This window comes from Hyperoodon ampullatus, assembly GCF_949752795.1.
Source record: "Hyperoodon ampullatus genome assembly, chromosome: 1".
Lineage (NCBI taxonomy): Eukaryota > Metazoa > Chordata > Mammalia > Artiodactyla > Ziphiidae > Hyperoodon > Hyperoodon ampullatus.
In genome coordinates this window covers 33,437,771-33,509,859 of record NC_136914.1, presented here as the reverse complement: position 1 = coordinate 33,509,859, position 72,089 = coordinate 33,437,771, and positions in this window count along the sequence as shown.

Sequence of the window (72,089 nt, the reverse complement as noted above, 5' to 3'; positions counted from 1 at the left end):
AAAAAGTGCTATGGAAAATACAGTGGAAGAGGATATAGCACATCCTAAGCAAACAAGAAAAACATCCCAGAGGAACTGATGTTTGAGCTGAGATTTTACTAATGTATAAAGTGATTAAAAGTGACTGTTATAACCCCTCACACCCACTTATACTTATAGGTGAAACTCTACATAGTCCAAGCCTGTGACAGCCTCTAAGTACAAAAGCATCCTGTGAGATCTGCTCCCCGGTCTCAGTCACATAGAGAATATTAGGGACAAAGAAACTCAGCATTTAGATGGCTTTGTGGGATTCACCTGTCTGACATTTTAATTGGTAGATTTAACTAGAGTCTGACAGTTTTGGTTGGGTAAGGGTAAAAATGACCAGGAGTGTATTAGTTACCTAGAATTTGGGAGAGGTTAGCTGGGTGGTCTGATTTAGCATCTCTTGTGAGGTTGCAGGTAAGATGCTGGCTAGGGTGCCAATCATTTATGGTTTGATGGGGAATGGATCCACTTCTAAGATGGTTAATTCACATGACTGGTGGCAGGAGCCCTCATTTCTGCTGGTTATTGACAGGAGGCTTCAATTCCTCATCGTCTGTTGGCAGGAGACCTCAGTTCTTCATTTCATTAACTTCCCCATTGGGCTTTTTGAGTGTCCGACTTCCTCCAGAGCAAGTGATCTGTCTGAGAAGAGGGAGACAGCCAGGATGGGAAGATGCCAAAACCACACCAGAAAATGTATAGACAATTTGGATTGGAGGCTTGGCAGAGAGAATTATGAAAGGGACACTAAACAAGTTAAGAAACTACTCCTTCCCACTACTCTTGGGGAACATACCCAAATCTTTACATTGCTTTCAAGCTTCACCAGGTCCAAGAGTTGGCTCCCTCTTAAGCCTCATCTCCTCGGATGCTCCTGTGTTTTTCTCTCCCTCTCCCTCTCCCTCTCCCAGGCACATTGGCTGATTTCCTTGAAGATCCTTAAATAAGGCACATCCCTGCCTTTTCACATTATGTACCCTCATTTGGAAAACTTTTCCCCACACTTTTACCAAATTATTCTCTATTGAGTTATCATACTAAACTTAAACCTCGGTGCTTCAGATCAAAACCTCTTGGTTTCAGTTAGTTGCTAAGCCATTTTCTCATACAAAATTAGTATTTATTATTATTAGTAGTAGTATTAGTAACAGTAGTGTTTCAGGGTCATTTTTAAGTTTGCAATTATACATCTAGTAGTGTCTTTATTTAATCTTTAAACTAAAGTTTAAGCCATATAAGAAAAAAAAAACATACAGACCTATTCCAAGGGCCAAGTACAGTGTCTGGTAACTTACACACATTTAGTCATTTCCTTGTGTGTGTGTGTATGTGTGTGTGTGAGATTTTCTTTTTTCTTTTTATTTTTTTTAACATTTTTATTGGAGTATAATTGCTTTACAATGGTGTGTTAGTTTCTGCTGTATAACAAAGTGAATCAGATATATGTATACATATATCTCCATACCTCGTCCCTCTTGCATCTCCCTCCCACCCTCCCTATCCCACCAATCTAGGTGGTCACAAAGCACCAAGCTGATCTCCCTGTGCTATGCGGCTGCTTCCCACTAGCTATCTATTTTACGTTTGGTAGTGTATATATGTCAGTGCTACTCTCTCACATTGTCCCAGCTTCCCCTTTCCCTTCCCCATGTCCTCAAGTCCATTCTCTACATCTGCATCTTTATTCATGTCCTGCACCTAGGTTTTTCATAACCTTTTTTTTTTTTAGATTCCATATATATGTGTTAGTATATGGCATTTGTTTTTCTCTTTCTGACTCACTTCACTATGTATGACAGACAATAGGTCCATCTACCTTACTACAAATAACTCAATTTCGTTTCTTCTTAGGGCTGAGTAATATTCCATTGTATATACGTGCCACATCGTCTTTATCCTTTTGTCTGTCCCTGGACACTTATGTTGCTTCCATGTCCTGGCTTCTTTCTTTGTGACATCTTTGGTTTTGGTATTAGGGTGATGGTGGCCTCATAGAATGAGTTTGAGAGTCATCCCCTCTGTGCTATATTTTGGAAGAGTTTGAGAAGGATTGGTGTTAACTCTTCTCTAAATGTCTGATAGAATTCGCCTGTGAAGCCATCTGGTGAATAATAGTTATGCGTGAGTGATTTACACAGAAGTTTAATGTAAATTGTAAGAAGTAACAGAAAGAGGAAAGAGTGTAAATGATTGACTCAAAGATTTCTAACCTTTGATATTGGAATAATTTGGGGAAAATGAATCAGTTTGGGGTCATGTTAAATAAATGCACTGTGCATGAAGATGTGATTCCCTTGGAAACAATAAAAGTGCCATTTATTGAGCACCTAGTCCATGGTCATTAATCCTTAAAACAACACTTATAGGTAGAATTAGTGTCCACCTTTTACAAGTGATGACACAGCAGCTGAAATACATGGAATATCTCATCCAGAGTCACTCAGTAAGGGATGTAACCAAGGTCTAGACCACATGCCTCAGCCATTTCTGCACTTGAGATGCAATCTTGAGGCTGATGAAGGGGTTCAAATATTCAAGAAAGGGTGGATACAGATAAATAATTATGAAATTTGCCCCTTTGAAGATCACTGGTAACTTGATGATTAGAAAGATTAGGTCAAAACTTAAGGATTAAAGAAGGTTAATCACGGGACAATTTTTTATAAGCATATAGTAATTTTGGATCTATCTTTCAGAAGGAGATGTAAGAAGGTGTCAGCAGAGAAGACTGTGTTGATTGAGAGCATTGATATCCATGAGTGAGAAAGGGGCAGATAATTTTGTGAAGCCATGATAGCTGAAAACTGCCCTAACCTGGGGAAGGAAGTGGACATTCAGGTCCAGGGAGCACAGAGTCACAAACAAGATGAACTCAAAGAAGTCCACACCAAGACACTTTCTAATTAAAAATGGCAAAAATTAAAGATAAAGAGAGAATTTTAATATAAAAGCAAACAAAAAAACAAAAACAGACTCTAGATATAGAGAATAAATGGGTGGTTGCCAGAGGGAAGAGGGATGGGGACCTGGGTGAAATAGCTGAAGGGGATAAATGTCCAGTTATAAATAAGCCACCGAGATGTAATGTACAGTGTAAGGAATATGGTCAGTAATATTGTAACAACTTTGTATGGGGACAGATGGTTACTAGTCTTTCATGGTGATCATTTCATAATTTATGCAAATGCAAAATCAATATGTAGTATACCTGAAACTAACATAATAATGTACATCAACTATATTTCAATAAAATTGTCTTTAAGAGCACATATATCACAAAAGAACATATATATAGCACACATAATTCCATATCCCAAAGTATAAAATTGGGAAAAATAAAAGTACAAATTTCAAAACATACAAACTTTATTCAATTTTTATACAAAAGATGCAAACATATTCTTCATATAAAAAGCACTTACACATCAGAAGAAAAAGGATTAACCTCTGTAGAACAGAAAAGAAATATAAATGGCTAATAATGCATAGCATCAATCAAAATAAGTATAAATATATAAATATTGAGGTATGGATATTTAACTATCAAACTTACAGAGCTTACCCATATCAATCATACTTGGTATTAGCAGTGTTGGGAGAAAGAAGGACCATCACAGAGTTCATGGGAAAGCAATGCAACAGTAATTTCAATATTTAAAAGGCTCAAACTGTTTGATATATCAATTCCATTTTTGAAATTTTTATGGTTATACCCATATTATTATTTTTTTATTGAAGTACAGCTGATTTACAAGGTTGTGTTAGTTTCAAGTGTACAGCAAAGTGATTCAGATATATATATATGTATTTTTTTTTCAGCTTACTTTCCATGATAGGTTATTACAAGATATTGTATATAGTTCCCCGTGCTGTATGGTAGGTCCTAGCTGTTTATCTATTTTATATACAGTAGTGTGTACCCACATTATTGATTAAATATTCTCCAGCATTGGAGGAAAAAAATACTTGAAAATAATCCGAATCTTAATCACTAGGAGATTGTTTAGATAAATGTGTTATATTCATACAATGGATCACTGAGTAGTCCTTATAATGAATTAGGTAAAATATTATAAATTAATATAGAAAAATATCTACACTATATTACCAACTAAAAGTGTGTTAGTGTCAGAATAGCATGTATTGTATGAACTCATCTGTGTTAAAGCATTATCTTGGTTAATATGCTTAAATGTATATATAGAGTTAATGAAGAATATGTCTGGAATAATATCCATGAAACACTTCGGCTATTTTGGGGAATTGATTGGGGAAGAAGAAAATGGGACATTATATTTTTACTCTGTGCTTAGGTATTGTTTTTATTTTAAACATTCCTCATATAACATTAATATTTGACTCTGCATTTAGGTAGTGTTTCTGTCTTAAATTATATGCAAATAGCCATTTTATAATCAAAATGACTTTACAGTTAGATGACTTTCTTTTAAACAGTAAGTACACATTACTTTTACAAATAACTTAATGAAAATTTAATATTTTTCCATTTTATTTTTTAATTTAACTTTATACTCTCTGGTTATATTTTCTTTACCATCTATTATTTTCTCTTCAGCTCTCCGAGGAATGCTAATATTTTATTTAAAATATGTACTTGTGGAGAAAAAAATCTACATTGCCATATAAACAATGTTAGAGCGTTGTCATCTTGCTAAAATTTTAATGACTTATATATGGGCATTATGTACTGAGATAATAGATATGATAGCATTCTTAGTAGCCTGAATGGCTATTTCATTTGTTCTACTTACAGTGAAGTTCCAAGGTTCATTTAGGTTCTGAGCCCCTGGGTCTCTGTTTATTTTCATAGTTCAACTTATACAACTTCTAAAGGTATGACCGTTATGCATATAATAAAGTAATAATGCCCTAATGATACCCCAATGCATGGAGAAAGTTAATTAACTTTCATAGGTGAGCGGTACGCTCCGGAAATAGTTGACGTAGTTTAATTAGTAGTCAGGCAGCAAAATGTTTACAAAGAACTTTGAACTTTTCTAGTGAACTAGTCAAGTCCCAGAGGCCAACCAGGTGTTTCTGTTTAGTGTTCTTTTACTGTTTTTTTAGGGAATGAGAGAAAGAGAGAGAGAGAGAGAGGAGAGAGATCCCTAACTTCTAGCCAACATGCAAAGCTGCCTTCACTTTCTCAAATAATATGGTACCTAAAGCTGAAGCCGTGCCTTTTGCTAGTGCACTTGAGACTGTAAATACCGTATTTCCAGAAAGCTTCTAAAATGCGTGGTGCTGGGACTTCCCTGGTGGTGCAGTGATTAAGAATCTGCCTGCCAATGCAGGGGACACAAGTTCGAGCCCTGGTCCGGCAATATCCCATATGCCGCAGAGCAACTAAGCCCGTGAGCCACGACTATTGAAACCCACGCATCACAACTACTGAAGCCCGCATGCCTAGAGCCCGTGCTCCACAACAAGAGAAGCCACCACAATGAGAAGCCCGCACACCGCAATGAAGAGTAGCCCCCGCTCGCTGCAACTAGAGAAAGCCCGTGTGCAGCAACGAAGACCCAACACAGCCAAAAATAAATAAAATAAATAAATAAATTAAAAAAGAAGTGCATCGTGGGCTTCCCTGGTGGTGCAGTGGTTGAGAGTCCGCCTGCCGATGCAGGGGACACGGGTTCATGCCCCGGTCTGGAAAGATCCCACATGCCGTGGAAGAAGTGCATGGTGCTAACAATTACATTTGAGATTGTCAGTGCCTTGCTCATTAAATAATAACATTCTAGAATCAGTCATTTGTATTTTTGGTTAATTTCTAAAACTTTCTAAAACTACTAGTTATAAAAATCATGTGTGAAAAATTATTGTCTGCATTCAAGTTTTCAATTAGAATTTAAAGCCAGTTTAAAGAGCAGACCTTTTAGGAGTCTTCTCTATGAATATTCAGTCAATTTATACTTAGTATCAATTTCCTGCTTTGAATCTCAGTATTTGCCATGACATTTAATATCTTCAATAATTTTGAGCTAATAATTATTTGTATGCACAAATTCTGATCACAAGGGGGAATATGCAATGTTTTATGACATTCTTACTACAAAGATACTAGAACAAATTACCTGTGTTGGAAATAAAATTGTATCTTAGATTAATGCTGTTTGTATAAGACAGGAAGCATGTTTGTAATAAAGTCAAATTCACTAACAAAGTACAGAATTCTTTCAAGGTAGAAAGGTTTGCCAGAGGCATGTAAACAAATAAGCCAAATGTAAATAAAGAAATCAACCTGACTGACCCAGCCACTAAGACCACTGATGATTATAGCAAAGTTACTTCCAAAGTTTGAAATTTATTGAACCAATATTGGGCCCATGGTGGGAGACTTTGGAAAGCTTGCTTTTCTACCTGCCTTTAGGAAATTGTACATTAAAAACTGAATTTCATAATTCTGTTCTTCTGGGAAAGTCAAGTGCAGTATAAAAGCCAGTTTTGACATTTATAGACACTTCAAAATCAAACAGTAGAGGATTTGTCATTGCTTCAGAACCCTAAGTGATGAATATTTTCTAGTTAACAGTATAAATATTTTACCCTCTTTTGCATCTCTAACGATCACTTATGTTAAAAGTTTTCTTCACAGGGAACTATATTCAGCATCCTGTGAATAACCATAATGCAAAAGAATATGAAAAAGAATATATATAGGTATAACTGAATCATTTTGCTGTAAAGCAGAAATTAACACAACATTGCAATTTAACTATACTTCAGTAAAGTAAATAAAAAAATAAATTTTTGAAGTCGTCTAGAAAAAAAGAGTTTTCTTTATGATATTATAGAATTAAGTCAAGGAATGTCTTTATTAATGGGCTACCCCTTTTATGTATTATGTTTCCCTTTAACCACTGTAAGAGAAATACGTATACGTATGGAACAACACTGCATTTTTCTCAATTTCTCTTATAATTATAGACATTCCAAGGTGGTGTGTACCAGTGTTAAAATGTGTTCTAGATAAGATTCTTTTGACCTTTGATTTAAAGAAAAATGGGATATTTCAGGTGACAATGGGCAAGATTGCAATTCATTTCTACACGATATATGCAGCTCTCTCCTTACATCTGTATGTGACAGGGTCATTTACTTGGACATTAATTCTCACAGTTCTCAGTATAATCATCCTTTCTCCACTCCCAATAGATGGACTACAAGCTCCCTCACCTCAGGGGAAATTAAGGACAAGCCCCTTTCTGACTTTTCTTCTTGAATTTCCCTGCTTCTGGGGAGGATTATCCTGGGATAAGAACCAGTGGATTTACCTTGACAGAGGGCAACAGAGGTCAGGAAGGAGGCCTCAAGGTCGGAGGCACTGCTGTACCTGGATACTCATGAAACTGACCCTTTGGGGCTTTCAGCCACAGGGAAGGCTTGCAAAGTCCTGAGCCTAATTTCAAAATCATATTGTTTTTTCTTAAACTTTTTCTTGCCATATAACCTTCAGATGGCAGAATACACAAAACCTAAGTGAATTCCTCCTAATACGTGTATCCTTGTAATCACCACCCAGATCAAGATAAAGAAATTATATTTATATTTGCCTTTGATCAAAGAGAGCTTTTCAAACTGTATATGCTCAGGTCTCCATAACACTTGGACTCTTACCTGTTACAGGTGTTAAACATACAAAGAGACAGGACCTGAAATGAAGGCAAGGGTGTCAGGAGATAGCTCTCTGCTCTCTGCTTTTATTTTATTTTATTTTTCCCCAGCCTTCATGCGCCCATGGGGGAGCAGGGTTCCCACCATCCAACAAGATTATTGGATACAAACAGGATTTATGAGGACAGTCAAGTCTCTATTTAATTTTATTTTTTTTATATTGGAGCATAGTTGATTTACAATGTTGTGTTAGTTTCAGGTGTACAGCACAGTGAATCAGTTATACATATACATGTATCTATTCTTTTTCAAGTTCTTTTCCCATTTCGATTATTACAGAATATTGAGTAGAGTTCCCTGGGCTATACAGCAGATCCTTGTTGATTATCCATTTTAAATATAGCAGTGTGTACCTGTCCATCCCAAACTCCTAATCTATCCTTCCCCCCACTCCCAGTAACCATAAGTTCATTTTCTAAGTCTATGAGTCTGTTTTGGTTTTGTAAATAAGTTCATTTGTACCAATGTTTTTTTTAGATTTCACATATAAGTGATATTATATGATATTTGTCTTTCTCTGTCTGACTTACTTCACTTAATATTCAGTATGATAATCTTTAGGTCCATCCATGTCACTGCAAATGGCATTATTTCATTCTTTTTAATGGCTGAGTAATGTTCCATTGTATATGTGTACCACATCTCCTTTATCCATTCACTGTTCAATTTCAGATAACCCTGAATGGTCTTAACCAGAGATAACCATCTGGAAGAGAAGACCAAAGGGGATGCCCTGACATTAAATTGTTGTATAAAATATCAGAATACTGATAAAATTTAGGAAATGGAAGTGAACTTCAATATAGAATAACATTCAATTTACTGCCAACCCAATAAGATGGAGGCTTCAAGTTAACTTCTGGTTTCTGGTTCCATGATAGAAAATAAAGGAATTACCTTTCATTTTTCTTTTGCAACCTGAAGTTGTGGAGATCAGTGTGTATTTGTTAGGTTAGGTTGTGATGAAGCACCTCACCCACAGCCAAGTCCTAAATCCCACAGACTTAACACAACAGAAATGCATTTCTCAGGGGTTCCAGGAGGCTCTCAGTCTGGCAGAGAGTCAGCTGCTTGCTATGTCCGTCTGTGGTCATTGTAGCAGAGGAAGGAAATGTGGCCCAAAGTGCAGAGATGCTTAAAGCTGGTTCCCAGAAGTGACACAAGTCAGACCATCTCCCTCAGGTTCAAATGAAAAAAGTGCAGCCTTACCACATGTTTGGGTGATCAGCATCAAGGACAACACAAAGTTCATACCAGCTACACAAACTACAGCTTTTCCATTTCCCTCAAGGAGCTGCTTGAATGCTAATGCAGAAAACAGCGTATTACCTTTCTTTGCAATTTCAAATATCCTCAATGAAGCCGCTAATCTCTTCTGTGTGCCATTTCAGGGTACTTCTGTTTTTCCTGCCTGCCAACAGAGAAGGTGATAACTGTTTTTCAATTGCCCAAAGATTACTTTCCACCACAGACATTTTATCAGGTTTTAGAATGGCAGGTATTCCAAGGTGATCTGAGCATATACTTTACTTCTTTTATTGCTTTTTGCAAATATAGAGGCTTTATTCCTTTACATGCTGATTTTAAGGAAGTTCTTTCTAAGAGTTTGGGTGATTTATGCTTTATTTTGTATTCCGTTTTTATTAGAAACAGGCTAGTGGCTTCTAGTGTTTGAATTGGAATTTGGTTCACTGACAGTAAAATAGCAACCATTTATCATACACTTTCAATCCATTCTTGTTCTCTTCATTATTTGAATGTGGATTGGGTCCATAAAAATGAAAAATAGCTTTCACACTCCAGAACAGACATTCTATTTAATGGTTGGGTGTCACTAGAGTGTAGTATTGAAGTACATACATTTGGAAGCTGGACGCCTGGGTTTGAATCCCAGCTTTGACCTTGTGTGACTTTGGGGAAGTTTCCTAAATTCTCCATAATTTAATTTCCTCATCTGGGGAAGATAATAGTTAACCACCACCGTAAATTACAGGGTCCGTGAACGGACTTTAAATGAATGAATACTTGTAAATTGTTCAGAATGTTTGTTATATAGTAAGCGCTATATGAGCTTTTGCTATTATTGTTATTGTTATCATTGCTATTATTATTTTAATCAGAACAAACCCTACATGACGTTTTGCCAACCAAATGATTTCATTGCATTATATAAATTGTATTCTGGCAATGGCAGAAATGATTCCAAAAAATAATGTGACTGGAAATAATGTCACACTTATTGTCAACAACTATCTGCTGGAAAAACAGACAGAAAAGGTTAAGTAATTTGTATATAGTTACATAGCTCATAAATGATATTGTGTATGTACCAAGTCCAGTGCAGAAACAGAGCTCTCAATGCACCTCACACCGTTACTGAGAGGTGAGGTCCAAAACATGTGGTTGATAAAAAGAAAGGTTTATGGTTAAGGCTGCAATGGCCACTGAAAATGTAGATATTTTATTCTTTGCTGTATGGAAGAGTATTACTTTATGCCAGGGCTATCTATCAGATAATAACGTATCTAAAACAACTTCTTCATTTTGAAACAAAGTAAATTCACTGTCCCGTTACATAGATATACATTTCCTAACCAAAGAAATTTGTGTGAAAGTGTTTTCTTGATCAAAATATTTTACACTATCTTGCTTTCAGTTTTGCTTGTTTTTCTAATTGACATATTTCTCTTTAATACCAACGAACTGAAACCTCCTTTTTCCTATTGTACTTTCAGTGATGGCTATTCTAAAAATTAATCCTTCTGTTGTAGAGCTGATTTTTGCCCACAAATTCAGGTATCTTGAGAAACAGAATCTTGATCCTTGAATATTCTCCAAAATGTGTGACATTATGGTATAGTTCCTTTAGATGAGGTCACATCTTTTTAAATTTTTTTTTCTGAAAAGTTTATCCCCATGAAACAGTTAAGGATGATAGCTATTATCTTGTGACCTCTTGTAGTAATGGAGGCTAAAGTGGCAGACATGGAGAGATTTGAAATTTACTGACCGTGATAGATTCCCTTGATAAGAAGCCCCTAAGAATCCTCTCTCTTAATCTGGACTGATCATGAATGGATTTGAAAACACATGGTCGTGTTTTAATTCACTCACTAAAAAGAGTTTATGACACATATCAAAGAGAAAACTATTTGGATATCTTGGAAAATAATCAGAGAAAAGCCATAGTCCCTGCCTTTAGGGACATCACACTGGAAGGGAGGAAAAGGCAATTAAAATAATGATTATAGTAGTGTGTTAAAATTTATATGGTAACATATGGAAGATGGTGTGGGAGAAGGTGAGAAAGTCTTCCTTGAAGATGTCCTATCTATGCTGAATTTTGAAACAGAAATAAGAATTATATACTTGAAGAAGTTTAGAAGAATATTCTTCCAGGAGGACAGACAAAACTGCAGGTGCAAAGACTTAGAGGCAAAAAAACTCATGACAGGTCACGGAGTTGAAAACAGTTTATGTCGGCCAGAGCGTGACATGGGAAGCAGGGGAAGATGAGGGTCAAGCCAGAGGAACAGGTAGGGGGTGGTCAGCTCCAGCCTGATAACCAAATCTGGCCTGAAGCCGAGATCTGTGAAGAAAACTCTACAGAAGCACAGCCAAACCTGTTTATTTATGTGTGTCCTATGGCTTTTTGCACAGCAACAGCAGAGTTGAGTAGCTCCATCAGAGACCTTATCATCTTCAGAGCCTAAAATATTCACAGTGTGGCTGCCCTCCTGCTAAGTTTTAGGCTGAATGATGTAGAACCATAGATGCCTTTCTAAACATTTTGATTTTTACCATGAAGACAATAAGAAAAGCTCTCACATAACTTTAAACCCAGGGGTTAGGCTGCCTTGTGCAGAATGCAGGGAGAGACTGGCAAGTACAGAAGCAGGGACACCGGCTATGAAGCTGTTGCACATGAAATGCCCTGTAGGCCTAGACGTGAGGTCAAGGGCATCAGAGAATGAAAAGGAAGAGGTGGATTTGAGTGACTGTAAACTGATAATATCATCATGAAATCACTGATTGGACACATGGAATAAGAGAAGGAGTGCTGATAAGGAACAGATGTTGGGTTGGCATCCAGAATGTATCTGAACTCATTCGTTAAGACTGGGGGCTCAGGATGGGTGGATCGGAGGAAGAGCCGTGATGATGAATGCTGTCTGAAACCTGTCGAGTTGGAGGTGATTATGGAAAAATAATTGGCCAAACTGAGAAGGCATTTTCCTACCTGGGTCTAGAACTGGAGAGGAAGGTCTAGACTAGAAATAAAGATTGAGATATTAGCAGTTTGGTAGTTGAAGGTCACTGAGGAAGAGTTTGCAAGATGGGTCAGGACTTAGATGACACAGTAGATGGAGTTTCAGATGTAGAAGTGATAACAGAACAGTGTGCTGTTTTGGAATTGAAGGTGGGAGCCCATGAACAAGGAAGGGGAGGAAAGAACAGAAAACAGTCCAGGACTCAGGCTGGAGGTGAGCTCAGTCACATGGGCTGGGAGACGCCCATCAGACCATCAACCAGTAACTAACTGCCAATAAAGAGCACTGGTGGTAGAAACTGAATGGGACTTAGGAGTAAAAGTGGTGAAAGGAAGGAGAAGCAATAAGTAACATAATTTTGTTAACAAAGTTGACCACAGAGAGGAGAGGAGAAAAAAGACAGAGTAATAGCTCAGGGAAAAAAAAAGACATTTTCAAAGTTTTGTTTAGGGATCTAGAAATAGACACAGAAAACAAACCTATGGTCAACAAAGGAGAAAGGGGGAGGGATAAATTAGGAGAATGGGATTCACATACCCATTACCATATATAAAATAGATAAACAGCAAGGACCTACTGTGTAGCACAGGGAATTACACTCAATATTTTGTAATAACCTATAAGGGAAAAGAATCTGAAAAAGAATAGGTATGTACATATCTATGCATGTATAACCGAATCACTGTGCTGTACACCTGAAACTAACACAACATTGTAAACCAACTATACTTCAATAAAAAAAGAAGAAGAAAATTAATGGTATTTTATAATAAAAAAGATTTATTTCCTAAAAAGGGGGGGAATCTAACATTTTTTGCATGATGAATGAAAACAATGAGTAGGTACGGTTATAAGGGAAATTACATAAGCTTGAGAGTTAATGAACCTTGGCTTGAATCTTTGCTCTGTCCATTGCTTGTTGTGTAGACTTTACATTTTGCTAAAACATTCTGAGCTTCAGTTTTCTATTATGTAAATGCAGGTAATAATTTCTACCTCGCAGGCTGATATTTTGAGTTGAGTGAAATTATGCTGGTAAATTACCTGGCAGAATAACTGCTACATAACGGGGAGTTCAGTAAATTATTTTGTTATTTTTTAATAACTGTAATAATTATTTTTATTATTTTTACATTATTACATTTACATTATTATTACATTAATACTAATGTAGGTTACTTTTTATTGAACCAAACTCTCAGAAGACTTCAGGTATGAAGAGGTCAGGAACTCACAAAAAGCACAGAACTGTAAGGACACAAAGAGATTTTACTTACTGTGACCTTGAAACATTGGGGTACAGGGTGACTGTCTTGGTGAAGGGAAAGCAGGGTGAATATTTCTGAATGAAGTTTTCTGAAAAAGAGTGTGGCATCATCTAAAGCAAGCTTACTTCTCTTAATTTTAGTTTTCATAAAAAATGTATTTCATAAAAATGTTATTTGGATAAAAAAGATGTTCTGGATTATCATAATGGAAGCAGTCTTTATCTTTGGTCTAGAAGATATTAATCAATTTCTCACGAGTAGCAGTGTGCTTTAGAAAAATCTTTCTCAAAATCTCACAAATTTGTGAAGAAGCTCTCAGTGAGACACCGTGAGCTTCTTGATCCTTACAAGGAAAGGAGAAAATTCATTATATGCATTTCCAGATCTATTTACAAATCATTCTTGGACCACAGAAATAGCACAGCCATGAATTCATCATTTTAAGGAAATTCCCTACTTTGTTTTCTTTGCTTGAATGTTACATATGTTTGTTCCACAGCACGGAGCTTATAAATTCTTATGATTCCTTATTTGGAATTATCCTTCTGAGTCAAAACCAGACCATAAATTCTGTAATGATACAGACTAAACATGAACAACATGCTTCCACCACTCTGACCAGAAGAAAAATGTTCTCTCTTGGTGTGGTCACTTCAGAGAAGATAAATATCCTAACACAAAACCAGGCAGAAACCTGAAGCTTTTCTTAGTCTTTATTCTTAAACTTTGGATTGAATTCAATGTCAAGTTGATAAATAAGAATATTTTATCTTTTATTATAGTCATTTTATCTCTATTGTAAAATCATTTTCATTTGTAGGACTCTGTTATGATAAAGAGGACTTTTTCTTCTGTCTTCCTATCTACTCCATAAAGAAAAACAAATATTCAAGGAAGCATGTCATAAAAAGTGCTTGTGTGTGGTCTGGAGCCTGCTTAACTAGAATCAAAGGGCTCTGTGGGACTTTAAGAGATTGTTCAGTTCATTCCACAACCTCCAGACAAGACTTCACCTAAACTCCCACGGACAGACCAGTTTACAGTGTCTGGGTCGGGCGTTGGAATAGCTAACCTGACCAGCTGCCAGGGAGTTTATTCTCAGGTTTAAGTCTCACTAAGATACATCTCTGAACGATGAAATCCACAATCTCATGCTGGGCCTCAAATGGAGGGCCTCTGGTTATTTAAAGCTTGCTCTGAATAATTTTTAATACTAAAATAGAATTAATAATTTTTAACACTCCCATCTTTGAAATATTAATCATACTGAATCTAACTGAAATGTTGGATAATCACTTTAAATGCTTTAAATGCAGAACCCTCAAGAATGAAAAGGTGTATAAGAGTAGAGTGACCACCTAGAGGGGTGGGATAGCAAGGGTGGGAAGGAGACGCAAGAGGGAGGGGATACGGGGACATATGTATATGTATAGCTGATTCACTTTGTTATAAAGCAGAAACTAACACACCATTGTAAAGCAATTATACTCCAATAAAGATGTTAAAAAAAAAAAAAAGAGTAGAGAAGGAAAGTCCCAGTTTCTGTTTGTGTGCGTGTGTGTGCATGCTCCCTTGGGGGTGAGGAAGTGGGCATGTGAGAAAAGACCAAAAGCAGAGTGCCTAAGTGTAGGAATAATAGTCTAAAGGTATTTTTTTTTTTTTTTTGTAAAATCATGACTTATGGAACTTTATGTTGAAGGAAAGAGATATTCACATTTCAGAGGCAGGATAGCTACTCTTTGCAAGCTGATAAGATAGACGCTGATAAATAGATCACAAGGAAACACAGCCATCCTTAAAAGTATGCATTTGGGGTTCACTTCCAGTGATTAGCAGGTAGAAAACTTGTTTTGCAGTTTTACTATTAAAACGTAGAGGTGTCCTCTTTAGCAGAACACAAGTGCCCTGAAGCCTACTTGTTTATGAAGTTGTGCTAAGAACATGGCCAGGTAAGCAAAGGTGACCAAGGGGCCTTACCAGCCCCTTTGAAGTCTTACTGACTGAGATGCATTAACAGCCAAACTTCAAAGACCTATGCCTTGGCATTTTGTGATCCAATCACCCTATTCAGCTGCAATTTGTAGGCTGAGGAAGTTAAATCCAGAGTGATTTAGGTGCTCCCAATTATGTTTTGCAAATGAACTTAAAAGTTCAAAGTACCCAGCTGCCTGTAAAGTGAGTTGGCAAAGTTGGGAGAAAGCTGTGGTAATTTGCTTTGAAGTTTGTTTTGTTTGCCAGTGCATCTTAGAGACTTGAATTTAATGGGTAAATTGCTTAGTATTCTAATTATTATTATTTTTTTTATGGCAATACAGTCTGGGTCAAAAACAGAGTTTATATTGGACTACATTCTTTACAAAGAGCTGGATGGGATTATATTAACTTAACCCCCTAAATATAGTCACACACATATCCACCTCTCACACACACGCATACCCATAACTTGATATATTTGAATCCTAGAGGTGAGTTGAATTTTTCAACTTTGACCACCCTGTGTGTAAGGGTTTTTTTAATATATATATTTAAGAGACTGAGATTTATTTTTTTGATGTGAATTTTATGTTATTTATTTATTTTTATACAGCAGGTTCTTATTAGTGTGTAAGCTTGTGAGATTCACTGTCATCCTAACCATCCACCACTCAGGGTTGGCTCCCCATCCTAAAAAGCTTTAGGGAAGGAACGTCAGAAGTTGCATTTTCACGACGTTAGATGGAACAAGAATTATAAAATCAGATTCCAAGAAATAAATAAACCAGAACAGTAAATAAAATCTAATGGGCCCCATTGGATCAAAAATGATAGTAGAAAGAGTTTCCTTTTTGTAGTAGAATTAGACTCTTAAATCGGAAAGTGATCTCAGAGTTGGAGCTTATGACATTTTTCAAAGAGAAGGATCACATAAATATTGGAAGTGTCTGATTAAAAGTGGGTCTATAAATGATGATGATGTTTTATGTTTTGGAGGGGTGGTGGAAAATAACCAACACTAACCTGGCTTTGCTTTTAACATAAACACTTTATAAGGCACATGAAATGTGAGACATCCCTAGAGGCATTGTATTAAAGCACATTAAGCAATTCTTTGTTTCACTGGGGAATGTGTGTCTTTTTCTTTGGTCCATCTGTCTGCCATGGAAGGAAGGCTTATGCTTTTCTATTGCTGCTTCTGCTTTTTTTTTTTTTTTTTAACAACCCTGGAGTATAATTGCTTTACCATGTTGTGTAAGTTTCTGCAGTATAACAAAGTGCATCAGCTATACGTATACATATATCCCCTCCCTCTTGCGTCTCCCTCCCACCTTCCCTATACCACCCATCTAGGTGCTCACAGAGCACCGAACTCATCTTCCTGTGCTATGCAGCTGCTTCTCACTAGCTATCTATTTTAGATTTAGTAGTGTACATATGTCAGTGCCACTCTCTCAGTTCTTCACAGCTTACACTTCCCCTGCTCCATGTCCTCAAGTATTCTCTATGTCTGCATCTTTATCCCTGTCTTGCCCCTAGGTTCATCAGTATCATTTTTTTTCTAGATTCCATATATATGTGTTAGCATATGGTATTTGTTTTTCTCTTTCTGACTTACTTCACTCTGTATGACAGACTCTAGGTCCATTCACCACACTACAAATAGCTCAATTTCCTTCCTTTTTATGGCTGAGTAATATTACATTGTATATATGTGCCACATCTTCTTTATCCATTCATCTGTCGATGGACACTTAGGTTGATTCCACGTCCTGACTATTGTAAATAGAGCTGCAATGAACATTTTTGTACATGACTCTTTTTGAATTATGGTTTTCTCAAGGTATATGTCCAGTAGTGGGATTGCTGGGTCATATGGTAGTTCTATTTTTAGTTTTAAAGAACCTCCATAATGTTCTCCATAGTAGCTGTATCAGTTTACATTCCCACGAACAGTGCAAGAGGGTTCCATTTTCTACACATCCTCTCCAGCATTTATTGTTTGTAGATTTTTTGATGATGGCCATTCTGACGGGTCTGAGGTGATACCTGATTGTAGTTTTGATTTGCATTTCTCTAATGATTAGTGATGTTGAGCATCCTTTCATGTGTTTGTTGGCAATCTGTATATCTTCTTTTGGAAAATGTCTATTTAGGGCTTCTGCCCATTTTTGTATTGGGTTGTTTTTTTTTTTTTTTTTGATATTGAGCTTCATAAGCTGCTTGTATATTTTGGAGATGAATCCTTTGTCAATTGCTTCATTTGCAAATATTTTCTCCCATTCTGAGTGTTGTCTTTTCATCTTGTTTATGGTTTCCTTTGCTGTGCAAAAGCTTTTAAGTTTCATTAGGTCCCATTTGTTTATTTTTGTTTCCATTTCTCTAGGAGGTGGGTCATAAAGGATCTTGCTGTGATTTATGTCATAGAGTGCTCTGCCTATGTTTTCCTCTAAGAGTATTATAGTGTATAGTGTCTGGCCTTACATTTAGGTCTTTAATCCATTTGGAGTTCATTTTTGTGTATGGTGTTAGGGAGTGTTCTAATTTCTTTCTTTTACTTGTAGCTGTCCAGTTTTCCCAGCACCACTTATTGAAGATGGTGTCTTCTCTCCATTGTATATTCTTGCCTTTTTTATGAAAAATAAGCTGACCATATGTGTGTGAGCTTATCTCTGGTCTTTCTATCCTGTTCCATTGATCTATGTTTCTGTTTTTGTGCTAGTACCATACTGTCTTGATGATTGTAGCTTTGTAATATAGTCTGAAGTCTGGGAGCCTCATTCTTCCAGCTCTGTCTTTCTTTCTTAAGGTTGCTTTGGCTATTTGGGGTCTTTTGTGTTCCCACACAAACTGTGAAATTTTTTGTTGTAGTTCTGTGAAAAATGTCATTTGTAGTTTGAAAGGGATTGCATTGAATCTGTAGATTGCTTTGGGTAGTAGAGTCATTTTCACAATGTTGATTCTTCCAATCTATGAACATGGTATATCTCTCCATCTGTTTGTATCATCTTTAATTTCTTTCATCAGTGTCTTATAGTTTTCTGCATACAGGTCTTTTGTCTCCTTGGGTAGGTTTATTCCTAGGTATTTTACTCTTTTTGTTGCAATGGTAAATGGGAGCGTTTCCTTAATTCCTCTTTCAGAGTTTTCATCATTAGTGTGTAGGAATGACAGAGATTTCTGTGCATTCATTTTGTATCCTGCTACTTTACCAAATTCATTGATTAGCTCTAGTAGTTTTCTGGTAGCATCTTTAGGATACTTTATGTATAGTATCATGTAATCTACAAACAGTGACAATTTTACTTCTTCTTTTCCAATTTGGATTCCTTTTATTTCTTTTTCTTCTCTGATTGCTGTGGCTAAAACTTCCAAATCTATGTTGAATAATAGTGGTGAGAGTGGACAACCTCGTCTTGTTCCTGATCTTAGAGGAAATGGTTTCAGTTTTTCACCATTAAGACTGATGTTGGCTGTGGGTTTGTCATATATCACCTTTATAATGTTGAGGTAGCTTCCCTCTATGCCTACTTCCTGGAGGGTTTATATCATAAATGGGTGTTGAATTTTGTCAAAAGTTTTTCTGCATCTATTGAGATAATCATATGGTTTTTATCCTTCAGTCTGTTAATATGGTGTATCACACTGATTGGTTTGTGTATGTTAAGGAATCCTTGCCTTCCTGGGATAAACCCCACTTCATCATGGTGTATGATCCTTAATGTACTGTTGGATTCTGTTTGCTAGTCTTTTGTTGAGGATTTTTACATCTATGTTCATCAGAGATATTGGCCTGTATTTTTCTTTTTCTGTGACATCTTTGTCTGGTTTTGGTATCAGTGTGAAGGTGGCTTTGTAGAATGAGTTTTGGAGTGTTCTTCCCTCTGCTGCATTTTGGAAGAGTTTGAGAAGGATAGGTGTAAGCTCTTATCTAAATGTTTGAAAGAATTTGCCTGTGAAGCCATCTGGTCCTGGGCTTTTGTTTGTTTGAAGATTTTTAATCACAGTTTCAATTTCATTGCTTGTGATTGGTCTGTTTATATTTTCTATTTTTTCCTGGTTCAGTCTGGGAAGGTTGTGCTTTTCTAAGAATTTGTCCATTTCTTCCAGGTTGTCTATTTTATTGGCATATAGTTGCTGTAGTAGTCTCTCTTGATCCTTTGTATTTCTGCAGTGTCTGTTGTTACTTCTCCTTTGTCATCTCTAATTCTACTGATTTGAGTCTTCTCTCTTTTTTTCTTGATGAGTCTGGCTAATGGCTTATCAATGTTGTTTATCTTCTCAAAGAACCAGCTTTTAGTTTTTATTGATCTTTGCTATCATTTCCTTCATTTCTTTTTCATTTATTTGTGATCTGATATTTATGATTTCTTTTCTTCTGCTAACTTTGGGGTTTTTTTGTTCTCTTCCTCTAATTGCTTTAGGTGTAAGTTTAGGTTGTTTATTTGAGATGTTTCTTGTTTCTTGAGGTAGGACTGTATTGCTACAAACTTCTTTCTTAGAACTGCTTTTGCTGCCTCCCATAGGTTTGGTTTGTCGTGTTTTCATTGTCATTTGTTTCTAGGTATTTTTTTATTTCCTCTTTAAATTCTTCAGTGATCTCTTGGTTATATAGTAATGTATTGTTTCGCCTCCATGTGTTTGTATTTTTTACAGATATGTTTCCTGTAATTGATATCTAGCCTCATTGCATTTTTGCTGGAAAAGATACTTGATATGATTTCAATTTTCTTAAAGTTACCAAGGCTTGATTTGTGACCGAATATATGATCTATCCTGGAGAATGTTCCATGAGCACTTGAGAAGAAAATGTATTCTGTTGTTTTTGGATGGAATGTCCTATAAATATCATTTAAGTCCATCTTGTTTAATATATCATTTAAACCTTGTGTTTCCTTATTTATTTTCATTTTGGGTGATCTGTCCACTGGTGAAAGTGGTGTGTTAAAGTCTTTTTTGTCTCTTGTAATATTCTTTATTTTAAAGTCTAATTTGTCTGACATGAGAATTGCTACTCCAGCTTTCTTTTGCTTTCCATTTACATGGAATATCTTTTTCCATCCCCTCACTTTCAGAATGTATTCATTCCTAGGTCTAAATAGGTCTCTTGTAGACAACATATATATGGGTCTTGTTTTTGTACCCATTCAGCCAGTCTATGTCTTTTGGTGGAAGGCTTTAATCCATTTACATTTAAGGTAATTTTCAATATGTATGTCCCTATTACCTTTTTCTTTTTCATTTTGGGTTTGTTATTGTAGGTGTTTTCCTTCTCTTGTGTTTCCTGCCTAGAGAAGTTCCTTTTGCACTTGTTGTAAAGCTGGTTTGGTGGTGATGAATTCTCTTAGCTTTTGCTTGTCTGTAAAGGTTTTAATTTCTCTGTCAAATCTGAATGATATCCTTGCTGGGTAGAGTAACTTTGCTTGTAGGTTTTTCCCTTTCATCACTTTAAATATGTCCTGCCACCCCCTTCTGGCTTGCAGAGTTTCTGCTGAAAGGTCAGCTGTTAACCTCATGAGGATTCCCTTCCATGTTATTTGTTGCTTTTCCCTTGCTGCTTTTAATACATTTTCTTTGTATTTAGTTTTTGGTAATTTTGTTAATGTGTGTCTTGGCATGTTTCTGCTTGGATTTATCCTGTATGGAACTCTCTGTGCTTCCTGGACTTGATTGACTATTTCCTTTCCTATATTAGGGAATTTTCAACTACAGTCTCTTCAAATATTTTCTCAGTCCCTTTTTTTTTCTTCTTCTTCTTCTGGGACCCCTATAATTCGAATGTTGATGCATTTAATGTTGTCCCAGAGGTCTCTGAGACTCTCTCAAATATTTTCATTCTTTTTTCTTTATTCTTCTCAGTGGTGGTTATTTCCACTATTTTATCTTCCAGGTCACTTATCTGTCCTTCTGCCTCAGTTATTCTGCTATTGATTCCTTCTAGAGAATTTTAAATTTCACTGATTGTGTTGTTCATCATTGTTTGTTTGCTCTTTAGATCTTCTAGGTCCTTGTTAAATGTTTCTTGTGTTTTCTTCATTATATTTCCAAGATTTTGGATCATGTTTACTATCATTACTCTGAATTCTTTTTCAGATAGACTACCTATTTCCTCTTTATTTGTTGGGTCTGTTGGGTTGTTACCTTGCTCCTTCATCTGCTGTGTATTTCTCTGTCTCTCATTTTGCTTAACTTACTGTGGTTGGGGTCTCCATTTTGCTGCCTGCAGGTTTGTAGTTCCCATTGTTTTTGGTGTCTTCCCCCAGTTGCTAACGTTGGTTCAGTGGGTTGTGTAGGCTTCCTGGTGGAGGGGACTGGTGCCTGTGTTCTGGTGGATGAGGCTGGATCTTGTCTTTCTCATGGGCAGGTCTGCATCCAGTAGTATGTTTTGGGGTGTCTGTGAGCTTAGTATGATTTTAGGCAGCCTCTCTGCTAATGGGTGGGGTTGTGTTCCTGTCTTGGTAGTTGTTTGGTATGGTGTGCCCAGCACTGTAGTTTGCTGGTTGTTGAGTGGAGCTGGGTCTTAGCATTGAGATTCAGATCTCTGGGGAGCTTTCATCACTTGATATTAAGTGGGGCCCGGAGGTCTCTGGTGGACCAGTGTCTTGAACTCGGCTCTCCCACCTTAGAGGTTCACCCTGACACCTGGCCAGAGCACCAAGACACTGTCAGCTACATGGCTCAGAAGAAAAGGGAGAAAAAAAAGAAAAAAAGAAAGAAAAAATAATAAAATAAATTTGTTGAAATAAAAAAAACTATTAAAAATAACAAAGTAATAAAGAAAGAAAGAAGAGAACAACAGAACCAAAAAACAAATCCATAATGATAACAAGAGCTAAAATCTATACTAAAAAAAAAAAAAAACAAACAAACCAAGAAAAACTGGACAGACATAACCATAGGACAAATGGTAAAAGCAAAGCTATACAGACAAAATCACACAAAGGAGCATACTCATACACACTCACAAAAAGAGAAAAATGAAAAAAAATATATATATATAAATAAAAGGAAGAGAGCAAGAAAATCAATAAGCAAATATACCAATGATATTAAGCTCTAAATACTAAACTAAGATAAACATAAAGCCAGAAACAAATTAGATGCAGAAAGCAAACCCCAAGTCTACAGTTGCTCGCAAAGTCCACCACCTCAATTTTGGGATGTTTCGTTGTCTATTCAGGTATTCCACGGATGCAGGGTACATCAAGTTGATTGTGGAGATTTTATCCGCTGCTCCTGAGGCTGTGGGAGAGATTTCCCTTTCTCTTCTTCGTTTGCACAGCTCCTGGGGTTCAGCTTTGGATTTGGACCCGCCTCTGCGTGCAGGTCGCTGGAGGGCGTCTGTTCTTCGCTCAGACAGGACGGGGTTAAAGGAGCAGCCGCTTCGGGGACTCTGGCTCACCCATGGCGGGGGGGAGGGAGGGGCACAGAGGCGGGGCGAGCCTGCGGCGGCAGAGGCCGGCATGACGTTGCACAAGCCTGAGGCATGCCACTGCTTCTGTTTTTATTATGTTTTCCAAGTTAAAATCCAATGCTTTCTTCTGATTTTCTCCAAATGGAATCCATTGTATCTTTCTAGTGCAAACCTGTACTCTCTGAAGAGCACATCAAAGATCTCTCACAAATTCCCAGAACTTTCCTGGGAGGCAGGGCTATTTTCTTGTGAGTGGCATCTGAGCCAGTCGCTATGAGGCCAGGGCAGAGCCAGGGCAGGAACTACACTTTCCTTGACTCCCACCCCAAGTCCTGAAGCCTAGTCTGCAGCCACCCAAATAAAAACAGTGGCAAAAACAAATAGCGAAGGAGCTGAGCTATGAAAATGGTTCCTTTTCCTAAGAGGCAGATGGTGCAAAAACAAAAAAAGCCTGCCAGTTTAATACATATCTTTTCAACTGCACTTTACATCCCAATGATTCATCAGAGAAAATGGTTTCAATAAAATGCCAAGTTGAAAACCGACACCCACTGGAAGCAAAGGTGAGCTCCCGGTTGGGGCACAGACAGGCTCTCTCTGCTGTGGTTCCTCGAAGTCAACGAAGGGTCTGCCGTGTTGACAGGCTGCTGGGAGGTCCCAGCTCATGTGGGTTGTCAGGGCCCCTGGGTGTGACAGGTCAGCCAGGGACAGAACAGTGACGAGAGTCCCGGATCAGTCATCTCATGGTAGATGAATAAGCCCATCGGCATTAGGGAGAAATATGGTACAAGGGACACAGTTGCCCTATGTTTCCAAACCTGCTGAAGGCGGCACTGGGACGGGACTGGGAGGGGGTCCCCTGTTCGGCAGTTAAGCATCAGGATGCATGCTGGGCGCCCACACCTGCCTCATCTGCTCTGGAGACTCGGCTCCAGTTGGCTTGGCTTCACAATATTGCCCAAAATGGCAAACAGCAGAGACGCAGATGGTGCCCCGGAAGCCAAATCCAGTGCTACATCCTTGATTTTCTTTTCTCTGCTCCTATGTAGCCCTGAGGTTAAGAAGAGGTGAAATCATCTTGAAAGTACTTTTTGAAAACCGTGGGGTCATTTCTCCTGTGCAAATACTGCATCCACTTCCTCAGCGTCTCCCGCAGGTTGTTCAGTCCTCCTGCAATTCTGGAGAATGGCGTCATCTCTAAGAGAATAGATGGGTCTTTTAAAATAAACTTTAATTTAGGGGATGTCTGAAAATAGGCATCTCTAATGTGTATCAGGATCTGGAAAGAACTAGTCAATTCTATAAATATGAAGCTTTGTCTTCCCAAGGTCTGTGCCAATTCTTGGGACTGAGGTCACAGCATGAGGAGACCTGTCCACTCCTGAAGGCCACTTGAGTTTCTCTTCATTTTCTGAGTTTCTTTAAAACTACATCTCACTTATTAAAGATAACACTAAGTTTTTGGGCAATACCTCAGCCCTGTAATCTTTTCTAAATTCTACTGACATGGGAGCTCAGCATTCTTCCAATGATTAGAAAAGAAAAAGGACAGTTGGCAAGTCATTTGTTACAGCATGACAGAGGTGGGACTTGAGGCCTGACCTGTGCTCTAGAATAATCTCCAGTTGTGCTGGGCTGTATTAACATCCACAAAACCAGGACTGTGCTGGCCTCTTAATTCTGTTATCTTTGGCTAACAGTGATAACACAGCCCTTGCCTCTTGCCACAAGGCTTGGAAGCAAGGGTCACCTTGGTGGCTGATACAGTGACTTCCAAGGCTTCTCCCTGCTCCATACTGAATGATGTTTGTCCTGAAAGAGGAAGGTGGTCCCAAAGGGTCAGGACAGGCACAGTACACAGGGTGGGGCTCTTTCGTCAGAAGAAGGAGGTACCAAGGCCTAGTTTTGGGGTTTGTGATGAGGATTAGAAAGAATGGCCTACAGCAGGCCCTTCACAAAGGATATAGTGTTACTTCCACATAATCTACTTTATGAATTTGGAAACAGGTCAGATATTTCATGGGAAGAAGCTGACTACCATCTCACTTAAAATATGAACAAAAAGGAAAAAAGGTGTGCTAGTCTCTATCTAAGGGACTTTTATAGTCTCAGTTTCCACTGGATATCTCAAACTATTAAATATAAAGAAACAGATACCCAGAGTCTGTGACCCAAGACAATTGCTATATTAAGTGTCATTTATTTTAAAATTCCTCAACATAGACAGCCTGACATACACGTTTACCTCAATTTATGCCATAGGAGCAGTTTATTGACATTTTAAGTTTTCTAGTCAGAAATACACACTCCAGGTGGTTCATTAGCATTTGAACAAATGCTTCCTTAGTTAGCCAGCATTTTGAAAAAGCAAAGAGGCAAAAACATAAACCCAAGCAATAACAACAAAAGTCCATGCTCGAAAACAGGCTGCCTCAGATCATTAGCTGTCTTTATTTTCCCCAAACACAAAATGGTTGCTAAATAGCATGGAAGTGACTAGAGATTACTGTTTGTTGGTGGAAAGAATGGTGTTTAAGGGGGGTAGATTGGCTGGAAATATCCTGTGAGCCTGCCTGGCATTGGATAGATAAGTGTGAGAATACGGTGAGCAAGGAAGCACAGACCACTCAAAATGACACTCAGGTTTTAGGATGACTTTATCCTGCTTTTACCACCTAGGTCTCCTTGAGAAAAAAAAAGAAAGGTTAAATTCTGCCATTAGCCTATTTTTAGAGCAGTCTTGGTAAAACTTTTGTGCTATGTGCTGTCATAGCAGCCAAAAGTGCAGAGAGCTGAGCTTCCCTGAGCTTGCATAAGAGGTTGGATGACTGTTTTATTGCCACTTAATGATAAATATTTATGTCTGATAGACTTTGATCTGAAACTTCTTTCGTTATAACATGAAGTTGGAATGGGAAAAAAAAACCCACCTAAGTAACTGAAAGTTCACAATATTTTTATAAAACAACAGAATAATTCAGATAAAAACAAATTGACACAGGTAATAACAATATCCCATGTAGTCTGCGACATGGACCCAGGATCCGATCCCTGGACTGGCTTCTATAGGATCATGATGCCTCTTTGAAGAGGGTCCTCTGTATTTATCGTGGATCACGTCCTGGGAAATCGCTCGTAAATCCGTAGTAGCCTGGATTTAGGAATGATGACGCCCACCGGGTGGTAAGAGCCTGTCACTCCAACTTCTCAAGTCCCCTGCTCTCTTGAAGCAGTCTGTGGGTCAGTGCTCTTTGGTAGAAGTTTCAGGATTAGAGCTTCTGGGAGAGTTATTTGATGGGGCAATCGCTGTGTGAAGGCAGGGCCTTGACACGCATAAAACTTCTTCTTAAAACTCTGCAACACGGGCTTCCCTGGTGGCACAGTGGTTGAGCGTCCGCCTGCTGATGCAGGGGACACGGGTTCGTGCCCCAGTCCAGGAAGATCCCACATGCCGCGGAGCGGCTGGGCCCGTGAGCCATGGCCGCTGAGCCTGCGCGTCTGGAGCCTGTGCTCCGCAATGGGAGAGGCCACAGCAGTGAGAGGTCCACGTACCGCAAAAAAAATAATAAAAATAAAGATAAATTATTGTCTATGAATGTATTAACGGATTTAAGAACATTCACAAACAAGAAGAAATTCTCAAACTGTATTTGAAAAGTGATGGGTGATTCCCTAAAACACACACTTGTATGTATATCTGTGCACAAACACATGTTCTTACACACACATCAGGCTACGTTTTTCTTTCAATATCTTCTGTGAACATCTCTAGGCAAGTTTTTTCCTTAACATAGTGAGATTTGGGCATTTAAAGAGAGGCTCCAGGCTTATAAGAAATAGCTGAGCATTTCATTTCATGTAACATAATTAAGATATGAGTATCTGGTAATTCTCTTAAGATTAACTTATTGGTATTTTATTTAAAGAACACACAGCTATCATAGTCAGGAGAAGTACATATATTCAAAATATTCTCTGGCTGGTCACTTGAGGAACATTAATGCTGAAAAATGCAAAGTAATTCACTGGTTTATTTATAGAGAATAAAAAAAATCAAGAATAAATATTACTTTCTTTTTATTTCTCAAAATAAAGTTTGCTTATATTTTCTTTCATCAAGTTAAAAGCCTATATACATATGTATATGTATGGCCAATGATAACATGTGGTTAAAATATGAATTATGAGCTCAGATATGAAGCAATAACTGCATGAGTTTACTTGGTATATAATCTCTCATCCAAAGATACAAATATGTGAAGGGAAAAAAATGTGTTCTAAAAACAGAAAACTTTACTGCAGGTGCCTGCTATTGGCAAGGTCATATAATAAAGTAGTTGGCATTGATCTATGTTTTCATAAACCCTGTGGTATTTTGCAGGCTTATTAGCAGAGTGTACTTTGTAAAGTTGCAGGTTTAAATGCCTTTCTAAGGGTGAGTGCTGCTCACAATGAAGAAATGTGTCCCTTGCTTTTTCAGCAGTTTTTATAAATGACTCCGTGTGGGTTTGAAAAAGAAGGCAGCTCTCAGATACAGCTGACCTTAAGACACTCAGAGGTCCTCCACCACCTGTATAATATCAACTTGAACAGTACTGAAACATTCAGGATTTGGGTCCTCCTCATTATAAGCTAATGGAACAGCCAGATTTGAACACAGATTGTGGTTGTTAACCACCCCTCCACTGAGAATATGTCATTTCAACCCTAATAGGAATGACAAATAGTAGCACAAAAGCCCTGCAGAATCCACACTTCAGTTAAGGGATTTCACTGCCAGACCCAGGACACCACAAAACCCTCCTCTCTGTCTTATTCACTTCAACCATGACACTTTGTTGTTAGTTATTTTAACACCCACAACTTACCTTTGCTTGTCTTTTGCAATACTTAACATGCAAGCCAAATATTTAGCAAGAGATTGTTTTTATTCCTTTAATAGAATGCTTCCATTTTCTTATAATCTGTTTAGGTGATTGTTTTTATTCCTTTAATAGAATGCTTCCATTTTCTTATAATCTGTTTAGGTTATAGTTGTTTTTTAAATTCCCACTACATATTTCAGGAAAATCATAATCAAAGTAATTTTCATAATCATTGATGATTACCTACACCATCAAAAACAAGCACTTTGAATTTCTAGAGGGCATGAAAGGAAAATGTGAACAAATATATGAACTTAGTAGCTATTAATTAATAATGCAGTAGTTTATGCAAAGTTACTATTAGAATCACATTTTCAGATAATGTAGGAACACTGAATTTGCCTTATAGCAGCTTATAATCTGATTTTTTAAATTTTATTATGGTCTCTATCATAAGGGACAAAAAATCAATTCTTCTAAACTTATGAGACTCGTGCCTCTAACTGATTTCCCCTTGAACTTTCTTGACATAACGTGTTCAAGAAGAGAAAAATTTCTTTTAGGAAATGACCAATAACGTGTAAACCACCAATTCCATTGAACTTCAAGGTCTGTTAAATAGCTGATCTGATCTGGACCCCACAGAAGAGAATCAAGCCAAACTCTACCTTCTCTAACGCTTCCCGTGAAGGAGAGACTCTGTCTGTGTTTTAATGATGCACCTGTTCTTTGGCTGGTTATACAAGAACTGGCCAAGCTCTAGCAGTCTGCTCTTTCCAAGATGCTTCCAAGCAACCCTGTCCTCTATCTGCTCTCTGTCCTCTATCTGCTCTCTGTCCTTGGTTCTTTTCATTCTCTTCCACTTTGGACTATATTCCCATCAGAATTAGTACCTGCATCAAAAGTTTTCCAGCTTGGTGAAAGAGATGATATAGCATTTCACACGTATGCATTCACATACTGGATTCATTACACACAGAAATCAATTGAATGTGCCAACTTTCCTCAGCAGTTTAGTGATAATTTGCTGATGTATTCAACTTTTGTGCACTATATTTTGGGGTTGATATCTGAAAAATGTGAAAACCGAAGGCTCAAAACTGGGCTGTACTGACCCACTTCTGCAATTTGTATTTCTTTTCAACTTCTTCCATGTATACTGCTAAAGGAATTGATGAAAAACAGAAAATAATCAATTTAACAAGATTTTGATTGCGCTGTCCCACATACAGTAAGATGTTTTCCTACAGTTACGACATCATAATTCCTTATTCAGAAATATATTACTGTATATTTATAAATTAAAAAGATTTATACTATTTCCTTTACTAAGAGAAACATTTCTTTATTTTGTGCAATTTGAAAACAATAGAAATTATCACTGCACAGCTAGAGTGATGTGGTGGCTACCTCAGAGCCTTATTTCAAAGTATTGCTGAAGCACTTATTCAGTTGTAAATTGGGTAATACCATAAGAAACCTTCTGAAAATTAGTTATAAAATACAGGATATTATAAGGATATTCCTTGTGAACTTTAAGTGGAAATATTCATGTTACATTAGTCTAAATCACACTAAAATGTATCCAATTAGAGTGACACTAGAAATATTCAGTTTTAAAATGGTGCTTTTATGCTTATTATCCAGGCTGGCCACAAATATTTATAAAATTTTCTGGTTGTCTTTACCGCTGGCTCAACAATAAATGAACAAGTAGAATGCTTATTTGTATAAAGACAAAGTTCATGTCTATAAAATTTACTCCCAAAGTGCTCTTGTGAAGCATAAATAGGGACATAATATGCATACCTATATAGACAAGTAGGTCCATATTTAAGACAGATCCCCTAATCGAAACACGTATCTTAAAATTTGGCCAGTTGCAAAATAAATATTATCATCTGCAGTATCATTATCTGATACCCTTTCAGAAAGACCATGCTCTTGATATTTTTGGTAGGAGAAACAAATTGTTCTAATTAATAGAGGCATCAACACAATGGTTGGTGATGGTATCAGGCAGCAGACAACTTGCAGGTCTGCATATGAAGAAGTGAAATTGTAGCCTCACTAGAAAATTATGAACTGAAATAAAATTTCTAATTAGGTTTTAGCCATGAAACTTAATTTTGCCTTCATTCTTAGAAGCCCATGTGCCACAACTACTGAAGCCTGCGTGCCTAGAGTCCGTGCTGTGCAACAAGAGAAGGCACCGCAATGAGAAACCCGCGCACCACAACAGAGTAGCCCCCGCTCACCGCAACTAGAGAAAGCCTGTGCGCAGCAACGAATAAATAAATAAATAAATAAATAAATAAATAAATAAAGTAAATAAGTAAGTAAGTAAGTAAGTCAGGACCAAGCAGGTAAAAAGTCAGGGCTGAGCAGAGATCCCTGTGCTGTTAGGTAACAACCTAAATGGAAAAATAATTTGAAAAAGAATAGATACATGTATATATCTAACTGAATCACTTTGCTGTACACCTGAAACTAACACAACATTGTTAATCAACTATACTCCTATATAAAATAAAAAGTTGAAGGAAAAAAATACCCATGACTTGTAAAAAAAAAAAAGTCAGGGCCAAAGGTATGGATGGTGAGCCAAAGCAAGATCCAAAGAAAAACACTGAGAGGGACAGAGAAAGAGATTGAAGCCTGGATGGCTGGGAGGAGCCCCAGAGCAGAGGCTTGCAGGCTGAAGGAGCTCTTTCTGGAGCCTGCCCTGGCACCTGGAAGCCTTGAGGACCAAGAGTCCTGTTGGAGAGCAGTCTCTCCAGGCTGCCACGCAGGCGTCAAGCCCAATCATTCTCTGTGATCAAAGTCTCACCTATCATTCTGTTCAATATTTAAAATTCCCCAGCACGCTGGTCTAGTAACAGGGCTTCAGAAGCCAATTTCCTCTTTCAGTTTCTCTGCTCGGAGACTCACTTGTGATGGTGGCGTACTTTCTTGCCCCCAGCTGTGAATGTCTAAGTCTAACTCTCTTCCATGTGCCCAGACATCACCCATAGATTTTTGTTTGTTTGCGATTATGAATTTTGTTCCTATGATCTATGTAAGCACCCAGGGCCAGTCTTGCTTCTGTCACTCCTCCTCCAAGACACTGCAGTCCTGTGACTACCTTCCCAGGGTGTGGAATGGGTATCTGCTTAACACTCCCACTCCACATACAACCCCACCACATCCTCCATCACATGTCTTTCTCACTGTTGGGATTCCCCAGGCATTCTTCCTATTGACAACTTACGCCATGTTTTCCTTTTTTGTAGCCATCTGAATTTCTGTCACCGGCATAACCTTTGGGCCATATTCCCTTATGCCTGCATATCTGCTGCCTGGCTCTTTGGGGTCTAAAACATGAAGACATTCTCCAGTAAATTCAAGCAAATGAGGATTTATCATAGGACTACACCTGCATAAGCAGCTGCAACTATTGGTTCATAAAGAATCAAAGTAACCATAAGGACACAGTTATCAATCCAGTCTGCGTGGGCCGCATAATCTTTCTTTGTTCTTTGTGTCACCTGTCTCTCTCCACACCTTCACCTGCACGCTTGTATTACTTACTCCCTCAAAATTTGCGTCATATTTCATTTTGACTTCCTATGGCTCTTCTCTCTCCTCCTCATAACTGTTTTGTTTCAATTCTCTCTTCATGTTGACAAAATTCTGGGTAAGTTTCTCAGTTCAGATACCTGGCCACCAGATAAGATTGTTCAACTACATTTCATGTTGGGTCACAGATCCTAAGTTACAGGTAAGAGGTCCTTGCTCAATTTATCAATTTGTTATGCATGGATCAGATGCTTAACTTTGGACCAACTGGTTGTACAAAGGGAAAGACAGGGTCACAGAAGACAGCGTGGCTGCAGACCCATTGCCTCAACAGGGCATATGGACAGGTTGGGTACTGTGGCATCTCAAGGATACTGTTTTCCTGGTGGTATTTCCTTCTGTGTCTCTGAACGCCAAGAACTGACAGATGGCCCATTTTCAAACCCTACAACCTCATATGGTGGCAAGGAAACTGACATAATTCATTCTTTTTAGCAATTGGTTTGATACAGGTTATAAAGAAATGCTATGTAGAAAGATCCAGAAAGATTTGTTCTTAGCAATTTCTATGTAGATAAAAATGATTTAAGCCAAGCCATGTCTTTGAAAATAATTATTCAAACACCAAGAAAATCTAGATTTATTTGTACATAATCCATATAGAGTGAACAGCTGCAGGAAGACTGGCTCCTACAATTTTTATCTGCTAAAGATTATAGATTTGTGTGCTACATAATTAATCATTTTTTAGGAGCCTTTAGATGATTAAGGAGAAATACCTCAGAAGCCAAATTTTCTTCCATTTCACAGATGGAGACTTATGAGACAATCTTTAATGTCCTCATTAAATATGCCAAATATTGTAGTTTGAGCGTCAGAAAGGTTCTCTATAAAATAGAGCTGAGGATAAGCAGAGTGCCATCATTTGGCCAGAAACTTTCACATCTTTTAGCTCTTTATTAAATTTTGAAGAGCAGATAAAATCCTCAAAATTGAGATGAAGACTGCTGTAAGAATAAAGTAATTATTTAAACCATTTTAAAATAGATCAGTTAAAATAAATATTGTTATAATCTGCACACGCTTTGCACTATTCCCAGGGAATCTATTGTCAATGCCTTTTCACACTCCTTGTATTTTAAAGAGAAGTTTTTGATGCTGATTCACCCCAAGTGTCAAAGGAGTAGCCAATTGAATAAATAATTTCTCTAGATTCTAAGGGAACCTCCAAGGAAAAAAAGTAAGATTCCCAGGAAATTCCTTTCTATGTAGGGTGGTGACTCAAAGCAAAGGAAGACATCTATTTAGAATGTTGTTGACCAGCCTTTGTCATTAACCAATGGCCTCATTGAGAAATGCTATAAAAATTGTATCAGATTCAACATTCCCATCATGTCACCATGCTGCCTGGGACATTGTCTGCTATTCTACTACATGTCCTCCTGGTCAAGCTTAGAAAAAGACCCCCAGATTCTGAATAACTGCCTGACCTACCTCTGTCTCTCTCTTATGACTAGGCTACAGAGAGCCAGAGTTGAGGTCTTCCTGTAGAAACTTGCTGGAGACCCCAGTGTGTGTCTGTGTGTGTTCACCATACTGGCATTGGTGTGTGTACCTTCATCCTCTTCATCTTGACTCACTTGCTATTTACTTTGAGGTTTGCAAGCCAATGCAAACACCTTATGGAACAAGGTGGTAAATAATGAAATATAATGATGCTCTGCAGTGTGGCGAGAACACAGCTAGTGGCCTGTTCCCATTCACATTGATGACCAAATCTAGGGGACAGATTGGTGATTGTGGCCCATGGAACCAGATCCTGGCTGTGTAAACACGGCCTCAATGACACCATGATTATCAAAACAGTCGAAAAGCTGTTTTACTTTCTTAAGATTATAGAAAGGTCATTAAAGAAGCTCATGTCACAAGTTTGGACTTGTCATGTCTATATGACTTGCCAAGAATAACTTCAGGACCCTACTGTCTAAATGCTGTTGACAGGGGGATTCAGCTTGGCTTTCTGGAAGAATATAATTGACCAAAAACAACATGGACCTTCACATCTATTTTTACTTTTTACAATAATTCTTTAAATTCATGTGAAATTCCTTGTACAACTGGCTTTGAAAAGACGTTCCACCTAATTAATTCAGAATAATTGACAGAAATGTATTGGAATTTGAAAGAACTAAAAACTATGGACTATATCATGGAAATATATTATTGCCAAGCACTTATGGGACTAGAACTCACAAGCCAAATATAGGTTCTATAATATTCTGTTTTACAGAGAAGTTTAAAAACATTTTTTCAGGTTTATGAATAGTCATGGTGAAAATACTTTAATATATTAAAATATCTTATTTTTAGATGTATGATACAATGTCCCTTTGTTTTTATGGTTTATTTATTTTTATTTCTCTGTCGACAAGCTGTTTAAACCTAACCACAGCCCCGTCTGAATTGCTCCAAAGCTCAAAATTCTTGGAGGTTAAAAATATAATCAACTATATGGTATCATGAAGACTTTTTATGGTCTACTGATTTGAAATATGCTGAAAAATGAGTATTTGAATCTCTATCTTTCTAAAAGTTTACCATGGCATGTGATGTATTATGTTAAATGAGGCTACATGGAATTCACTCAGTATTCTACTGTCATATTCAAAACTAGAAATGTTGGCAGCATTCCTAGAAATAAGGCTTCAGGAGAGCAGGTGGATTCATAAGAGGAAGGCCAGTGTTTATAGGAAGGTGCACATACAGGGGTAACTCTTGTTAAAAACGCCTCTGCGTGTTTTTCATGTCACTCTCACTCAGCTGGCTGGGAAACCACACAAAGACTTTTTGTCTCATGCACAGGATCAGACTCAAAATATTTATCAAGTTTCTCCAAAACCATACACATAACTCGCTGAACGTCTAGACAGGAATAATTAGTATTTAAAGTAAAGGACAACTTATGATGAATTGTGAACCCTGGTTGATTAAATGCATATAGATGTTTTGATATTTAAGTTCCATGAAAAACATCAGTTTCCTGAGCTGGTCTCACCCCTAAGATTCTATTTTCACTCAGTCTCACGGAATTGTCTCTCATTTCTGCCAGCCTGAGATCCCACATCTGTCAAGTTACTTTGCTTGCTGTCATCCCCACATGAGACTCGCTTGCCGCTTCTGTACCATCATATTTCACTGGCTTTAACTGGGATTCTCCTCTGCAGCTCACCCTGCAGCAGTGTTGCCCCTCACTCTGTTCATCTCTGCGATACATAGATACTACCGCTTCCAGCCATCGGAAGGTTGCTCAGTACATTCTCTGTATATGTTTCACAGGTTTGTAATCTTAAGTGTCCCTAAATTTAAAAATCAAATTTCTGTGCAAATCCAGAGTGTAATTGATGTAAACTATCATTTTAATTTTATGTATGATAGTTATCTTCAAATATTTAATTTCCCCCTGTTTATTTGCCTCATAAGTTAAAATGGCTATGAGAAGTATTATGCAAAAAAATGTTTCTAGATGAAGGAAGTTCAGGAAGCCTGGGTTAAACAATATTAAAAAGTTTCCTTTACTGCAGAACATTTCAGAGTTTTTATGCCCTGCAATACAGATCTCCTTTAAGTGGGGCTACAGAACACAGTATTTTCTAAAGCTATGTAACCATGAAAATTATATTTAAAACCTGTGTTTTATTGTATACTTGGACCACCTTGGAAAATGTTATGGTAGGTAGTTAAATGTTGAGACTAGATTCTGTGATAATACAGGAAATAAGATTTAATATTTGTTACAGTTTTGCAGATTCGTTATTTTTCAAGAAATGCCATTTTAGAGAATAATCTAGAATAATCTAGTGAACTACTCATGATCATCTGAGGCGAATTTGTCCCAGAATTATTAAAGAACTTGACAATTTCACACAACTAGTGATAGAGTTACTTCTCAAACCCTGCACATTAAATTTCAGTCCTGGGTCAGTTCTAAATGTTTGCAACCATTCAGCCTTCATGAACGTGAAATCAGCTCTGAGAAAATTGCTTTAAAGCCCATCATTCTGAATGATTAAAAATATTAAATCACCATAGATGTGGTGGTTCAAAGTGGTTGCAGATCTATAGTCGATAAGTTTCACTGACACTCTCTGGATGGTAAAAGACAACATTTTAATAAAAATAAAGGCCATTTTGATTTTCAAACTAGTGGAAAAGAATACAATTCTAAGAGGAAAGAACTAAGATTTAAAGGAAGAATAAGGATAGCATATATGATTTTATGTGGTGAAGCTATTTTTCCAAGACCTCTGAAATTGTATATCTCCATATTTCCTTCCTTGTTAGTTTTGATAACTTAACAAAACTGAAGTAAATAGTATCCATTTCTATCAATATGAATTTCTAAATTTTCAGTCAATGATATATAATATTTTTGAAGTAATTTAAAAATATGGATTCTTGAACAATATGTTAATATCTCTACTGCATAAACTAAAATACAGTAAAATTTGATTGAAAGTAACTTACTAAATCAAAAAGAAACATAGCATATATATTGCATTTATATAAAGCAAAAAGTCATGCTTTTGTGTGTGTGTGTGTGTGTGTATTGAGAGTACTACTACTTTTGGGTCCAAACAACTACTTTGGGCCCCAAATTATAAAACTTAAACAATATTCTGAATTATTAAAAGACAGAAAATTGTCACTCCTATTTATTGAAGATATATTAGTTGCATTATAGTTTTTCAAGAGTTGAGAATTAAATATTCATTGTCCCAAGAATGCTGGTAACTCCTTCGTCATATATCAAACTTAATAATGTGGAATGCTAGCTTGCTTCCCCTATAGGGCAGCCAGAAAATAAAACATCTAATACAGCCTATCAACTAAAGATAACATAACCATTTCATCAAAAGAAATTACCAGAAATAAAAGACCTCTTTCACATGAAAATATTTTATCCACCTCTCTGAAACTTCTTATTAGCAAGGTTCAGAGGTCAGTTGGACAATAGCTGAGGGTCAGTTTCTGCTCCTGGTGAATCTTAAGTATAACTTTGATCACAGTTCTGCTGGGGATTTGGTCCCATGAGGTAGCCAGTTCTTTTATTTAAAAAAAAATTTTTTTAACATCGTTATTGGAGTATAATTGCTTTAAAATGGTGTGCTAGTTTCTGCTGTATAACAAAGTGAATCAGCTATATGTATACATATATCCCCATATCCCCTCCCTATTGCATCTCCCACCCACCCTCCCTATCCCACCCCTCCAGGCGGTCACGAAGCACCAAGCTGATCTCCTTGTGCTATGCGGCTGTCTCCCACTAGCTATCTATTTTAAATTTGGTAGAGTATATATGCCCATACCACTCTCTCACTTCATCCCAGCTTACCATTCCCCTGCCCCATGTCCTCAAGTCCATTCTATACATCTGCATCTTTATTACTGTCCTGCCACTAGGTTCTGCAGAACCATTTTTTATTTTAGCTTCCATATATATGTGTTAACATATGGTATTTGTTTTTCTCTTTCTGACTTACTTCACTCTGACAGACTCTAGGTCCATCCACCTCACAAAAAATAACTCAATTTTGTTTCTTTTTATGGCTGAGTAATGTTCCATTGTATATATGTGACACATCTTCTTCATCTATTCATCTGTCGATGGATACTTAGGTTGCTTCCATGTCCTGGCTATTGTAAATAGAGCTGCAATGAACATTTTGGTACATGACTCTTTTTGAATTATGGTTTTCTCAGGGTATATGCCCAGGAGTGGGATTGTTGGGTCATATGGTAGTTCTATTTTTAGTTGTTTAAGGACCCTCCATACTGTTCTCCATAGTGGCTGTATCAATTTACATTCCCACCAACAGTGCAAGAGGGTTCCCTTTTCTCAACACCCTCTCCAGCATTTATTGTTTGTAGATTTTTTGATGATGGCCATTCTGACGGGTCTGAGGTGATACCTCACTGTAGTTTTGATTTGCGTTTCTCTAAAGATTAGTGATGCTGAGCATCCTTTCAGGTGTTTGTTGGCAATCTGCGTATCTTCTTTGGAGAAATGTCTATTTAGGTCTTCTGCCCATTTTTGGATTAGGTTGTTTGTTTTTTTTTGACTTTGAGCTGCATGAGCGGCTTGCAACTTTTGTAGATTAATCCTTTGTCAGTTGCTTCATTTGCAAATATTTTATCCCATTCTGAGGGTTGTCTTTTCATCTTGTTTATGTTTTCCTATGCTGTGCCAAAGCTTTTGAGTTTCATTAGGTCCCATTTGTTTATTGTTGTTTTTATTTCCATTTCTCTAGGAGGTGGGTCAAAAAGGATATTGCTGTGATTCATGTCATAGAGTGTTCTGCCTATATTTTCTTCTAAGAGTTTTATAGTGTCTGGCCTTACATTTAGGTCTTTAATCCATATGGAGTTTATTTTTGTGTATGGTGTTAGGGAGTGTTCTAATTTCATTCTTTCACATGCAGCTGCACAGTTTTCCCAGAACCAATTGTTGAAGAGGCTGTCTTTTCTCAATAGTATATTCTTGCCTCCCTTATCAAAGAGAAGTTGACCACATGTTTGTGGGCTTATCTCTGGGCTTTCTATCCTGTTCCACTGATCTATATTTCTGTTTTTATGCCAGTACCATACTGCCTTGATGACTGTAGCTTTGTAGTATAGTCTGAAGTATGGCAGCCTGATTCCTCCAGCTCCGTTTTTCTTTCTCAAGATTGCTTTGGTTTTTTGGGGTCTTTTGTGTTTCCATACAAATTGTGAAATTTTTTGTTGTAGTTCTGTGAAAAACGGCATTGGTAGTTTGATAGGGATTACATTGAATCTGTAGATTGCTTTGGGTAGTATAGTCATTTTCACAATGTTGACTCTTCCAATCCAAGAACATCGTGTATGTCTACATTTGTTTGTACTGGCTTTAATTTCTTTCATCAGTGTCTTAGTTTTCTGCATACAGGTCTTTTGTCTCCTTAGGAAGGTTTATTCCTAGGTATTTTATTCTTCTTGTTGCAATGGTGAATGGGAGTGTTTTCTTAATTTCTCTTTCAGATTTTTCATTGTTACTGTGTAGGAATGCAAGAGATTTCTGTGTATTCATTTTGTATCCTGCTACTTTACCAAATTCATTGATTAGCTCTACTAGTTTTCTGGTAGCAGCTTTAGGATTCTCTATGTACAGTATCATGTCATCTGCAAACAGTGACAACTTTGCTTCTTCTTTTCTGATGTGGATTCCTTTCATTTCTTTTTCTTCTCTGATTGCTGTGGCTAAAATTTCCAAAACTATGTTAAATAAAAGCAGTGAGAGTGGGCAGTCTTGTCTTGTTTGTGATCTTAGAGGAAATGGTTTCAGTTTTTCACCATTGAGAACAATGTTCGTTGTTGGTTTGTCATATATGGCCTTTATTACGTTGAGGTAGGTTCCCTCTATGCCCACTTTCTGGAGTTTTTTTCATAAATTGTTGTTGAATTTTGTCGAAAGCTTTTTCTGCATCTATTGAGATTATCATATGGTTTTTGTCCTTCAGTTTGTTTATATGTTGTATCACATTGATTGATTTGTGTATATTGAAGAATTCTTGCATCCCTGGGATAAACCTCACTTGATCATGGTGTATGATCCTTTTAATGTGCTGTTGGATTCTGTTTGCTAGTATTTTATTGAGGATTTTTGCATGTATGTTCATCAGTGATATCGGTCTGTAGTTTTTTTTTGTGTGTGTGACATCTTTGTCCGCTTTTGGTATCAGGGTGATGGTGGCCTCGTAAAATGAGTGTGGGAGTGTTCCTCCCTCTGCTATATTTTGGAAGAGTTTGAGAAGGATAGGTGTTAGCTTCTTCTAAATATTTGATAGAATTCTCCTGTGAAGCCAACTGGTCTTGGGCTTTTGTGTGTTGGAGGATTTTCAATAACAGTTTCAATTTCATTGCTTGTGATTGTTGTGTTCATATTTTCTATTTCTTCCTGGTTCAGTCTTGGAAGCTTGTACTTTTCTAATAATTTGTCCATTTCTTCCAGGTTGTCCATTTTATTGCTGTATATGTTCTTGTAGTAGTCTCTCATGGTCCTTTCTATTTCTGCAGTGTCAGTTGTTACTTCTCCATTTTCATTTGTAATTCTGTTGACTTGAGTCTTCTTCCCCCCCAGTTTTTTTGATGAGTCTGGCTGATGGTTTATCAACTTTGTTTACCTACACAAAGAACCAGCTTTTAGTTTTGTTGATTTTTGCCATTGTTTCCTTTGTTTCTTTTTCATTTATTTCTGGTCTGATCTTTATGATTTCTTTCCTTCTGCTAACTTTGGCATTTTTCTTTTGTTCTTCTTTCTCTAATTGCTTTAGATATAATGTTAGGTTGTTTATTTGATATTTTTCTTGTTTCTTGAAGTAGGATTGTATTGCTATAAATGTGCCTCTTTGAGCTGCTTTTGCTGCATCCCATAGACTTTGGGTTGTCCTGTTTTCATTGTCATTTTTTCTAGGAATTTTTTGATTTCTTCATTGATTTCTTCAGTGATCTCTTCTTTATTATGTAGTGTATTGTATGTCCTCCATGAGTTTGTATTTTTTACAGATTTTTTTTCCGTAATTGATATCTAGCATCATAGCGTTATGGTCAGAAAAGATACTTCATATGATTTCAATTTTCTTAAATTTACCAAGGCTTGATTTGTGACCTAAGATATGATCTATCCTGGAGAATGTTCCATGGGCACTTGAGAAGAAAGTGTATTCTGTTGTTTGGGATTGAATGCCCTATAATTATCAATTATGTCCATCTTGTTTAATGTATCATTTAAAGCTTGTGTTTCCTTATTTATTTTCATATTGGATGATCTGTCCATTGGTGAAAGTGGGTGTTAAAGTCCCCTACTGTTATTGTGCTACTTTTGATTTCAGCTTTTATGGCTGTTAGCATTTGCCTTATGTATTGTTGTTCCTATGTTGGGTGCATAGGTATTTACAATTGTTATATCTTCTTCTTGGATTGATTCCTTGATTATAATGTAGTGTCCTTCTTTGTCTCCTGTAACAGTCTTTATTTTAAAGTCTATTTTGTCTGATATGAGCATGGTATTTCAGCTTTCTTTTGGTTTCCATTTTAAGGGAATATTTTTTCCATCCCCTCACTTTCAGTCTGTATGTGTTTCTAAGTCTGAAGTGGGCCTCTTGTAGACAACATTTATATGGGTCTTGTTTTTGTTTCCATTTAGCCAGTCAGTGTCTTTTGGTTCGGGCATTTAATCCATTTACTTTTAAGATAGTTATCGATATGTATGTTTCTATTAACTTTTTCTTAATTGTTTTGGGTTTGTTATTATCGGTCTTTTCCTTCTCTTGTGTTTCCTGCCTAGAGAACTTCCTTTAGCATTTGATGTAAAGCTGGTTTGGTGATGCTGAATTCTCTTACCTTTTGCTTGTCTGTAAAGGTTTTAATTCCTCCATCAAATCTTAATGAGATCCTTGCTGTGTAGAGTAATGTTGGTTGTAGGTTTTTCCCTTTCATCATTTTAAATATGTCCTGCCACTCCCTTCTGGCTTGCAGAGTTTCTGCTGAAAGATCAGCTGTTAATCTTATGGGGTTTCCCTTGTATATTATTTTTTTGCTTTTCCCTTGCTGCTTTTAATATTTTTTCTTTGTATTGAATTTTTGATAGTTTGATTAATATGTGTCTTGGCATGTTTCTCCTTGGATTTTTCCCGTATGGGACTCTCTGTGGACTTGATTGACTATTCCCTTTCCCACGTTAGGGATGTTTTCAAATAATGTCTTCAAATATTTTCTCAGACCCTTTCTTTTTCTCTTCCTCTTCTGGGACCCCTATAATTCGAATGTTGGAGCATTTATTGTTGTCTCTGAGGTCTCTGAGGCTCTCCTCAATTCTTTTCATTCTTTTTACTTTATTCTGCTCTGTGGCAGTTTTTCCTTATATTTTATCTTTTAGGTCACTTATCTGTTCTTCTGCCTCAGTTATTCTGGTATTGATTCCTTCTAGAGTAGTTTTAATTTCATTTATTGTGTTGTTCATTTTTTTTTTTTTTTTGGCTGCTTAGTTCTTCTAAGTCCTGTTAAACATTTCCTATATTTTCTCCATTCTATTTCCAAGATTTGGGATCATCTTTGCTATCATTTCTCTGAATACTTTTTCAGGTGGACTGTTTCCTCTTCATTTGTTGGGTCTGGTGGGTTTTTACCTTGCTCCTTCATCTGATGCATATTTCTCTGTGTTCTCATTTTGTTTAACTTACTGTGTTTTCTGTCTCCTTTTCATTGGCTGCAGGTTTGTGTTTCCCGTTATTTTTGGTGTCTGACCCAAGTGGATGAGGTTGGTTCAGTGGCTTGTGAAGGCTTCCTGGTGGAGGGTACTGGTGCCTGTGTTCTGAGGGTGGGGCTGTATCTTGTCCTTCTTGTGGGCAGGGCCAAGTCCGGTGGTGTGTTTGTCTTGTCTGTGACCTTAGTATGACTTTAGGCAGCCTGTGTGCTAATGGGTGGGGTTGTGTTCCTGTCTTGCTAGTTTTTTGGCATGGGGCATACAGCACTGGAGCTTCCTGGCTGTTGGGTCGAGCTGGGTATTAGTGTTGAGATGAAGATCTCTGTGAGAGCCCTCACTGATTGATATTATGTGGGGCTGGGAATTTTCTGGTCATCAAATGTCCTGGACTTGGCTCTCCCACCTCGGAGGCTCAGGCCTGACACCCAGCCAGAGCACCAAGACCCTGCCAGCCACATGACTCAGAAGAAAAGGAAGAAAGAAAAAACAAAAATAAAAACAAAGACAGAACCCTAGGGTAAATGGTAAAACAAACCTATACATACAAAATCACACAAAAAAGCATACACATACACACTCACAAAAAGGAGAAAAAGGTGAAAAATATATATATATACATTAAAAAAAAGGAAGAGAGCAACCCCACCAATAAACAAATCTACCAGTGATAATAAGCACTAAATACTAAACTAAGATTAGCATAAAACCAGAAACAAGTTAGATGTAGAAAGCAAACCCCAAGTCTACAGTTGTTTTCAAACTCCACCACTTCAATTTTGGGAACACTCATTGTCTATTCAGGTATTCAACAGATGCAGGGTACATCAAGTTGGTTTTGAGTATTTAATCCACTGCTCCTGACGCTGCTGGGAGGGATTTCCCTTTCTCTTCTTTGTTCGCACAGCTCCTGGGGTTCAGCTTTGGTTTTGGCCCCACCTCTGCATGTAGATCACCCTCAAGACTCCGTTCCCTGCCCAGACAGGACGGGGTTAAAGCAGAGACTGATTAGGGCTCTCTTGCTCACTCAGGCCAGGGAGAGGGAGGAGTACCGTAGTTATAATTGGAATGTGGGGTGAGCCTGCGGTGGCAGAGGCCAGCGTGACGTTGCAACAGCCTGAAGTGTGCCATGTGTTCTTCCAGGGAAGCTGTCCCTGGATCATGGGACCCTGGCAGTGGCAGGCTGCACAGGCTCCCAGGAGGGGAGATGTGGATAGTGACATGTGCTTGCACACAGTCTTCTTGGTAGCTGCAGAAGCAGCCTTAGCGTCTCATGCCCGTTTCTGGGGTCTGTGCTGTTAACCATGGCTCACGCCCATCTCTGGAGCTCATTTAGGTGGTGCTCTGAATCCCCTCTCCTTGTGCACCCTGAAACAATGGTCTCTTGCCTTTTAGGCAGGTCCAAACTTTTTCCCAGACTCCCTACTGGCTAGCTGTGGTGCACCAGCCCCCTTCAGGCTATGTTCACGCAGCCAACCCCAGCCCTCTCCCTGGGGTCTGATCTCCGAAGCCCAAGCCTCAGCTCCCAGCCCCACCCGACCCTGCGGGTGAGCAGACAAGCCTCTCGGGCTGGTGAGTGCTGGTCAGCACCTCTCCTCTGTGCGGGAATCTGCCCTCTTTGTCCTCCAAACCCCTGTTGCTGTGCTCTCCTCCGTGGCTCTGAGGCTTCCCCCCCGTATCCCCCATCTCTGTTAGTGAAAGGGCTTCCTAGTGTGTGGAAACTTTGCTTCCTTCACAGCTCCCTCCAGAGGTTCATGTCCCGTCCCTACTCTTTTGTCTCTCTTTTTTCTTTTGCCCGACCCAGGTACGTGGGGATTTTCTTGCCTTTTGGGAAGTCTGAGGTCTTCTGCCAGTGTTCAGTAGGTGTTCTGTGGGAGTTGTTCCACATATAGATGTATTTTTGATGTATTTGTGGGGAGAAAGTGATCTCCATGTCTCACTCCTCTGTCACCTTGAAGGTCTCTGTTAGAAGATTTTTAATTGCAATTTTAATTTCATTATTTGTGATTGGTCTGTTTATACTTTCTATTTATTACTGGTTCAGTCTTGGGAGACTGTACCTTTCTAAGAATTTGTCCATTTCTTCCAGGTTGTTCATTTTATTGGCATATAGTTGCCTGGAGTAGTCTCCTATGATTCCTTGTATTTCTGTGGTGTCAGTTTTAATTTCTCCTGTTTCATTTCAAATTTTATTGATTTGAATCTTCTCCCTTTTGTTCTTAATGAATCTGGCTAAAGGTCTGTCAATTTTATCTTCTCAAATAATGAGCTTTTAGTTTCATTGATTCTTGCTATTGTTTTCTTCATTTCTATTTCATTTATTTCTGCTCTGATTTTTATGATTTCTTTCCTTCTACTAACTTTGGGGTTTTTTGTACTTCTTTCTTTAGTTCTTTTTGGTGTAAGTTTATATTGTTTATTTGAGATTTTTCTTGTTTCTTGAGGTAGGATTGTATTGCTATAAACTTCCCTCTTAGAAGTCTTATAGTTTCTACTGAAAAATCAGCTGATAACTTTATGGGGTTTCCTTTGTATGTTATACTTCTGCTTTTCCCTTGTTGCATTTAATATTTGTTCTTTGAATTTAATTTTTGTTAGTTTGATAATATGTGTCTCGGAATGTTTCTCTTTGGGTTTATTCTGTATGGGACTCTCTGTGCTTCCTGGACTTGGGTGGTTATTTCCGTTCCCATGTTAGGGAAGTTTTTGACTATAATCTCTTCAAATATTTTCTCAGACACTTTCTCTTTCTCTTCTTCTTCTGGGACCCCTATAATTCGAATGTGGTGTGTTTAGTGTTGTCCCAGAAGTCTCTGAGACTGTCCTCATTTCTTTTCATTCTTTTTTCTTTACTCTGCTCTGCTGCAGTTATTTCCAACTTTCTATCTTCCAGCTCACTTGTTCGTCCTTCTGTCTCAGTTTTTCTGCTATCGATTCCTTCTGGAGTATTTTTAATTTCATTTATTGTGTTGTTCATCATTGTTTGTTTGGTCTTTACTTCTTCTAGGTCCTTGTTAAACATTTCCTTTATTATTAACATTTAAATATCTAATGTTTTTATAAGTGCCAGTTTGCCTAATTGTTTCATAATAATTGTGTCATTTATATGCACAGTGTATAAGAGGTAAAAGTATAGATTTTTGTTTTTTGTTTTTTTTTAGTAATATGTAAAAACATTTTAAGTAACCAGAGCTCTAACACCAAAATTTATATGAGGGATGTACAATCCTAGAGAAGAATAAATGGCCCCAAGATTTTAACCTGAGTCTACACGTACAAATTCCAGGACAAGAAGGTGAGTTAGTATTCTTCAATTTAGACAGAATAATAAAATAACAAGAATTTGATGATTACAAATAGTTGGCAGACTTTGAGAGATATGGCAGAAAAAAATTTGATGTAGTAGAATCCTTTGTCACTAAAAGTTCATGGGAATACAAGGCAAAATAAACCCAGTAAATAAATAAGTAAATACTAGAGCCAAGACTAGAACAAAGAAATGTCTGGTCACCAAAAATGCATTGTAAGCCATTGGAGAATGACAAAACCATTTCCTTCCTAAAAGGTGATAGAACCAGATACCCTCCTGGAAGCAATGTAAGAGGCTTGCATTCAAGGCCAGGACCCTCTGGGTGTTCACAATCCTCATGGATTAGAAAAATTCCATTTTGTGGCCAGTTAGTTGGAGATGTTGTCATCTGTATGAGGCTTGGGTGGGAAAAAAAGTCATCCCTGAGTAAAAGGATCCTTGACTTACACTAAGCATGAATACAGGCAGGGCTGGCTACAGAACTGTTGGACTCAGAACAGAATGAATGTGCAGCACTGCCTGTTTAAAAAGGAAGAACAAAAGCAGCATCAAAGTTACTAAAATATAAAAGTTTTATCTTTGTTTCATATTATCTCTCTGACTTTTCCTGGGGTATTTTGTTCACTATTTAATATCTTGCTAGGTAAAAAATTTAATTACTAGCAGGAATTTTACATTTCATATTTAGAGTGTGCTCTAACATTTTCAATGCAAATATGCATGCTTAATCTGTGCAAAGAATCACAGATCCCACAATCCATGTTTTCTAACTCACATATGCATGAGTATTTCATTCCACCAGAACAGTGGAAACACCACACAAAACTCAACTGTGTTTATTTCACTTCTAGGTAGACACACATTCTACCCACATGACTATCTAAGCATATGCACAATGAAATAAGCACTGGAAGGAAAAGGGACTATGGGATTCCCTATAATTCCCTTTCCTTCTATGATTTTCACTGTAGGTGGTTGGGTTAAATTAAAACAGTAAGAAAGGACTTGATAGGGCTCCTTGGTCATTAGTGGTTCTTAGAATTCCATTGTGTCTCTTCTGTTTGATGTGAACTCTGGTTTGGACACATGGATGGCCTCTTTGTGTTGTCATCACTTGTACTTGATCAGGTGTAGATGGACCAGGCTTCCCTTGGCTTGAGTTTTGTAGAAGTCCTGTGCCCAGTGGGTGCACAGGAATTCTGTGCTCAGGAGGCCTTGTGAACACCATCTGAGAACAGGGCACCAAGGACAGCTGGGTGCCTAGACTGTGTGTTTCTTCTCTGTACCATCATCTCATTAGACTTCATTTCAATACAACTTCAAAGGTAAAATGATTGAGCTTCAAGAAGGTGACTGCAGAATATTAAACCAAGCCTGGAGCCCTTCTGAGCAAAGGGCCCTGGGAGGCTGAGCACACCTCATAACTGTTCATTACAAATTGTGGTGCCAACCCACATACATAAAGAAAGGTAGCCATGGGCGCCGAGATTAAGGCAAAGCACTCAGGTACACGGGGACTATTCACAGGTTTCTAGTCATAACATTTTTTGTTTTACAGACATGGAACAGAAAATCTTAAAGTAGAAAATTTAAAGCCCAAAGCATCCAGTGTGGTGGGCAGGACCCTCGATCCTTTGCAGATTTAACAAGAACAAGTAACAAGGAGTAGGGAGAAAGCAGGGTCCTGCGAATGCCCCCTGGGCACAACACCATCTAAGGGGTGGGCACACCACGTAAGCCAGCCCTCCGGCCGACCCCTGGACACACCCCTGCCCTCACCCCATGTAAGGAAGCAGCTCGCCCCGCCTCGGGGAGTGAGCAAAGGAACCTGTTGTTTATTCTCACTCCCCACTCCTGCAGCAGGGACACCAATAAAGCCTGGCCTGACTTTCTTAACTGGCCTCTTATCAATTTCTATTTGTTGGAGAAGGCTAAGAACCCTGGTCAGCACCAAAACCTCTAAACATAGAGAGTTTTCATGGGCTGGTTGCAGAATAGAAAGTCTGAAAGTGATGTTTGGACTGGCCTGGAGGACAGCAAACACCCGTGCCCTGACTCGCCCATGGAGCCATGTGGCAAGGAGCTGTCGGCAGCCTCTAGGAGCTGGCGGGCAAACAAGGGCTTCAGTCAGACAACCACAAGGAAGCAACTCTGCCAACAGCTGGTGAGCTTGCAGGAGGATTCTGAGCCCTGGATGGAAACCGCAGCCCTGGCTGACACCTTGCTGTCTGCCTGGAGACTCTACCTAAGATGTGGTTGGACTTCTGACCTACAGAAACTGAGAAGTGATAAATGTCTGTTGGTTTAAGCCACTACGTTTGTAGCAATTTGTTATGCAGTCATGGAAAGCTACTGCATCCAGGAATAACATTTTGGCTTATATCCTGATAGTTTTATCTTTTATAGCTTTTTCCTTATGTACACATGTATATATGTTTTGCATAAAATGGAATTATCCTTTTCATTTAATCTTTTTTATATTTACTGTGATGATGAACATTTTTCACCCCATTAACCAGTTTTACCACACTGTTGAAAAATAAAAATAAACAGATCTCATACCCAGGAAGCCAAGTCCAGGTACAGAGTCAAAATGTGTACTACCTGCAGGGTATCAGAAATAAAACCAATAAATGACGAAAAATAGTGCAGAATTATTGAAACCACTGGAGGAAGCAAACTTGAAACTTTGATAGTATTAGTGGAAAATAATCAAGTTCATTTATTTTTAGTAGCCCTAAGCATTTTGTTTAAATAGCAATGTATCAAGTAAGAACCAAATTATAGTCTGAACATGGCATAATGTTTTTCTTTTTTTTCTTTTCTTTTTTTTTTTTTTTGCGGTACGTGGGCCTCTCACTGTTGTGGCCTATCCCGTTGCGGAGCACAGGCTCCAGACGTGCAGGCTCAGTGGCCATGGCTCACGGGCCCAGCTGCTCTGCAGCACGTGGTATCTTCCCGGACTGGGGCACGAACCCGTGTCCCCTGCATTGGCGGACGGACTCTCAACCACTGCGCCACCAGGGAAGCCCTATTTTTCTATTTTTAAAAGAAGTTAAGATATTGAAGTTTAACATAACATAACACAAAAGTGCATACTTTGTAACGACATCCCAGGGAAAGCTTACAAAGTGAGCACAACTGGGCAAGCAGCTCCTCCATGTCCGTCTACAAATTCTTACACCCTCTGTCCAAAAGGTAACCACTGTCATGATTTCTAGACTATAAAATGTGTTCTTTTTCAAGTTTGTGTTCAATACAATCGTGTATTTTGTATCTGGCTTCCTTTGTACATTTTGTTTGAAACTCATAAAAGTTGTTGCATGTAGCTATAATTGATTTATTTTTATTTCTGTAGAGTGAACCATTTACAATGCAATTTATTTCCTGTTCTATAATTGATGCATATTTCCACTAGAGGCCAATATGAAAATGCTGCTATAAACATTTAGGTATATGTCTTTGGATGCATATATGTACACACTTCTGTTACCCAGGAATGGAATTGCCGGGTCTTAGACTATATGTGTATTAAACTTTCTAGTTGCTGCCCAAGAGTTTCAGAGTATAGATAACAGTTTACCCTCTAATCAGCAAAGTCTGAGGGATCCAGTTACTCCAACAATACTTTGTATTGTTGTTTTTTTTGTTCTATTTTGGGGGTATCATTTTCACTTGCATTTATATGATATTACTTATGATTTTAATCAACTTGTCGTGGGTCTATCATAGATAAGTGTGTGACCTGCCTTTTTTATTGGATTGTCTTTTTCTTATTATTCTTAGTAGTTCTTCATAAATTCTGCATTTAAGCCCTATGATAATTATGTGTGTTGCCAAGATATTCTCTGTCTTGGTTTACTAGGGCTGCTGTGACAAAACATCACAGATTTTGTGCCTTAAAATCAGACATTTATTGTGTCAAAGCTCTGGAGGCTGGAAGTCCAAGATCAAGGTGTTGGCAGGGCTGGTTTCCTCTGAGGTCTCTCTCCTTGGCTTGCAGATGGCCGTCTTCTTGCTGTGCCCTTACATGGTCTTTCCTTTACGTGTGGGCATCCCTGGTACCTCTCTGTCCAAATTCCCTCCTCTCCTAAAGACATAAGTCAGACTGGGCTACAGCCCTGCCTAACAGCCTCATTTAACCCTAATTGTCTTTTGAAAGGTCCTATCCTCAAGTATGGCCACATTCTGAAGTAGTGTTAGGTTGTTAGGGCTTCAACACTTGCATTCTGAAGGGAATACAATTAAGCCTGTAACATTCTCCTTTTCTGTAAGATATCAAACATTTGAAATTTGTTGAAATTTACTCTCGTTTTCAATTTTGCTCAACTCAGGAAAATGTTTCCTATAAATTTGAAAAGACTATGTATTCTGCAACAGTTGAGTTCAAATTATTATATATGTAAGTTAGGTTATGTTTGTTAATTGCATTTTCAGTTTGTATTCTTTCTGATTTTTGTCTACTTTTTCAATCATTACTGAAAGATTCTTTTTTAATCTCCTACTCTGATTTTGGGTTTGGCCATTTTTCCTTTAGCTTTATCTATTTATGATTTTATATTTTGAGGCTATGCTTTTAGATGCATACAAATGTAGAACTATCATATCTTTTGGGGAATTGAATCTTTTGTCATTATGAAATATTACAATTTTTACTTTACATTTTCAGTCATATCAGGAGGGCTGCCAGGAGTGGCAGGGGAGACTATTGTTTATGTCTGGAGGTGTGCAGGGGGCCCCATTCTTATAAACTAACTTATACCCCCGCCAAAGAGCAGGAGATTTGAACCCATGTCATAAAACTGTCATCAACAGCCATTACATCTTAGTCACAAAGAAAGGAATGAAAAAGGCATTATTATCCTTTTTTTAAAGGCCTTTCTCTTGGACAAGATACCTTCAAGATGGCTGTGTTCATTTTCAATTACTGCATACAAAGTGCCACAAACTTAGCAGCTTAATACAACATACACTTATTATCTTACAGTTTCTGTGGGTGAGGGGTTCAGGAACTGCTTAGTTGGGTCCTCTCCTTAGGGTTTCACAAGTCTGTAGGTAGAGTCAGATAGGTGCATTCTTACCTGGAGGGTCCAGTGGAGAAGGATGTATGTCAAAGCTTACTCAGGTTGCTGGAAGGAGTAGCACAGATGCCTCAGCTTCTTACAGGCTGTCAGAGAGAGGCTTCCCTCTGCTCTTGAAGGCATCCTCAGCTCCTAGAAGACCTTGTAGGTCTCTGTCCACACGGACTTCCTAACATGGACACTTATTTCCTGTAGCAGAGTCTTGTATAATGTAACACAAATGATGGAATGACACCTCAGCATCTTTGCCATGTTTCATTGGCTACATAAGTCACAGGTCCTGCCCACACTCAAGGGGAAGAGATTACACAGGGCTTGAAACCAGAAAGTAACTTAGAGTTTGTCCATCATAATGGCTGAAAGCATTTGTCATCTCTCTGTCAAGTCCATGGGAAACTCATGGATGCTTTTGTATTTTTCTAATAAATGTATGTCAGAGGTTTTATTTAACTTGATAATTAACAGGTGAACTTTTAAGCTATTACAACCAATTCAAAGAAAAACATACACATAGGCAATCCAGAATGCTGAAAATGATTTATAAAAAGAAGGAAGACTGGTCCATATTCACAGGACAATAATCAGCTGCATTCCATCAGACATAATTCGTTTGCATTTTTATGGGCAAGAATTGTTTGCATTGTTGTACATTTTCTTAAACTTACAAGAGATATAAAATAGCTCTAATACAATGAAGGGTGTGATCTCTATAGAATAAAGTAACCCAGAAGTGTGCACTAGACAAGACACACAGTTATCTTTTCTTTTTGTCTAGTTCAAAGTCTTCCACATTTTTTTCTTGAATCAGCAAAGATATCCTCAGGTCTATTCATCATCATAGACGTGAGAAAACTATAATCAACCCAGAACACGAACAGGAAAGGATTGGTTAAATAAATTTATTATTGATTATAGATAAAAATATCAAGTAGCTATAAAAGTGATATCGAAGAACAATATCTAATGATATGGAAAGATTTTTAAGACATTTGTAGTGGACAGAAGATGCATTCAGCATCTGTTTACTGTGCACTGCTCTAGATCAATCAGATTACACGGGCATATCATTCATGAGGCTTGTTAACTAATGATAATGCTACAATACGAATAGCAGTTGTCTCCAGAGGTAGAATTAGGCATTTTAATTTGCTAGTTTTTGCTGACTTTTATTTTTCAAATGACTACTTTACGATGAAAAGGTTTTCCTTGGAGACAAGAAAGCATACAAATTATATAGGGGAAAAAAAATCACTGAGGACGTACTCTGTGCCAGCTCCACAGAAAGATAAATCACACAGAGTGTTTCTGCTCTGAGGAAATAGAAGTCAGTGGAAGAGACGCAGTGTCAACTCCTAATTAGTGTAAACCATAAAGCATACGAGTAAAAGCACATACCGACTGCCTCTGACTAACGGTGGTGGAGTCAGGGGTGCAGCGTGGACTTGGGGGAGGAACTCCGAAAGAGGGGCTGCCAAAGCAGGACTGGGAACCATAAATTAGAGTTAGTGATGGAGAGAAAAGGAGCGGGGGGCAGAGAAAAGGGTCTACACAGCACTCCACAGTCTAGGTAGAAGCAGACTGGCTCATTTGTTTGTTTTTCTATGTAAGACACAAAGGTCTAGTTTTTACACATGAAAAGTATGGGAGCAGAATAGGCAACCCCAGATGTGCCCTTTGCCATGTTGACCATTTGGAGCAGAAGGCAATCAAGACCCAGCAGATGCAAGAAAAACTTTTACCTTTCCCTAAACTGCCCAGAAGAACTTAGATGGGGGCCTGGCCCAAAACAAGAGCTGTTAACAGAAATAACTTTTCATGGAATTACCTGCATGGTAGGGCAGATACCTGATTACCGTCTGCTCTTTTCACCTCCCTGCAAATTGCCCTCCTGCCCTTTGAAGCTCTACCGCATCTCTCAGCTCAGGATAGCACAGAAGCCTCAATTGCCTGATTAAATTTGGCTCTCATATTTTTATGGGACTCCCATACTTACAAAATTAAATTCATTTTTCTCCTGTTAATCTGTCTTATGTCAAGTTAATTATTAGACCAGCCAAAAAACCTGGAAAGGTAGAAGAAAAAGTTTTCTGCCCCAACAATATACATATGACTACTTAAAAATACCAAATAAACTAGAAGTTTGGGATTAACATATGTCCGCTGTGGGGACACAGCAGGATTGGGTGCCCTCTTTCCTGTGGCTTCGACTCATCCCTGGATGATGGGGTATTGGAGCCGCATAACGGTGTCAGGAGATGTGCAGGAAGCATGGGGAGAGAATATCAAGACAGCCACAGTTTTCAGCCTCAGACTCCATGCTCTCCTCTGTTCTGCTTTCCATTTTCTCTCTGAATGGGCTAGTTGGGACCGTGCAGGTGGGAGCACTCTATGTAGTAGGCAGCCCCTGGGGAGGCTGCCTTCTGGCATTTAGCCCCTTGTGGTACCCCCTCTGCTTGAGTGAGGGCTGGTCTTTCCAATTTCTAGTGACTAGTATGTGGCAGAAGTGATGGGCTGCCTCCCCTGAGATCAGGCTCCAAATGGACGATGACTTCTATCTTGTCCGCTCTCCCTCTCATGCTCCCTCCATCTGAGACAAGTCCCCTGCCATGTTTTAAGCTGCTTTCTGGAAAGTTCTGCATGACAGGAAGCTGATGTCTCCAGCTGGCCATCTGGAGGTTTCCCTTCACCCTGGAAGTGAACTCAGAAGCAGTTTTTCCTCCCGTGGACCTTTGAGTTGAATGTGGCTCTGGCTGGCACCTTAAATGGAGCCGGTGAGAAACCCTGAGCCAGAGTCAGCCAGGTACACCGCACTGGGCCTCCTGACCTGCAGAAATGGAACTATTAGCTGCTTATTGTTTTAAGCCACTTTGGTCATTTATTATGCAGCAGTAATCAAATGCGCCATGCTATATGAGTAATAACCCATACGGTCTCCCAAATTGCAGTGTCTTAACCAAATAACTCTTTCTTTTCTATGTACAGTATAATCTAACGCTGAAAGGTGCCCCTAGTCCACCTTGACTCCAGGCTATGGGCTCCCAGAACAGCTGAGGCACTGGAGAGGTCCCGATGGAGGAGAAGCTCCTGGCAGGGGTTGCTGGGTGGCTGGGTGGGCGGCATGTTTAATTACTCAGCTTGTAGAACGTTTCTGTTGTTTCTCTGTTTGTGTGTGTGTGTGTGTGTGTATATTTTTTTTGTCGTTTTTCTTTATGGGCAGAAACCCAGACCCGTGCCTCTGCTTACATGCAAGTGAAGCTGAGAAAAATAGAGACACACATGGATGGTGATGAGGGCCAGCCATCTCTGCCCCGGGGGCGGAAGAGCTTCCAGGGGGCGGGCAGTGGGCTCTGGTGATGCTTTGCTGCTTTCTTTACACTTCACAGATACCTTGTGCTTATTTTCAGCTTCGGGGTTTACTTGAAATCCTGATACCAGAGGAAATTCCTCATTTCATACAAATAATAAATGCAAGGATTGTGCACTGACCCCCGATCTTCTACCCACAGAGAACTTAACTTGAAATCAGTCATTGAGGAGCTCTTCCTAGTTTGGGGGCACATGTGGATGAAAACACTTTTCTTCCCTCGCAAGCCCTACCTCTCTGGGCTCATCTCACCCCACCCTCCAGCCACCAAACTTCACTCACTTTCTCACATTCCTCACAGCCTTGTTTCTCCACATTTCCCCAGCTTCCTCTGTTTTATGTGATTCCTTTCCTCCTTGTCTACTTTAACATCGCCAAATTTCAGCAAAACTTCTACTAAGCAGGTAAGCTCTTGCTGTGACTCCCCACCTCATGGCAGTAGGTTTTTCTTTTATTCAAACTAATAGACCCATTTATTTTCTCTCATGCTTTGTAGTGATCGTTACAGTTACTTGCATTTCTGTAAACTTTTTGTTAATGTTTCTCTCCCCTTTTAGACTCTTAGAGCCGAGAGGTTAGGGACCATGTTTGTGCTGTTCCTGAGAACACCTTTGGTGCTTGAGGCACATAGTAGGTGCTTGATGCATGTGTTTATCGACTGGGTACATGGATGTGAATGAATGATGTCAGACGAGTCTCACTTAACCCTGTTTGTAAACTGGGCAGATTTCTGAGGCTCCTCAAGGATCCAGCAACCTCTGCTGTATCACAAGGGTTGTGAGAGAACGCTGACACCTCGGGAAATGAGGGGGTTTTCTTTGGAGAGACCCCCGTGCTGGCAGATGGAGAGCTTTCCCTCCCTGCTGAGTAAAGGTCAGAGGATGGTTCCTCCCACCAGGACAGGGCTGAGGACAGAGGAAACCCTGGGCTGATGTTCTCTGCGGGTCACTAAGCAGATCACGGACGTACACTGAGAATTGTGAGGGGGTCGATAACTCCCTTTCTTTTCTCCCAAGAGCAAACTTTGTCCTATTACATTTTGGAATGAAGAAAGGGGAAAACAACCATTAATGTTTTAAACTCGGACCCATTTACTTCCTTCTGCTTGACTCTCCCTCTCCCCGCCATGGATTTCCTTTGAGTGTGTGTAGGTCTGTGTCTCTTTAAAGTTTTTCCAAATTTAGTATTAAGTTGAAAAGAAAGTGGGGAAGGATTAAAATCAATATGAAAACAAGAGCAAAATCAAGAAAGCACAGAATAGACGCTTTCATATCATCTTATTGTTTTCTCCTCTCTCTCCTCCCTTCCTATCCCTCACCCTGTATCCCCACCACACTTACTTATTTCCGTATCATCTTTCAGGGAACATATGGTGAGGACGTAGGGAAGGGCCGGCACTGGGATAATGACCAGGAAGGAGGAAGACTGGCACTTTACATACATACACTCATCGGATTCTCACTGAACACCTATATCTAGAGGAGATAGTATTACCCCCTTCCTCATTTTCTAGGTGAAAAACCAGGGTTTAGGGAAGTTAAGCATTTTGTCATGTTAGAAAGTGGGTCTGGGGCAGGGCAGGAATTTGAATTCAGGTTTGTCTGATGCCAAACCCCACTTCATTCCCAGCTCACTCACTTGCAGAGAAAGCAACATGAGTGGGCAGAATAAAAATCAACAGTAGGTGAACCTCTCCCCAGCTGATGGTGTAGAAGAAGAGCAAAGGTATAAGTGAAGCGTTTGCACCTCATTTCAATTGCAGTGAATTCTCTAATTTCAAAAATTGTTGAAGGATTTCACTAGGGACATACATCTGTTTAGTGTGTAGGAAAAGAATACAAAGAAGTAAAAGAAGGTCAACTGAAAATGCACGGTCACTCTGCAGAGGAAGGGATGCTCGGGGAATTGTGCTCTGCCAGTACATCGATGGCCATCTGTGCTTCAGAGTTTCCAAATGAATTTCTGTATTTACTCACTCTCATGGCAAACCTCTCAGAGCACTCCTTGGTCATTTGAAAGCCCACATTGACTCAAGCTTTGCTGGAGTTGCTTGTGATTCCATAGTAACCAAGAGCCTCTCCCAGCTGTTTTCTTGGCTTTATTTGTCTGTTTGCCCTTCGTTTTAGAAATCTGCCACAGTGTTGGCTTTGTATAATCTCAGTTCTTTCCTTCTGCCCAGAGGCCAAAAGGGAGAAAGGGTGTGGGAACTAGGGACTTATCAGCCAAATTAAATGAGAAAATGGAGGCAATTATCTAAAAAATACATGTGAAGACCTGTTGTCACTCAGAATGAAAGGTAACCAACTTCAAGTTTCTGTTTCATTTGGACCCAGAAGCTTTGACTGAGATGGCAATCTTTTTTCCTCTCATGCATAAATCATGCAGCCACACATTTGCAAGGGTGAAGGTGTCACTGAAGTACTTGTTTAAAAATAAATATTACTTTTCACAGAAAGGCTGGATTCATTCTCCAGGGAGCTGTAGTCATGGTAATGACACTTCAGAACCAAAATCAACACTACTTTCTTTGATGAAGCTACTTACTGCCTGGGTTACATAAATACACACATTTCGCCTGTTTGAGTATTTAAACCATTAAATTAATGTTCCTAGGCATCACTGTCCACAGCTCTTAAATTTCTTCTCTTCAAAAGAATAGGTGCATCCTTCTCACTTGATCATAAAGCTTACTCATATCATTAGTAGATCAACTACTAAATCTCAGACTCATCTGTTTTCTCTGACAAAAACATCATAATCCATGGCAGGAATGTAGAATTTCTTCCCTTCATATTTGCAGGTTGGTGGTGATGGTTTCCTCAACATATTATTTGCATGGTGAGAAGCTCACTTTAGATTTTGGGTTCATGCAGGACTATTTGTCAGTGTTTTAATGTATGTTTTCCTGTCTGTATAAGTTTATTGTAGAAAGTTTAGAGACTATTCCAAAAACGAAGGAGAATGCAAACACCCCTAATTCACAATTTACAGTGATTATAGTTATTATGTGACATATTCACTTAATATGTCACATAATAACTGTAGTCACTGTAAGTATATGCACCTGTATGTCCTATTTTTCACATTTCACACATCTTGAGTACTTCCCTTGTCAATGATATTCTGTAAAAAAAAATTTATAATAACTGAATACTATTTCACATCCTAGATGTTATTTAATGCATTTAATCATTCACTTTATACTTAGATATTTGAGTTTTACATATGTAATAATACAAATTATTATTTCTATTTGTACAACATTTTAAAATGTTTTTAAAGAAAGTTGAAAATAATTTGTTAGTTTGGAAATCTTCTTCCAGAAAATACAGTGGAAAATATCAGCAATGTATTTTCTCCACTCACTTCTGGAACTTTATCTCATCAGTATTATCATTAATAAAAGATAACTAAGTTTTTACTTAATGAAGAAATCTACAAGTGCCTGGGGCATCAAATAAATCTTTATTTAAAGATGTTATAAATGTAAATAAGATGACGTTTGGACCTTTTATGGGTCATAGATTTCCCACGCTCCCACAGCAAAACTCATGACACTAATACCTTTTGATTTCTTTATTTAATTCTCTTCTCCATCTAAGATTTGATTAATAACACTTCTTGGGAATTGAGACTGAAAGAAGTTTCATTCACTCTTATAGGTTCTTCTGTTTTGTGATTTGGGGGTTCAAGGAAGGAAACCCTCTGCATTTTCTGAAAGCCATGGCTTGTCTGGGCCTCTCCCAAAATATAAAAGCAAGTGGTGAGATTCCCCCATTCTCCCCCTCTGTCCCCCACCATTTTACTCTTTGGGGGCCCTAAGGAGCAGGGATAGATGCTCTGGAGAGCAGGAGGAGAATCAATTGTCTACAAATGGGCTGTCTGCCTACAGAGGACTTCTGTTTGTTTTCAACACCCGTGGTTTTGAATCACAATGACAAATAAGAAAGAATTCCTGGTAAAATAAGCTTCACTATCAATATCTTTAAGGCTCAAAGACCCCCAACTTCTATTGCTTGGAATATACTAATGACTCAAGTCAATCACTTGGAGTGTGCTGATCACACTACTTATAACATTACTATTGATATATATATATATATACACACATATATATATATATATATATATATATATATTTTTTTTTTTGCGTTACACGGGCCTCTCACTGCTGTGGCCTCTCCTGTTGCGGAACACAGGCTCCGGACGCGCAGGCTCAGCAGCCATGGCTCACGGGCCCAGCCACTCCACGGCATGTGGGATCTTCCCAGACCGGGGCACGAACCCATGGCCCCTGCATCGGCAGGCGTACTCTCAACCACTGCGCCACCAGGGAAGCCCCTACTATTGATATTTTTGAAGCTTTGTCAATATCCGTAAGTGTTGAAGAAGAAGAGGAAGAGAAGAAGAAGGAGGAGAAAAAGAAGAAGAGGAAGAGGATGAAGGTGGAGGAGGAGGCCACTAACAAGGACAAGAAGAAGGAAAATTCCTTCTCTCTCCCTCCACCCACATGTTTGTTACCGAGCCTGGGTATAGAAGACAGAAAAAGCGGAAATGATGCATAATGATGGCACCAAAGCTGGAGGACGAAAGCCTCATGTTCAAGTTGTTTACACACGCAACTGCCACTGGGGATTTTGCACAGGGGTCATCTGCGCATTTGGAGATTATTCAGTGCTTGATTGGCGCTGGCTGTTCTTTGGTGAGCCTGGGAATAGGCTGCTTTGGGTGGGCAAGATCCCAGGGGAAGTCACAGAGCAGGTGATTCAGAGAGAGGAGAGGTCAGAGGGGAGGGGACAGATAGGCAGGAGAGTCGGGTCCAGTGGGATCTCAAGCTGAACTGGAGAGGATGTGAGAAGAAGACCAGGACCAGGGGCACAGCGAAGTGTCAGTAAATATTGGGTGGACAACTGCATGACAGGTTTGCTTGAGAGTTTGTATTCAACTCTTCTCTTTGGCTTCTGCCCTGTTCACCATTATAGCTCAATGGAACATAACCAATGAGGAAAGCTGTGAACAAATCACCCCATAATACCCTGCTGGCTTTGCCGATGATCTGTTTCCTGCCACGTGTTGGGCAAAATTCACAGTAAGGAATTTAGCATAGCATCTGTTAACTTGCCAGCCAGTTACCATATTTTTCTTCTCTTAATTGCCATCGTTTTTTTTTCTTTCTAATGAAGGTGAACAAGACATTACTAATGTATAGAATGGCTTTAACCATGCTTTTAAATGTTAATTTTCATTGACTAAAATAAGTCTGGGGTCATCATTTTTACTTTGATTACTTTCTTCCTTAATAGTTATTTGCATCAAAACATGCTGTGTGAGTGTGTTTCTAGTTTTCTGAACATGAAAATTTCATTTTCTGAACATTTAATATTTGAAATATGTCTTGAGATTTTTAGCCTCATTGAAGTGTTTGGAGCTATCTCATATCCTTACGGGTTTTATCTTCTGGTGAAAATCTCAGAAGCATATATTACAGGGGAAGAACACAGATAATTTATACATTCAGAACATTTTCTCAGCATATACCAAATGTATTATACTGTCACCTGGCAGTCTGATTGGTTGAAGTTTAAGATTGCACAAAATATAAATATTGTATTATTTTCTATGAGCCCTTGTAAAATCATATTTGGCTCCTTCTATTTTATTTCAGTTCTGTTTATTATTTATTTATTATCCTTTTTATCTTACTTATTGTATTTATTGTCATTATTACTGGCTAATGCAGCAGCTGCCATAATGATATGTAGACATTTTATCCTTTTATCCCAAACACATGCCAATGCAAGAAGATAATTATGGTTTTAAAGTGATATGTAATTTTTTAAATCTAAACAAACTTAAACAATAAATTTAAAATACATTTTGGGGGCTCACTCACTCCTATCACTGTTATCTGTGTATGATGAAGAGGCAGGGTGAGGATCTTTCTGTGTTCAACAGGCAGGTAGATAATTCCGTGGCCCTTTCCTTCCTACTGGTACTCCAGGTGATCATGGATTTTCTTGTAATGGATGAGGGACACAAGGCTGTATGAACAGAACTGACTATGGTGTTTTAAAAATTGTGTATGGGATCAAATAAGCTAATAAAACTACATTTTCCTAGTACCAGTAAGTCCATGAATAATGTTGAACATAAAAGTTTTTAAATTTTTGAACCAACAATCAGCCTCTTGAAGCTAACTAGCTAACCACCAGTGGACTATGCAACAAAAAGCTGAAAATAAAAACTCAAGGTTGGAAGGATTTATGAACTCACATAATCTAATCCTTTCTTTGTATGGTAGAAGTTACTGAGTAAGAGAAACTCAAGTCACTTTCTGAAGATGCCCTGCCTGGTTCATCCTAGAGCTGGTTAAATTTTGTAACCATACACACTTTCCCTGAAAAAAATCATATGTAAATAAAACATAAAAATTTATATTTTAAAGCTGATTTCTACTTGCAATATCAAACCTATGATTGAACATCTGTTTCTTGAGGTTCTTTTGCCATTTTCTTGGATTTCCATGAATTTCTACTTCATTTGTACCCTAACCCATCTTTGCCTCTTGAATGTTAATGAGAACTAATATTTCCCTTTGTCATTTATGGTATGTTTGGGACTCTATGAACACAGGCAAAAAATAGCTCTGTATATCACAATGAATTTGATAAACTTGATATTCCTAACTAGTGAATATACTCAGCATAAATCATTTCTGCTATATATACCATATATGTGCCCAAAAACTTTTGCTGGAAGTGTTATGTAAATGGAATCACACATTCCATGAGCTATCATTTTTCTTATATGTGAAGGACTTGCTTTACCATTTCCTGTTGTGTAAGTTTGCTTGTGATTAGTCCTTTCAGCATTTTGTTAGTCTGAAAATGTCTTTATTTGCCTTTGTTTTTGAGAGATATTTTTGTTGCATATGGAATTATATGTTGACAGTAATAATAGGCTAAATAATGTCCTCTCAAAGATATCCGTGTCCTAGTCCCCAAAACCTGTGGACACCTTGCCTTACATGGTAAAAGGAAATTTGTGGTTGTGATTAAGTTAAGGATTTGGAGATGGGGAGATTTATCCTGGATTCTCTGGGTGAGCCTGATGTAATCACAAGTGTCCTGATGAAAGAGAGAAGATGTAAGGGCAGAAACAAGTATCAGAGAGCAGGAAGATGCTATGCTACGGACTTTGAGCTGGAAGGAGGGACTATGAGTTCCAGGAATGCAGGTGGCCTAGAGGTAGGAGAAGGTAAGGGGACGAATCCTCTCCTAGACCTTCCAGAAGGGAAACGACTCTGCAACATTTTGATTTTAACCCAGTGAAACTGAGTTCAAGTTTTTATCTCCAGAAATGTAAGATAAAAGGATCCTATTGTTTTAAGTCACTAAATTCATGGAGATCTGTTATTGTAGCAATGGAAATTACTGGATTGTTATATTTCTTTTAATACTTTAAACAAGTTGTTTCACTATGTTCTCACTTTCATTAAGAAATCTGCAGTCACCCTTATCTTTGTTCCCTTCCATGTAATGTGTCTTTTTTCCCTTGGTAGATTTTAAGCTGTGATATCCATCATAATTTTTGAGTAATTAGACTAGGATATGCCTTGGTTTTTCCTCATGTATCTTGTGCTTAGAATTTGTTGAGCTTCTTAGATCTATAGGTGTTTAGTTTTAAACTTTTGGCCTTTATCCTTCAATTTTTTTTCTTGTCTCCAGCCCCCTTTTCCTCATTTTCTTCAGTTGATTTAATCTAACATAGTTCAGATCACTTGATTTGTCCAACAGGTCACTGATGTTCTTCTTGTTTGTTGGATTCTTCCCTCACTCTGTGTTTCATTGTGGAAAGTTTCAACTCCATGTCTTTGTGATCACTGAGCTTTTCTCCTACAATATCAAATTTGCCATTAATTCCATCTTAGTTTTTTATTGTTTTAAAATTTTTCTCAATAAACATTTTACTTTAAAACAGTTTTAGGTTTACAAAAAATTCATGATGTTTGTACAGAGAGTTTCCATATACTCCCACACCTGTTTTACCCTGTTGCTAGTATATTACATTAGCATATTGTATTTGTTACAATTTATGAACCACTATTGATATATTGCTTAGAAAATCCATCTAGTCCCTTTGCACATGTCTAATCTTCAACCAAGATTCAGATCCTATATTGCCTTCTGTGTGTGTAACTACTGGCTCTCCCATGGCCATTCTTATGATACTTCCTCCCAGATCCCATTGCAATTTGCAGGAACTACGTACTAGCATGTATCTCAGTATCTTATAACATCTATATACTTATTTCCTTCAGTAGATAGAGTTCCATGGGAAGGTCTAGGGAAACTGAAAATAAAAAATGAATTGAAATGAAAAATGAAAAAATTATGGACTATGTTGAACCCACTAACGAGAGCCTCAAAATTAAGTTGACTGCTTGCTAAACAGCACTAAGATTCAGTGGCTTAATATTTTGGTCCTCTGACAGAGGTGTTTAATAAAAACAAACTAGTTTTTATCACAGTAAAGACTTTCTAATGGCTTTTGAAATCCTTGGCTAAGGTTAATTATAAAGTATTGCATTCTCATCTTTCAAGCATATGCATGTGTAGAAAACACCATGTTTTAGGTCTAAAGTGATTTGGAAGTACATTGAAGAATTTTGTTTTATAGGTGACCTCTACTGCCAAGTGAACTAATCTATAGTGAGACTGATAATTAGAAGCATTTGGATGAGCTTGATTACTTAAAACCTGTAGTTATAACTCATCATGGTCTTAAATGCTTGGAGAGTTTAGATGATACAATTGTTTTTATAACATGTCAATGTGGTTTCAACATTTGAAAGAAAACAGCTCTTCCCACGGCAAATTCTTCTTCTTCTTTTTTTTTTTTTTAATTATTTGGCTGTGCCGCCTGGCATGCAGGATCTTATTTCCCCCACCAGGGATCGAACTCGCGCACCCTGCAGTGGAAGCGCAGAATCTTAACCACTGGACCACCAGGGAATTCTCTCAGAGATAATTATTCATGACAAAAAATATTTCTGGACATATCACCCAAATTTAAGGTTGTTTTTTCTGTAATAATAATTTCTAGGTGCTCATATTGCCATGAAAAAATTGGACTTTAAAATTTCTCTTCTCAGAGGCATACTATATATATATATACACACACACACACACACACATATACACACACACACACATATATATAATAGATAAACAACAAGGATTTATTGCATAGCACAGGGAACTATATTCTATATCTTGTAATAAACTGTAATGGAAAAGAATCGGAAAAAAATTTCTCTTCTCTATGTAATGTATGATTCCATTCATATAAAGTCCAAAAACTGCCAAAGTAACCTAAGGTGACAGAAATTAGGATGTTGTTGCCTAGGTGGAAACTGTAGGTTAATTAAAAAGTGGCGGGCTTCCCTGGTGGCCCAGTGGTTGAGGGTCCGCCTGCTGATGCATGGGACACGGGTTCATGCCCCGGTCTGGGAAGATCCCACATGACGCGGAGTGGCTGGGCCCATTAGCCATGGCCACTGAGTCTGTGTGTCTGGAGCCTGTGCTCCGCAACGGGAGAGGCCACAACAGTGAGAGGCCCGCGTATCGCAAAAAAAAAAAAAAATGTGGCGAGCAGAAACCTTCGGGACTGATGAAATGATTTAGTAGCCCTAAAGCAACCAAGGACTTTACTAAAATCATTTTATTGTATTTACTTCTTCTTTTTCAATACTCTGTGTTCCGGGTTGATGTTGGCCTTAGAGCAGAGTGCTGATTATAGGAATTTTACTGATAGGCTGCTCTTGGCTAAACCTTCCTAATCCGCTCATCTTTCTTCATCTTGAGAACATTTTTCACATAAACCTGTGGACATTTGTACCTAATAAATGCAGTACAAATACTAATTTAGTCCTGTTATTACAAATATAAAAATAAAAATAGATATTTCCATTCATGTCTTGATCATTAACGATATTCCATTAAAAAATCTATTTCCGTGATGCTTCCTTTCAGTGATTATCATTTGAAGTAAAACGATGGCACATAAGTTGGCTCATTTCAGATGAAACCTATTTGAACTGGCCACCTATATTCTAAGAGTGTGCTTTTGAAGATTGAAATATGAAACTAGATGCCTTAAAGCTGCATGTTTACTGTTGCAAATTCATGTAATTAAATCAATAAATTTAAAGCAAAGTTAAAGAAGGGGATAATGAGTTTGCTCATGGTAATAAAAACTAATCCTGTAGGAGAAGGCATAAGCAGAAATTGAAATGATTTAACTGCTCTAATTATGGCTGTAGCAAGAAATGAAATTTCCCAGGCAGAATGCTGGATGACCCAATTCTTCCCCCCTTTTCCACCTTTGAAGTCGCTTCAGCAAATGTGTTACCCTCTTCAGCATTCCATGTTTATTTTACAAACTCATGATTAATACTTAAAATGCAAGTGAAGAGACCTCATAACAAACAAATGATTTAAAACGTCAACGTCTGGCTACCCAACAGTGTGCTTCACGTTGAATTAAATAATCTATTGCCATGTCATTGAGGAGAATATGAATTATACATATGAAATTTCCAATATGTAGGACTCTGGCACTTGAGTTCTAAATTAAATTCAGCATAATTGTGTCAGGGAGCTTCTCTTTGTTCTGGCCAGGAGCTAATCCAACCTAGTATAATCACAGGACACTGTGCCATACTTAAAACTACAAAATGCTTTATATCAAAGAAGAAATAATCATTAGTAGAAGAAATGTTAAGTGATCACTTGGTTTTGGACAATGTTTCAAGGAAAGGGCTAACTGAATTTGTAGTTTATTTCATTTTTAGTAACTAAAATTTAAATTTAAATGACCACACGTGGCCATATTGGATGGCGCAAATATACCTTCAAAGTCTATCTAGAATCTCACCACTTCTGAAGAATTCCGTGACTGCAATCCTAGTCCAAGACATTCTGACCTCTTGTCTTATTATGTGATCAGCCTCCTTGGTGTCTCCAATTCTGAAGCCAGAACAACGTTGCTGGAATCCCTGTCACATCAGAGAAGCACCTCCCTGGATGTCTTCCAGATACATCTCCTCCTACTCAGAGCAAATGTCCAATGCAGCCCCTACCATGAATTTTTCTCCTTGGCACCTTTCCAATTTTTCTTCACTGCCTTGCCTCTCATTCACTTGGTTTCAGGATCCTGACCTTTGCCTCAATGGGACATTCCCAACAAAGATCTTTCCTCTTGGATTTTATTCTTCCTGGAATGCTCTTCCTCTAGATTTCTGCCGGGTTTGCTCTTTTACTTGTTTCAGTTTTTTCCTTCACATTCTCTCTAAGGCCCTTCCGTGTACAGTTTCTGAATTTTCAGTCCTCCTCCGGCACTTTCTGTCATCTTCCACTAATGTATTCATTCATCTTAGCCTGTATCACTAAGATTCTAGATATTCTGCTTACTCATTGTATTTACTGTCTGTCTCCTTCACTGAAATGAAAGATCTATGAGGGAAGTGGTCCCCCTGTGCTTTGTTCACTGCTGTACCCTGAACACCTGGGACTATGCCAGTCCATAATAGGTTTCCCATGAACCTTTATACCCAGTGAACAGATATGCTATAAATTCTGCAAGACTCACTTATATAGACCCTCTTCAGTCTTGTGAACATTTGCTTACTATCAACACACACATATGACTTCCATTAACTAGAGTTTTTAGGCAAAATATTTGAATTCTAACTAAAAAATATATAGATATACCTAGTCTGACAAAGTTCATGATAACATTACTTTAAAGGCGAACCTTCTGCTTGGTCCTTAAAGTTTCTCAGACAGATTCCTTTGCAGATTTCTCTTACAGTAAAACCAGTTTACTTATTTTTAGACATCACTTGTGTGTAGAACACCAAGATGAATAAATGTTATTTTTTCCTTAATACTCTGTGTTTTACACTATAGTGAAACACTTTTTCAAATTTAATGAAATGCTGCTACATTAACTCTTCTTTGAAAAATCTTATCATGAAGTTTCTCTTTAACACAGATATTAATTCTTATATTTTCAGTTAAAAATTCTATTAAATATTACTTAACATTCCTTCAAATTAAGTTATGTTTGTTATGAAAAACTTAAGCTCCAATGACTGTATTATTCTCTTAATTCATTAAAACTTTTTCTAAATAGAAGAATATATTGTAATACATTATAAAGTACTATTACTAGGGTTCAATAAAAGTAATTTTTGTCAATGTTGACATCCACTACAGTCAACACTTGCTTGATTATAAATAAATTGATACTGAAAATCCTGAAATGGTTGTAAGATAACGTAATGGAACTGATAAAATCCACAGTTCTCAAACTGTGACCTGAGGTATCCTGGAGTGCCATAGTGAACTCAAAGAGGCACCAAGGAATATTTTAAATTTCCAAAAGAAACATAGAAACACTCAACATTTATTGGACAACATCTGAACAACTAGGTGAAGGAAATTCACAGTCTCAATGTTGTATCATTCCTCTCACTGATGTTATGTCTTTACGAAACTGGATTTTCTGTTTTGTTTTTTGTTTTCTGTAATAAACACCAAATACTGTTAGAGAATCAGAGTGAAACAGGAAATGAGAGTGGCAATGACTGATCAGATTTCAAGGATTGAGAAGTTGTGTTGTACCCAACTGGGCACACAACCCATTAGTAAGTGATTGTGGTTATTTAAGTAAAAAACAAAAAAATATTATTTTAAAAATTTATATGTAGTGTTTTTACTTGTGACTACTGAGTTGTTGGGATATTAAAACATATTAAGTTGTGTAGACCTGGTTACTTAATAAATGAAACTGTTAGGGAGTTTCCCTTGGCCTAGGGGCATTGCGAAACTATTACTGATAACAGAAAATTTGAGAACGAGTGGAGTCAAGTTGTTTTCTATTTTTACTTTTGTCATTTATTGAAATTCAGATTTATTCATATTTTTCCAGTTTTATTGAAATATAATGCACATACATCACTGTGTAAGTTTAAGGTATACAGCATAATTGTTTGACTTACATATTTTGTGAATTGATTACTGCTGCAAAAAGTTTGTTAGCATCCGTCATCTCATATAGATGCAATAAGAAGAAAAAAGAAAAAGAAAAAGAAAAAAAATTTTTCTTGTGATGAGGATTCTTAGATCTCTCTCTTAACAACTTTCCTGTATTCCATATGTCAGTGTTAGCTATAGTGTCACCGAGTTGTACATGACCTCCCTAGGACTTATCTTTTAATTGAGAGTTTATACCTTTTGACCACCTTCCTCTAGTTTTAATTTTTATAATTCTAATAAACATTTATAGGAAATGGTATGATGAATCTCTTAATGCTATAAAAATGATTTATGAAAGTGAATTTGTGGTCCTGGTCCTAACCACTTTCAGTTTGTTTATCACCAATAGAACTTCAAAACATGATTCAATTTGGATTTGTAACAAAAGATGATCAAACATAGAGAGGTTTCAGTTTCAGAAAAACTTCAAAACATAGTTTTGAAATGCTTTGCATTTGACAAAACCCAACTGAATTCTGCCAAGGCACTCTTTTCCCTAATTTTCCAAGCTCTTGTGTATTTGTAGAGAAATTTAATCCTTATGTTACTGATTAATTTACACTTAACTCATCAAAATGTTTGGTAAATGCTACAGCAGTTGATATCCAAAGAGCTTTATGAGAAGTTACATCTGGAAATTCTAAAGTTTTATAAATCATTCCTGAACTTCTTTTCTTTAAACCAGAAAGTCACATTTCTCCAAACCATGTAGAACTAGAACCTCAAATTTGACTTTATTTTGGTAGGGTTCAGGAACTGAGTGGGAGAAAACTAGTGAAACATTTTTGAGTGTTCCTCTTGTAAGCTATTTCAATGTACTGGACTTGGGTTGTCCCTAATAGAATATAATTTCAATAATTGAAAACCTGAGTAATAATCAAATTTTTACATGTGTTGTCTTTTAGTGGAAAGAGTTCAACTCTAGGAATAATATATTGCATTTTATTCATTTTACAAGCTCTCTTAGTGGATATAAATTTAACATAATAAGCCATAGTGGCTAATTTGCTATCTTATGTTTCATTGGCAAAAATTTCAAAACAAACATGATAGCCCCTGTCATAGTATTTTAAGTGATATAACCGTTGTCTATGCCTTCAAGAATGTGTCCTGCAGCAAACAACAGTTAACATGTTAAAAAACAAAAAAACTTTTTAAAAAAGTGCATTAGATCATGTCTGCAAAAGACAAATGTTTGTTATCACCCTGTTTTATTTGGCCTAATTTTTAATGTCCTCAACATAAGGCATTAATGAAATAAAATTAAGTTCTAAGCAAATACTAAACATGAGTAATCATTTCTATTTGGCAATCAGCTCGCTAAAACACAATGTGTATTTCCCTTAGATACACAAAGAAATAAAATTAAACTCTTAGCAAATACAAAACATGAGTAATCATTTCTATCTGGCAAGCAGCTTGCTAAAACACAATGTGTATTTCCCTTAGATACACAAAGACAATGTAATATCTTCAGAACATTTATTAGGTTAAACCATACAGAGTTGCCATTTTTAGGTTAAAAACTGGTCAAATATTGGCAATTTCACATGGCAGAACCCACATTTGTCCATATACTTATCAATATGGAAAGTATTATTTCTAGAAGTATTGCTTTATCAGGAAGATCTAGTTTACATATTTTTAAAGAGCTATTTTTATTATTATCATTTTTTTCTAATCCAAATTAAAAGACATTAATCTGGAAATGGACTTCATACTTTTTTAGTTCTTCAAGCCTATCAGCCAGGTTAGCCAGGTTGGGTAGTCATAACCCCTACATCTCAGTGTATTAAAAGGTGACCAATTTAGTTTTTACTGGGATCTACCTGTCTGCTCTGCACCTGTTGTCTTCACTCTGGGACCCGAGGTGATGGGATGTTTATGGTCACAGAAGTAGAGGGAAAGGGACAGCGTGAATGAAGGACAAATGGGCTCAGCAAACTTCTGTTGGAAAATCCAACAGTCCACTCCTGCTCACGTATCATTGGCCAAAGCAAATCACATGGCAAACACTGTCAAAGGAAGAGGAGAAATGCAGTCCAACCAGGTGCCCCAGAGTGAGAGCAGAACGTTGGTAAACAGTCCTCATGACTACAAGACTGACACAAAATTTAGGTCTCACATCAGGTATGACCCACCGCAGAATGCAGACCTCCTTCAGTAATGCCTGTTTATTCCAAGTGCAACAGGAGAAGGATCTGTAATTATTAATGACAAGTTAATGCTGGGGTTATAAAAATTCATTATGCATAAAACGTAGAAAAGACAGTAGAAAATACTGTGTCAGATGAGGAGAGGATATTTAACCACTATGGACTTTCTTGGCTTAGCTTGGGTTCCACCTACTGCAGTGGGGCTGGAGCATGTAAGGCAGTTGGTAGGATCTGAACCAGTGTTAGATGATGCTTCACAGAGTCCGACACACCACTGCCCTGGTGCCCTGTGTCTCCCTAAACAGCCAGTGGCAGATGCTGGTTCAATCATGATTGAGGGAGAACAAAATAAGCCCATTATTTGATTTGTGGCTTCTGGGCGTGTGTAGTGTGATTACACAGGCACACTCTCAGACACAGTGTCCTTTCCCTTATTTTCTTCTTGTCTTTTATTTGTAGCTAGAGGACTTCAGCAAGCTGCACAACCAGGGCCAGGAATGATAGACACCACCACAAAGTTTATCATTCTGTTTCAGAAGGAAGCAAATTGCATACACAAGATGGTCAAACTATCCACATGCTAGGAAAAGTACATTCCTTAGATAATTTTGTACGGGAGACAAAAAAAATTCAAGAAAAAATTTGAATAATAATAAGAAAAGGTAATTTGCACAAATTGGACTACACATTTTGTGGCTGAACATTAAATTTCTTAAAGTTAACCAGTTAACCAACTTGAATAATTTTTTCAGTAACTATTAATGACACAATTAAGAATCTTACATGCATCAATATTGTGATACTCTAGCTTTTTAAAGAAATTATTTTCAAATTAATTTTAATGTCTTCATCCAGAATGTTAGGTCAGACACAGTGGTAGTGTCACAAACTGCTCCCAGTGTACTTATAAAAGGACAAAATGACTAAACTGATGTTAAATGGAAGGCACTATAGGTCATTTTCTCCAGGGTAGAGCTTCTTTTTGTTTGATTTAAAAGACATCTGATATTGTTAAAGGCTAGAAAGATGACTCATGAGAAAGGAATGTGAACCTCTTGCTTTGAGATCGCTTTGCTGCCCTGACAGATTACAAGGTAGGTCAGCAAGTAATGGGGTTAGGGTTAGGGTTAGGTTTAGGCTTAGGTTTAGGGTTAGCACAACTCTAGTGAAACTGTATATGAACGGACTAATTAGTTTTATTAATTCTGATCTGACCATGTTCATTATTCTTTTTAAATGTAACTACTCCACATTCGAGGAAGAGAAAACAGCATAACCACATCACACAACATAGAGTAATTCAAATACGAAGCATTACATTGAAAATATGATAGTAAATATATTTTTAATGTAAATATGTCAAATGCATAATATAAACTAGCCAATGTGATTTTCCATAGAGGCATTCTTTCTTTAATTAGCCATTATTGATTATTGGCTGGAGTTTTGACGGTTTTCCCTTATAGCTTACAATTCAACTTTTTGCAGAAGTTTTGATCGTTTTTAAACAACCTGTTATTTTCCATACTTGAGTCTCTGTCTACTGCATAGCCCCAGAAGTATTTTTACATTCCCCGTTTCCTTTCAGATTTTTTCTTGGCATCTACTTTGGTGTCATCCTGTTCTCCAGATGGTAGGTCCTTGCCTGTGAGCCACGGCTCAGATATTCCAATATGAACTTTTCTAGATCCTTCCTATAATATGCGCCCTCACCCGCAGAGTTTTATTGAGCTCGCTCTAGGCTTTGTGGCTTCCATGGCACGACTGTCTGGGCTAGGATTTCACTTCAAAGGCCTAAATCAATCCCTTTCTCATCTGCTGCCTCCAAGATTCAAATTCCACACTCCCACTGAGCAAAAGATCAAATCAATGATTCACCTTTTTTTTTTTTACATTGATATTCCCTTCAGTATGTTTTTACTGCGTCTGACGTGCCAACTTTTCTACAACTACCTGTCGATGTAATCCCGTCTACAACCCAGAAACCACTTCCAAGTTATCTCCTTCACAGTTGTAATGTGAGCTTTCTATGCATTGCTAAACTAAACTAAAAGATGAATTTACTAAGTTATTTGAAAAGAAATGATCAATCTAATTCTTAAAGTTCTTTTCTGTAAGGTTTTTTTTTTTAATCAGATAGACTTCATATTTCTGTGGATTCATGGTTTATTTTATTTATTTATTTATTTATTTATTTATATTTTTATTTTTTTTTGCGGTACGCGGGCCTCTCACTCTTGTGGCCTCTCCCGTTGCGGAGCACAGCTTCTGGACGCGCAGGCTCAACAGCCATGGCTCACGGGCCCAGCCGCTCTGTGGCATGTGGGATCTTCCTGGACCGGGGCACGAACCCATATCCCCTGAATCGGTAGACGGACTCTCAATCACTGCGCCACCAGGGAAGCCCCATGGTTTATTTCTTACATAAGTATATTTTAACATTAAGAAAAATGGTTAAATTTATTCTTAGGAAGGATGAAAAAGTTAAATTTCACGCCCTTGGTTTGGTTTCTGCCTTTCAACATGGAGTTCTCTGCTTTAAGGAAGGGTTTTTGGCATGATTTAATATTATCTATTAATTCCTTATGTTCAGTGGCTTAATAGGGGTCTTAAGGAGCCCTATCCACAAAACATCGTGAGCCATTCCTCTTGCATCTGTGCCTGGGAATACCTAGGGTACTATTCTTAACAAACTCCAACCTCCAAACCTCTGATCACACCATGGGCAGTGAATCTTCACAACAGAGATAAGTCTACTATTTTCATGAGCTTCAGCTGAAAGAAACATGTAGCTTATAATAGGACAAACTTTTTGCTAGTCTCATTTTGGAAATGAATTTTATTGGAGCTGAGGTAAGCATTGTGTTCCTCAAAGAAATTTTATTTAAAAGGTTAAACTGAGTCAAAGGAATAAATATTTATAAAATGTTATGGTTCAGACTTTCTAATGGATGCAAATATTTTCTTTTTTGTCACAATCCTACAGGATGGCTATTCTTTAGTTTAATTCAATATCCTAAATAAGTGTATGCTGAGTTTAAACAATATATCACAAAAGCTATTTGTCAGCATTATTTTCCGATTGCATTTGAAATTCCTCCATCTTTATGCTAAACCTCATTCCAATACACAGGCATGACAACAAGACTGATGTAATTATCTAAACAGGAACAAAGAAGTTTCTGTCCATAGTTGCAAATGATGTTGATGCAAAACCACTCCCTTGGCACTGAGTGCTAAGTCCTCTGCAGATAAAAGGTTGAATGAACCAAAAACCTCCTTTGGGGAGTAATCCCCGGGAACTAGAGCAGCACTGCAGATGCTCAGACATTGCTGAAGGAAAGATAATTGTTAGCCCCAAAGTGCTCAGGCAATTCATGACTAAAGGCAAATAAAATAGTTTGAGGATCTTTTATATTTCTTTCCCTTTGAAGGGGAAAATGTTCTATTCATTTAACAATAGGAGGAATTATAGTAAAAATCAAAAATAGAAGGGGAGGGGTTGCAGCAACCCATATGAGAAGATTAACAGTTTGCACAATAATTCAGAGTCTAATTAACTATCTGAATGAATAACCAACTTTACACTGTTGAAATTTACCTGCTTGATTTTCCGATTAATAGTAAAGTTATGAACAAGAAGTAGAAAATAAGATGATGCAGTTTAAATGATGAGTGAGAAGACTTGGACTTGTATAGTTACCTGAATACTCCCACAACT